The sequence below is a fragment of the Pollicipes pollicipes genome, unplaced genomic scaffold (genome assembly GCF_011947565.3).
Source record: "Pollicipes pollicipes isolate AB1234 unplaced genomic scaffold, Ppol_2.1 Scaffold_1600;HRSCAF=1878_pilon_pilon_pilon, whole genome shotgun sequence".
Classification (NCBI taxonomy): Eukaryota; Metazoa; Arthropoda; class Thecostraca; order Pollicipedomorpha; family Pollicipedidae; genus Pollicipes; species Pollicipes pollicipes.
In genome coordinates, this window is record NW_023595962.1 from 15,798,616 (window position 1) to 15,869,609 (window position 70,994).

The window sequence follows — 70,994 nt, forward strand, 5'->3', positions numbered from 1 at the left end:
AGGAAGCGCTCGGCTGTCGAAAGTTGTCCGTCGAACCCCCCTGGCCGGGGGGGGGGGGGTACACCAGTGACCTCCAGACAGTCTCCCACGGCCCCGAACCCGCGTCGGAAGTGAGCCGTTTCTGTGCAGCGGGGGTGTCCTCGCGGCCAAGGGAGGTCAGAATCACTGAATGGCGATGGGGAGGGGTATGACGTCACGGACGGCCGGGAACATGGAAAATCCCGACCAAAAAGGCCTCGGAGGATCCAATGAAGGCCCGGTGTGGCAGGCCAGGTGCGGGCTCTCGCACCTGGAGGGAAGGCGAAAGAGCACGGAAGCCTTACACTGAGTGGTGCGGCGTTTGGTGCCGGACCGGGTTGGAACACGTGTTCTGTGAGGCTGTGCTCTGTTCCCGCGCCAAACGCCAACTGGGCCTTTGGCGGCATTCCATTTTTATAAGCCTGTCACGCAGCCGCACCGCATTTTGAGCTGCGCAGTGTGTAACAAGTATAGGATTATCCACAATGAGGGTATGACGATGATGCTTGGAGTGAGAGTCTGTCATAGTTTCGTCTTAACATGTGCTCCGCCATAGATAGCATCTCTTATTCCAGCACCTTGGGAAACAATAGGTGATAAGTTAGGAAGTGTTCCGTTCAATCACATAACGCATTGCAGGAACGGTATATTCGTATGACGTCACGTTTTAGGGTCACATTCACATTTCATTTCACATTTCGCATTTCACACGTCACATTTCAACGCACTTATGGACGCCGTTGACAGAACCGTGCCACTTATTGTACCTTAGGGAGTGGCGTTAGCTCTGAACAGTCTGATCGGCCTATTTATGGACCTCACGCGGTTGCAAGAGCACGAGACAAGCGGTGCCGAGAATCTTCCAACATTCCTCCTTCCAAAACTACCAAACGAACCGCACTAAAACAGAGGTAAAAGCGAGGACGTATGAAAAGGCGGCCTTGCACCACAAAGATCGTCGCATTTGAGCCAGGTGCCTTGGCCGCGCTCGTCGACAACTATGATTTGTCGACTGAACAAGACGTAGCAAACAAATTCACGTACCGCGCAGAACATCTGTAGTCATCAAAACATGTCCATCGGAGCAGTCAAATGTGGCGATTGAATGGGTTCATGAATCTTGGCAAATCACGCATTCCATCAACACTTATTCTTTGCGTCCGTGCATCGTTGCACTGCACGTGTAGCACTTTATTGAACAGGCAGGCTTCTCGTCCAGCCTGCCAGAATGATTCATCATGCGTTAGCAAATCTTAGAACGTGGAAGAAGTATTACCAAAATTGCGCAGCTCTAGGGAACTAGCGCGCAGCGTACCGCGTACTTTTACTTGTACATCGTGACAAAACCATACACATAAACATATATGCGCTACGTGTCTAACTTCATCGTGCATGGCCATTTCACATCGGCGATTACTTGTAGGCTTCGCGAGCTATGGCGAGAAACGTGAGGAATGTAAGCAAATTCGTAATACTGGATAACATCGACCAAACCTTGCACAGACATCGCAAAGACCCGACGGCTGGAATAAGCCATCTTCACTATTCTGACACGAAACAACGTACCTTACGCTATTGCTGTCTATTAACCATCGCTGGAACAAGACCGCAGCAACACAGTTTTCTCTGGCATGCTGGCCGACCAGCCAACCTTATCGTGTGCCACAACCATCCAGCCCGAACAGTCGGACCACCCGGCACGTCGCTACAGGCCCCGGCGCGCGCTCGTAGGCCTCACCAGTAGCCAACCATCAAGGCGGGCGGCGAGCAACCTTGGGCGCCAGACGGAAGTGCCCTGAGGTCACAGTCACGCTCCACTACCCTTGGATAGAGCCGAACACCTGGCGAAATACGCCACGCTTCACCTCCGGCGTGCAGAGGTCCTCAAACCAGGCGCCCTTGCAGCCCTGCCGCTCGAAGCACGCTATCCGACTGCCCTGGAATTTGAGAGCCATTGTGAACTGATGCGTTTTGGGCAGACGGCGGTTATGTACGAAAGACAGTGCACTGGGTGAGTCGATCTTCGTGAATTGGGTTACGCAGATTACGGTGATTCGCTCACGCCGTCCAAATAATTTATCGACAATGTTAGCGGCATTTGCTTCGCAAAATCAAACTGATGGTCAGCTTCAACTCTATGGTAGCTACGGTAATCCTGCGTCTTATCGATCTAGAAATAAAGTTACTCCAGATCTTTATCCCTATCGTCAATGTGTTTCCGTTCCTTTCCACTAGCTGACCGTAGTTTGCCACATGCACTTCTCGCAGCGAGAAACATAGAACAAAATGAACCGTGGCCGTGACAAAAACTCGACTACACCTGTATGTAGAACATTGCGCAAGACGTAGGCACCTAGACGGCTTGCAGCAAATACGCACGCATTCCTGTGCAAGTCTTCGTGCCCTAAATGACTATCGCGTCTGTAATCCAGCCAACCGACAGCAGCAATGAATGACAATATCACGCAATAAGGTCGACAATCGTCAAGGTTAGACCCAACAAACCAGTTTTCGTCGGTCCCCGAACTATGCCAGAGCATCTACTCGCGCGGAGTGCTTGACGGTTTGAGGATTCTTGTCAGGAATTCAGTTTAAGAGTCAGTAGCAAGACCAGGCTACGAAGCAGGGCTCTGAACGGAAAAAGTATGACTCGTCAACTGTACCGGCAAGTAAAGCATGCTGCGGGATTTGGATACAATCAGTATATTATCAGCAGGATAGAGAGAGAGAGAGAGGGGTGGGGGGGGGGGGGAGCGTTCTGCGGGATTAAAAATACCTCACGTGCCGAACACAGGTTAGCGTCGCCAGCATGTAACTACCGGTCATCTGATGAGTCTCACGCAATGTCCTACACCCTCGCCTGTTTGACTGCTGGGATCTGACACGAGCCTCCGACCCGCCCCCCCCCCCCCATCCCCCCCAGCGCAGCGGTGTGACACTGACACCGACACATCCGCCAGAGCGTAGCGGTGCGGCACCGCTCGCAACACCGCGTGACAGCGTGACAGCGTGCCTCGGGTGCAGCCAGGATTGTTTTGAGGCAGGAGCTCGGAATTCGGTGGTTTCTCATCACTGCGTGACAGCCTGACAGCGTGCCTCGGGTGCAGCCAGGATTGTTTTGAGGCAGGAGCTCGGAATTCGGTGGATTTTCGTCACGCCGGTGTTTTTAAACGTTCTGTCGAAAGACCTCTGTGATGAAAAACGAAGCCATCCGGGCCTGAGGAGGCCGCCCCTCCGGTTCCTCGCCGCGCTCCTGCGCCGTCCACAACACTGCGCGGGAGCATGACGCCGTCCGAAATACATATGGGACCACGGTACCATCCGAAATACCCCACGTAAGCCTGGTAGCGCTCAGAACCCCCATGCGAGCATGCCACCGTCTGAAATACCCAATGCGCGCATGGCACCATCCGAAATATCATACGGGCGTTTGACGCCGTCTGCAATGCTACACAGGACCATTGCACCGACCGTATTGCCACACGACCCCTAAAAAAATCCGATATCGTGTCCTCTCCTTTTCCCGTCCCTCTCCCTAAATCCCGACGACCCCAGCATTCTGCCGCCCTTACCCTGGCGTCGGAGTTGTTGCAGCAGTTGACGACGGCCCAGGTGCAGGGCGACAGCCGAGTCTGCTGCGCTTCTGGCCGACGCGCCTGCGTATCCTCGAAGATGGTGAAGGAGAGCGACGGCTTGGCCGGTCCGTAGTCGCCGTAGTCGCCGTAGTCGCCGTAATCTGTCGGGTCGCTGTAGTCGAAGTCCGCGGCGGCCAAAGCCGGCCCGGAGGACACGGAGGAGGAGACAGAGCCTGTCCGGGAGGAGACAGAGCCGGACCGGGAGGAGACAGAAGAGGAGACTGAGCCAGACCCAGAGGAGACGGAGGCTGCGGCAGACCCGGAGGCGGAGGAAGAAGCGGATGAGACGGATCCAGAGGCGGAAGACGAGACAGAGGAGGAGCCGAAGGACGAGCTGGAGGAGACGGAGGCTGGAGAGCTGCACGCTGGGCCGGCGCTCACAACCAGCCACACCAGCAGCCGAGAGATGTGCATGTTGACGTGCTGGAACGCAAAGTACCGTAAACACACAGTGGCTCGGACACTAGGCATCGCAAGAGCTTTTGTGAACACTGCTTACGTAACGCGGACATGCTCCGAACGCGCGGTACGGAATGAGCGGGATGCCTTTGAAACGAGCTCTGAAGCACGCGCCTGGATCACAGTGCGCGTGCACTTGGAGTGCGTGCATACAGACAAGTGACATTTGCCACGCCCAAGAGCACACGATAAGCACATTATGATCAAGTCGTAGCGTACCACAAACGTCAAAAAGATGTGTGCATAGCGCCGGGCTGTGTTATGTGCCGGAATTTTGATAGATGTTAGCCGAGGTGTAATCACGTAGTTACCATCGGAGACACGTGTTTCGCGTCCCCTCATAAATTTTTAACATGCATTAATTTGTGCGCAAACCAATTTGAACACACAGCAACTTAAAGGTGAAAAATAGAAATGAGTAATCGGGGAGAATGCGATGCTGTTTTACGTCACACAGAAATATCGCGCGTCCCCGACGGGATAAACTGGGGTTCCGATGAAAAAATTGTAGCTATGCCCCCTGGCTTCCTCTCCCGAAATTTTTGCAAAGGCCATGGGATGTCAGCCTGCTACACTAATTGGTGTACTGAGGTCAGCAGTCGATCTGTAGATTTGTAGAAAGGCTATATCGGCAAATTAATGTTTGTTAAGTCACGAAACCATTTACCGAGCCGTAATGCCAAAAAGACAATCTTAAATTTTATAGGACAAGCAGAAAACTGTAACGCCAAAACAGCAAATTTTCGAAGAGAGCAAGTCCCGAGTAACTAAGATGCAGGCGACATTGCACTAAGTCTTAACAATGTGGAATGAAACGCCATCATGACAAGTATTCCTACAGCATGATAAGCCCCTTTAGGATTTGCACCAACGCCAAAACTTTACAGTATTATTACATGATACAGGAAAGCTCATAGCCGAACGAAAAATGCCAGAACAGTTTGTAAGCATCCCGTGTAACTCAAAACTATTTTTTGGTATGACCAATGTCGCTGAACGCCCACCACCCAAAATCTAAATTCAAATATAAATATAAATATAATCTAAATATAAATTCGGCGCATGATAATTCCAAAATGCCTTTTGGGAGGCAGACTGATCATTCGTCTAGGATGTATATTGTCTGGACCGCGTGGCATCTATTTCACCGCTTCTGATGGACAACGCATAACGCTTAGCCGTACAACCAAAACTAGAACTACAATCACCAATGGGCTTCTCATACTACTTTTCCCAGCGCATCAGTGGGCTCGAAAACCCACGGCTCGAATACCCGCGTGCCGTTGTCTCTAACACTGAGCATTGCTCGTGAGAAGTTCTGCGGCTTCGTCCTGACGTAGCCGCGCCTCGGCCGCCCTAGCGGGAAGCTCCGCGGCTTCTTTCTGACGTAGCCGCGCCACGGCCGCCCTAGCGGGAAGATCCGCGGCTTCATCCTGACGTAGCCGTGCCACGGCCGTCCTAGCGGGAACTCCGCGGCTTCGTTCTGACCCAGCCGCGGCACGGTCGCCTGTTCCGCTGTTCCGCTGTTCCGGCACGGTCGCCTGTTCCGCCTGTTCCGCTGCACGCGCCAGCCTACCTCGGCCAGTGCGCTGGACGCGCCGCTGCGCCGCAGCCTGCTTGATATGCAGTGTTTCATCGCCACGCAGACTGGGAGAGAGGCCCGTGCTTCGCGGAGCCTCCGGTCGCCACTTGCATGGCATTGCGATCAGATCAGAGCTCGCCAGACACGCGGAACGGTGACTGCACTGGACCGTACTGGACCGTGCTAGACCGTGCTGGACGACGGGAACATGCTGGACCACTGGACCACACTGCGACGCCTGAAGACGGCCAACTCTGCGGTGCTCTATGCTCTGCATTAAACAGCTGTGACCACTGAGAACTTGAACACAGACCTGCGCTCATGTGATCTGCTGGGGAGAACACCCGTGAATTTGGCGATTTTTGTTTCAGCGAAACAAAATTTGGCACACTGAATGAAGTGGTGAGCCGCTGTAAAAACGCGATTCGTTGCGTTTCACCTCTGAGCCCTCCAACGACTCCACAAATCTCAGTGCTCTTTCTATGTGCGACGCGTTTACTTCCTTAGCCCAATACGCGCCAAGCACTGTCCTCTAAGTCCAAAGGTCCAAGTAAAATGGGACTCAAATTAACTAGTTCTGAAATCAAACCTCGAAGCATTCAGTTGCCGAGGCGAACAAGCTCTCGCTTGTATGAAGTCATCTCCTGCATACATCTTGACGCAACCTTAATAGTACCGTAACTGCCCCGATTCATCTAAATGCTCTCTGGGCTGGGTAAGCCCATGGGTTCCAACGTGAAATGGATAATAGGCTGGGTTAGGCACAGGATGCTAGTACGGGCATGCGTAAGGTGGTTACGGAATTCCGAATATACACTTAGAGAATTATCCATGATGTTACCGCCTGCCGTACCTGCGTACCGTTCAGCGTACCTGCTCCATTCCCATTGCTGTCATAATAATCATCGCACAAGGCTAGCAGTGAACAGTCCGGAAACATCGCCATATTTGCTAAACTGACTTCCCAAAAAATCAAAATGGGTGGGTAATGGGTGGTACAGCAGGAATGTGTGGTGGGTGCGCCGGGTCGTACGGGCGCAGCGGCGAGCGGGCGGATCGGATCGGGGGACCATATCCGCAAACGCCCCTGGTTCCATCGCAGTCAACTGCTATCAAGGTCACGCCTCAGCACAGAATCAAATCCCGTTCTGACCCTCGCCTCGTCGCAAGCAGCCGATCAAAACAGCGCGCCGCCGCGCCCGGAGGTCGCGACCTATCTGACCTCGCTCTGACCCGGACGCGTCTCACACGCGGCGGGACACGAAGAAAGCGCGTCCCAGACGGGCAGGGGTCGAGACAGGCTTCAAAACAGGGCACTGGGCACCTGACGCTTGCTGTTTGTGCACGCGTCGTAGCGCAGAATGAGAAGACGGGACGCTATGAGTAGACCCTGCAGACTTCGACCTAAATCGTACATAGAAATAAAAAGACGTGATGGTTAGCGAACTAAGTCGTTAACCCCATGATTCTCGCGGAAAGGGAAAGGGCTCGACCGCCTTTGGACACCACAAGGCATTCGTTCTGGGTGGCGGATCCAGCGCGCACGCACCACATGGGTTGGAGGAAAGCCGCCGAGTGTAATGCTCAATTTCCGGTGGGAAGATCGCTGCGTCACGTATGAAATAACAAGGAGGCATAACAACATATGAATGTATATGTTTCCATATATCTATGCAAATATATATATATATATATATATATATATATATATATATATACGTGCGTACGAAAAGTTGCATGACAAGCATGAGCGTACGCTGCTGGCATGTCATGACCAGCACATCCTACCGCGCTCAAACATGGCGTGGGGGCTGGTCCAGCATATGACGCAAATTCAGCACGTTTCTTGACTTGAATCAAAGCTCGACTCCTCATTGCAATTTGGCATCGTTGCCATGTTATTTTCGTGGATACGCCACGCAGCGAGGCGCCGCTGGGGCCGTACATCGGCGCAGACGCAGTGAAATTCAAGGCGATTACCGAGCAAGCATACGAACTTCAAGACGTTCGCAAACCTGGTTTAGTCTCGGTCCAGTTCCTACGCTCAATAGCCCCGATATTTATGCAGTGTCATGCTCCCCGTCTAGCGGTGACGACCGAGGGCTGTGAACAGGCGGCGGAATAACGCTGGTCATCAAACGGACGTTGCGCCGTTTGCAAAAGTGCATGTCCTTATGTCGGTTTCCTCTGTTCGACGCGATCTACAATGTTAGGAAATCTGCTGTGGTCCCATTGCAAACGAAAAAAAATAGTGCCAGAGAATGACGTGTACACAAACGTAATTTATTATTCAGGCAAAAGGAATAGCATCGCGGAACAAGTTAAGTCACTGCCACCCTAACCAGCGGCACGCAGGCACCACGATCTAAACGTTCTGAAATAGCATGCCCAGCACAAACAGGGAAGCCCGTTCATTATGGCCAAGGTGCTGGCCACAGTGGTTGCCCGCACGCCTCATACGTAACGGCCCGTCGTTGTACTTTGTAAACGGCAGCAGCTGGGCTTGCTCCCACCCCTGACTCATCACGATAACCCAGAAGGAGTTTATTGCCGGATGAATTGTCGTTCATAATTTCGCCCGAAGAAATTTGGGTTTGCGGGGATTGTGAGTTGCACCACAAAATGGCCGGGATGGTTTACTTGCTAACTCCAGTTTTTGCTGTCCAGCAAGGCATTATGCGTGAGGCAATACAATGAAGTGCAATGACCTTGCCCTGTCCTGTCCTGTCCCATGACAGTTATCTAGACCTTGCGAGTGCCATCGATGAACGCCATCACCTAAACCTGTTGTTTATTGACGGTCCAGACGCAGCATGTGAAGCGCCAAGTCCATGTCGTGACCCATCCGGCCTTTCTCTTTGACGGACGACTTTCCATGCATTTCCACACCATTAACGCGAGCGAAACTCAAGTGATGACCGCCCCGCTAGTGTCGGTTGAAAGGAACTGGAAGCCAGGAAAGAAACTGGGGTGACCAAGGCAAATTAGGGAGTGCATACACAATGCAAATCGCAAGTTGTTCAGTGCGCCAGCGAGGAACATTACTCACATAGATAAGGCAGTAGTAATGGCCTTATTCCTCGGAGAAAACTCAGGTGACTGGAATATAATGGGGCTGATATATCAGCAACACGCCTTTATCCAAACATCAGAAGAAGTCTTCACCAATAGCAGAATTCTTTTACGATGAAGATGGCGCGAAACACTGATTTTGCAAATTGAGAAGTTCAGAACACCATCCCGACGCAGTGTCGACCGAGCTCCTGCCCCCAAGGAGATCGCCATTCAGGTTTTTTTCCAATGCATCAAAATCTTACACCGTTTAGTGCCACCTGTGGTTACGTTCCTGCTGTGTTGCATTATTGCCGCTTGTCCGGTCTCATCGTGCGACATGTAGCCCATGGACTCAAATGAAATGCATCACGCCGGGCCCGCGGAGCGATCCGTAACAAATGCATGATGATTAGGCGACGGAACTCGAGCGCCGAAGAGCCCCATCTCACCTGTGAGTGTTCAGTCGAAACGTCAGCCGACAGCGACAGACAAACGACAAACGCAGCGCACCACGGAAGTCGCAGGTGACCCGGTGACCCTGATGACGTCAGCAGGGCGGGCGCAGCTCCGGTACACGAGCGAGCCTCCGGTCCAGCGGCGCCCCGTCCGATCTCCGTGCCGCCCCTGCACCTACTACGGTGCGACCGGCGGACAGAGCGGTGAGGAGACGACACAGAAACCTGGCGGCGCAGGGGCGGAGTCAGGGAGGCCGACTGGGGAGGCGGGAGGAGGGAGGGTAGGTGGTTCTGACGGAACCTGTGAGTGATGCGATGCAGTGCAGGGGCGCAGTCAGGGAGGCTGGAGAGGCAGGAAGCTGGAGAGTGGGTGGTACTGACAGAAGCTGTGCGAGTAATGCCATACATACAGAGCAGGGGCGTAGTCAGAAAAGCCGGAGATGCGGGAAGCGAAAGAGCGAGTGGTACTAACGGAAGCTGTGGGAGTCATGCGATACGGCGCAGGGCCGTAGTCAGGAAGACTAGAGACGCATGAAGGGGGAGAGCAAGCGGCACTGGCGGAGCTGTGAGTGATGATATCACGACACCATGACATAATATCATGATGACAATACGTGCAGGGGCGGCGTCAGGTCCATGCTACTGAGAGGCGGCGTGGCTTCAGTGCGTGTCCGTCTGAATAGTTGGGTGAAAATAGAGCTCTTACCCGGCGCAGAGGCGGAGCCAAGGCAAAAATCTTGGATCGCTCCTGTTTGCATGCCGCCATCAAGCACCATGAACCGTGAGTAGCGGAGGGCTGGGACACTGTGCGCCGTCAGGGCTGGGACACAGTGCGCCGTCAGGGCTGGGACACAGTGCGCCGTCAGGGCTGGGACACAGTGCGCCGTCAGGGCTGGGACACAGTGCGCCGTCAGGGCTGGGACACAGTGCGCCGTCCGGGCTGGGACACAGTGCGCCGTCAGGGCTAGGACACAGTGCGCCGTCAGGGCTGGGACACAGTGCGCCGTCAGGGCTGGGACACAGTGCGCCGTCAGGGCTAGGACACAGTGCGCCGTCAGGGCTGGGACACAGTGCGCCGTCCGGGCTGGGACACAGTGCGCCGTCCGGGCTGGGACACAGTGCGCCGTCAGGGCTGGGACACAGTGCGCCGTCAGGGCTGGGACAGATCCCGTGAAATGCAATCAACGTGACCTGAGGAAATACAGCCAGCACAGGCTTTGGTCAAGTCGACTCTCTCGGGAGGTCCGCATGGTTTGGTCAGACAACAATGGCTGCTCGGCAGGGAAAATTGCTTAACAGAATCAAGATCCTCACGGGAGGTGCTTAAATTCAAGCCTGCGCACCGATCCCTCTGGCCCGAAAACTAGAAGCATCATGCGAGTATGCGTACATACTGGCCATACCAAAGAAATCGTGTTGATAGCGGCGTATGCGGTGATAATGACTATGTCGATATTAAACACGGCGTGATCTGCCTTGGCATCACACAGAGGCTGGGTTGGTTTTGGTGCACGGCATGGCTGTTACGTTACCAGACTTACGTCACCCCCACACCATGGTTCAGGCGTATATTTTCCTTTTCAGTTGGAGGGACTTATTCAGCCTTGTTTGGGCGACCACGACAGCTCCGCAGGAAAGGTAGGTTAACTCTATGAAGGGACGTATCCAACTTTGTACAGGCGACCACGACAGCTCCGCAGGAAAGGTGGGCCAATTTTATGTAGGGACTCATCCAGCTTTGTACAGGCGACCACACCATCTCCGCATGAAAGGTGGGTTAATTCTATGAGGGACTTATCCAGCTTCGTACAGGTGACCAAACCAGCTCCGCAGGAAAGGTGGTTTAATTCCATGTAGGGACTTAACCAGCGTTGTACGAACGACCACACCATCTCCGCAGGAAAGGTGCGCCAATTTTATGTAGGGACTCATCCAGCTTTGAACAGGCGACCACACCAGCTCCGCAGGAAAGGTGGGTTAATTCTATGAAGGGACTTACCTAGCTTTGTTTGGGCCACCACGCCAGCTCCGCAGGAAAGGTGGGCTACATCCGTGGAGAAGCCGTAGATCGCATGTAAAAGGGGTTTAGCCGCATTCATTTTGAGTTGGCTCCGCCGCCCAGCTCGTTGTGCAAATAACACTGTCGCCTGGATTTTGTCGATTCCGAAAGCTGTTTTGAACTCCTGATTCTCTACTTCCGCCACTCCATCAAGCCACCACTATTTCGTGACTCATGTGACTGCTCATTTAGCTAGCAATCATGTCCCGTGACACACGTGATTACACGTTGAGCCGCGGTCAGCTCTTCTCACCTACGTGATTCACGGATCAGTGCCGACCGCGAGTTTGCCAGTGCCAAACAGGCGGCGTGCGGCGAACGCCCACTGACGCAGCGTAATGGAGAACCACCCGGCTTTTCCGTAGTCCCACCGGAGCCATTGTGTAAATATCCGAAACGGTGCGGCGAGCTTTAAGTAGTTTCCTGGGCGGGTGCGCCTAAATAGCATGACTTTTGCTCGTGCGTGAGGTCGAATCGATTCAGCGTTTCGAAATCGGTGCGGATGTGGTGCCCCCGTCACGAGCGTGTGTTTTACCACAGCGGCCGATGAACTGATCAGATATGGTGGAAAGCCACCAGGCGGCACCACCTAACGTGGGGCTTCACCGACGACAGGCTGTCAGTCACTGCAGGGGCACCGACCTATCCAGTGGGTCGGTGCCCCTGGAAAAATGCATTGATAATTATATATGTTATATATTAATGTATTAACAGTAATATATCACAAATATAATAATAACAAATATATGGAGGTCAATATAGTCTCATCGCCACGTGATCACGCCCTGAGCGAATAAATTACAAACGGTATGATCTTGCCGTAGCAGGTATTGAAGGATTTGAAGTGAGGCACGATAATGTGGATGACTAGTACCGTCGCGTGACGTTCGCCGTTGGACCTGCGAGCGTTTTCGGTGGAGCGACACTATGTTCATGTTATGGGGCAATTTCAGAATGGAGCACTGGCCAATGGTTAGGTTATGGAACAGTTGAAGGCATTGTGCAGAACGAGGGTACTTGGAATCGTTCCGTAACTGCAAAGAAGTCAAGGTGTGTCTGTGGCAATGTTTACAATTGTTCGGTTCGGAACGCATGCTAAGCAGGCATCTCGCCCGGCGTACCTGGAATCCAGCACCCTGGAAATTCCTGTGTAGTCGAACGGAATGGCGTAGTTTTTACAACACGACACGGCAGTTTACGACACGACACGGCGGTTTCGATCAAGCTCCTCTCCAGTCATGGCCATCCGCTTCCTGGCGCAGCGTCACCACGCGCGGCAAACACATTGTGCGTTCTGAGGCGAACACTGCAGTTGGTTGGTGAGCCAGGAGACTTCAGTCATGTTACAGCAGCGTCGCACATTACCGGAGTCGTCGTGGCGGCGCCGTGATCCGCAGCTCCTCACACACGCCCTGAGCGCTGCAGCATGTACGGTAGTCCAGCGTGCTTACCAGATGACGCTGGCTCGGACATGCACCTCTCGTTCAAAAGGCGGCAGCAATAACTGCAGTGCACGCACAACTGATGCATCGTGGCAGCTATCTCCTCATGTCAACCGATGGTCTCCTCACTTTCGTGCGATAGCTTGAGGTGTCAACTAGATCTATTGTTGCCAGCGGTAAGGCAATACACTTTGGAGGGGGCAGGAAAAGGGGTGTACCTGAGCCCCGGCGCGGTACAAGCGTCTCGTTCACGGGCGCTTCGATGGTCGCAGCACGCCCCAAAAATCACCGCGTCGGGGTGTCACTGGATCTGTGCTTACTTTGGTAACCGTTACTTCCGTAGCCCCAGCCATCCCCAGGCTGTCAAGCGTTCTCAGAGAACCGTCGAGGCTGGGTTGCCTTTATTTTTGCTCCGCGACGCATGTCAATGACGTGAACAGATGAGAGATAATGAGTATGTACATGCCTGCCTTTGGGGTGAATTCAAAAACCGGCATCAGCCAACAAACACCGGCAGCTCGTGCTCCTCTCACCGAATGGTCACACATATATATATATATATATATATATATATATATATATATATATATATGTGTGTGTGTGTGTGTGTGTGTGTGTGTGTATATGTATGTGTGTGTGTGTTTGTGTGTAGGTATTTGGTTTGCACATGAATAAATGTTGACTGCAAAAAAAAGAAATACACTTGCACAAATTGCTAGAATAACGACATGGTTTGTGGGCATTACGCCATGCGAGAAATGTGCGTCTGCGGCAGAAAAATGGAATTTTTAAAGTGGCCATAATTAAATTGATACCTTCCCACACAAAATTCTGCATATTCGCTTTCTTGCTTCCTTGAGAGTTGTTTGCCCCCGTCTTACCTTACATCGCATTGGTCTTTTGAACTCGCGCAATGGAACAGGCCTGAAGATTACGTGCACTTGTCAGGACAAAAATGCACCGACATCTGGAGATATATCCGCCCATCTCAGATTTTTTGTCATCAAAAGGCTGCAGAACGGTGCGCGCAAGCCTTCCGACGCCCTTAGCACCGTATTCGATGCAAGTTTTGAAGTCATTCAGTAATTCAATTTCAAAGTTGTTTGTGTTCCAGATAACGTCAGGACATTCACCAGACAGGCTCTAGTGAGACAATGCCAGACCAAAACGGGGCTCAAAATAGCATTTTGTCAGACATATGTTTTAAGTTGGTTGCATTTTTTACGGCAAACTTTTTAGAAAACATTTTCCACTTCCACATTCCCACATGGAAATGTGATGTCCTTGTAGCTCATTAAGCTATGTTCAAATATACCTCCGGTGGTTTGAAACATGCTCTTTGGGTCACGCATTCTTGGGTTTCATTAATTGTTGGGCTGCTTGACGTCGCCCCCTTACCTGCGGATAGGAGATTTGGCATGCAAGCTTGCCATGGCCTCTTTCTCAAACATTTTGCCCGATTGGATCACCACGTTTTCCGCTCTCAGTGACACGCGTGCATCAGTCTGACAACCTTTTGGGCCATCCACATTTCGGTCATTACCGTTAAGTCCTTAAACTGTCCCTGGTCTCTGAAAATATTTCAGACCTGGCCATACAGTCCCGTGAACTCATTTGCCGCTTCTGCCAAAAGTAGCTGCATAGCAAGCCAGAATTCACGCCGCTTATTCATTTGTCAGGACCGTGCCACTTTTCTAAGGTTCTCGAGATGCTGGAACCCTACACAGTTTCCCTGATAAACAATGTCAACTTTTTGCACTGGACGGATCTGAATCTGCACTAGTTAATGACACTGTGCTATAATCGATGGCTTCACTGTAAGCACCTGCAGACAGCACTGTGTGTGCTAAAATATTATTGTCATGTGTGCCGCTCAACCTGAACCCGACTACGAACTCGCATACCTGGCGTGGGACACCGACATACCTTTCTGCTACCTGCAAGCGGGACAGCAAATGAGTAGCACTCTGAAGGCATTCCTGAGCTCAAATCGGGAACAAAGACATGACAGTAATTTGAGCAAGCTATACTTGACTAACGCTCTTCTAGCGACGAGTTAAGTATAGTCCATTACAGCTTGAGAATAAACGGAATAACGCTGAAATACTACAGGGCATGGTCGAGCAAAATATAAAGTGAATCCTAACATTTTAATCAATGCCTAATTGAGTACTAAGCAAAAAATAGCACAAGCACCAGGTGAAATTGGCAACGTTAGGTAAAAATGTCCACGATGGCTGTTGAGGAGTCATTGAGAACTCATCACAGACGTAGAACCAACTGATTTCACAAAGCTGTATATCAACGAAGCGTGCTGATTTTGATATTTAAAATGTCAGCTGCAAAACACATCTACGGCTCGAACCACCATGCTGAAATCCAGTGATGAATGATCAGGCTTGTTTTCATGGCCAAGATCACGCATTATTAAAGAGCTGCGGTTTTAAATCGCAGACGCTTCTCCACAGGACGCAGAATTCACCAAATAGCGGAACTGACCGATCGAAGCAGACTTCTATCGCTATGCCTTTGATACAAAACACAATTACAATTGCACACGATGCACGCGGGCGCCACTCGCTTTGTCGCTTTGGCGTATTATCCTTTCAGTACAACATCCGGTCATGTCGCTCTGGCGGCATCGCCGACGACACTATCCGCTCCCTCATTGGTCAAAGGCCTTCCTACGTAATCCTGTCTACCGCATACGTCACCGGCTACCGGCAGGTGGCGGCCGCTGTCGCTCCGGCAACTGCAACGGTCGCTCGGGCGACCGAAGCTACCGCCGCGGCGGCGACAGAGCCGGGAAGGTGGCCCGTGTGAGCTGGTCAGTCGGCTCGTCGGGGGCTCGTGTGAGGGTCGCGGCACTCCCGGACGAGGAGACGACGGCGGGGGGACGGCTCGACTTCGGGACAGTGCAGCATCGCCGGGAGCCGACGATGGCCACCGTGCAGAGAGAGGGCTCAGTTGCCATCCTGGGCAACCGTGACCAGCCGTTCAGCTTCACCGAGGAGTTGCGGGTGTTGACGACGCATGTAAGTGGCATTGGTGAAAAAAGGTGGGGAATTCTCTCTGAGGATATACGATGGTGGTATATCAAGCGTTTTGGGGGACGCAATGTGAGATGGGATTTGAGCCGCCACCTGGCTAACGAAGCTGCGGTCTAATGATGTCTCCTCTACCCCCTTCAGACCCCGCCATTCGTCATCATTGACCAGGAGCCCTCAGGCAACTTGACACACAGCGGCTACCTGATCGACCTATGGAACATCATCAGCACGGAGCTGGACTTGCGGTACCGCCTGCTGCCGCCGAGACCCGGAGGCTACGGGGCACTGCTGCACAACGGCAGCTGGACCGGCATGGTCGGCGAGCTGGCAGAAAAGGTAACCTGCGCCTGAGGCACGACGGGGGTCTCAGCAGGGGCGGGGGCGCCTGAGGCACAGCGGGGGCCTCAGCGGGGGCGGGGGCGCCTGAGGCACAGCGGGGGCCTCAGCGGGGGCGGGGGCGCCGGAGGCCCGCCGGGGGCCGCAGCGGGGGCGGGGGCGCCTGAGGCACAGCGGGGGCCTCAGCGGGGGCGGGGGCGCCTGAGGCCCGACGGGGGCCTCAGCGGGGACGGGGGCGCCTAAGGCACAGCGGGGCCACGTAGCAACTGTGGAGAAGAAACGTACGCGCATGCTGCAGTTGAGAAGATGGTCTCTGGGAGAACAGGAGGGTGGCACTTCGAGCTGCAGCAGTGTGTTGGTCGCCTCGGCGGAAGGGAAAGACATTTATAGAACATGCCATGGTTGCAGTTTTTTCCAACTTGGTTACAGATACGCTTGTTCAAATAGCGTCCGTGGTTGGATAATGTATAAAAGATCTTACAAAACACCGACAGTGACAGATTCTTAACATGTACAGAGAAATCAACGCTTGGCTTTTTGAAACCGGAATTCAAACAAACCCAGAATCCAACCACGCAGCCAAAACTCAGTCTCTTCCAATCCGTTTTAAATAAATGTTACTAACACTTGAATCATCCTAAAATTGCGGGCTGGATGAGTGAGTATACTCTACACAATAGACCGGATGGGCCTCCAAACTTTGTAGACAAAAATCAAATAGGCACGCTGATGTAACTTAATGCCATCCTGAGTACTTATATGCACCTTAGCCTTTTCAAACTTGTAAATTCCACTCATTCAACGCTCAACACAACCACGGACATGAAGGCGGTATCGCAGTTTATGGTTTCAATAATTACCAGAAAGAAGAATGAGTCACTTAGAAATGGACCATAAAGAGTGCGCTGTGATCCAATTAAAAATTACACCTGACAATATGGTGGCATGCTGCAGTAACCTTCCACCAAACTCAAATTTGCAACGGATCCAAAACTTTCTCGCTATATTTGCTGAGAGCTGAGCTTTAGCTCGAGGTCATTGTCCCTCGTTTACACCGCTTCCGAGTTCCTTACATGCAGGGAACATGTATTCGATTGAATCGATTCGGCACAAGCATGGCGGTACAACAGCTTTCGATACGGGAATGATGGGCGCACTGAGTACCCTTAAACTGACACCATGCCCTGCTGAGGCAACCAGACTGACACTATGCACAGTTGAGCCAACCAGACTGACTGACACTGTTGCAAACAAACGAGATTTGACTATGGCAAACAATATGGACCTCGTAGCTTTCAGTCGAATGTTATTGCCGCTATGAAACATTAGCAATTCGCCAGTCTATGAAACTCTGCCGTTACCAAACCGATATTAAAATAAACAACGAGAGAGCAGTGCGACTAAATCATTTTCGATGTGTATAAATTTACGAACCCTCTATTTCACACATATCAGCCAGAAACACAAGAGGGCATTTGTTAAAAGGGTGGGTTGCTGTCACTGGTGCACATGTCAGCAGCAGTCCACGCTATTCCAATACATTTTGTATGCATTTGACCTAAAGACAAACGTGGGTGGCAAGCCAGCTACGTTTGAACATACGATTTAAGAGGCTGTTCAAAAAAGCCAAACAACGCCAAGCGGACCTAAACCTGGACCGCTGGAGGCAACAGCCTAACCAAGCAACATACTTGGGTGGACAACTAAGAAGCAACCAGGTCTTTAAACACAACCACAGCTGACGCGAAGCCAAGAAATTCTTAAAGGAGCGTTCGACACTTGTATGGGCTATGAACTGAAATAGCCGTCTTGAAGATCACTCGGTGCAATTCACAGCCCTGCTCCTCTAAAGACGCAGACCCCTCTAGTTCCCGAGGATATTGACGCCAAAATGGTGTCATTTAAATCCTGTTGTTTCAGTGGCCATGTGGCAATCAAGGCCTAGAAAAATGCATTTATCGAGTTTTTCATGTCTGATGTTCGTCGGCACAATTTCTAGATATAACGGCCGTGGATTGGCTCTCAATACTGTGCAAAACACGATGACGTAATCAAACAATGACGCGTTTGACGACCGTTGAGGAGCAGATTAACGAAGCAAAAAACTTGTGTTGTTTAGAGCAGTCTTTTCCACTCTGAAGCATACAAATGGCTTAGTTCAGCTTAGTTCATGGCTTAGTTATTGTGTTGTCTGGAGCAGTCTTTTCCACTCTGAAGCATACCAATGGCTTAGTTCATTTCACATGGTGCTTGCTTCAGTATCTTCAAATACAGAGCACTCCATAACTTTTTGGGAGAAGCCAGAACAACATTCAAGTGTCTGCAATAGAATGCGCCCATTACAGCTGCTAAGCGTGAAAGTCTGGAATTCTTAAATTCTCGTGTCTCACACAACTCCTTCTGATATGATACGCATCCAACAAATTGAAATGAGTAGCAGCATTGATATTATAACTAATCTTCCAATTATACAACAAATCACTTAGGTCAGGCTTATTTCCCAACTCTTGGAAAAACAGCATTGTTTCTCTGGTCTATGAAGTCGAAGGTTCAGCTTTGACACCAAACATTTATTCTCTTATCAGTTTGGTTCCGTACCTTGGGGGAAACGATCTTGTCTAAACGTACCTTTTATTATATTAATGCAAATCAACGGAGAGAAACAGAGTGGACAAGGACCCAACGACCCACACACGATACCTGTCCCAAATGAGGTGTCCGCCACACATCTGTGGATCCCTGGACGACAGATGTGACCGCACGACTACACGCCATATTTCCAAGTGTTTTGACATGAAATGACCCGTGGGGCTTTTGGCAAAGGGTGAACACGAAGATAAAATTCTTGGCCGACTTGTTGACGGCTTAAAGTGACGGACGACAAGAAAAAAATCAATGGAAATCAGTGTTGGAATTTTGGCATTTTGTCAGGGAATTCCACCGTGATGAATTTGTACTGCGGCTTTTAAACCCAAAAGAGTGAAGTCATACCGTCATGATACACACTACGCAAAGAAGTACCAGGCACATACACGTCACATTAATTTCTACCGTCCAACAAACCACTTCAACGGTTCTCTTGCCTTAGTCCACCCTTGATACCCAGACGTCCTGAACCACTCTCCCAATCGCATGACCACCCATTCGGGCCTCGTTTCGTTGTGTTCTCACCGCACAACAGAATGCACGCCACATGCGCGCCACCCTTGTCTACAATCGCTTCTCCGCGTGCCCGAGTCAGGCTGAAGTCGTCCCCGGGAGCATCGCCCAGAAGCCCTCCCAAATGTCCCCGCTATGGTTGAGAACTTACCGCATTTTTCGAGGTTGCCTCGCAGACGCTTCCACCCCCTGGGCTCTCCAAGGCGTGATTGGCTGTTGCATGATGTGGGGAGGCGTCGTCGTCAATGGATTGCCAGTCTATTCTGAAAAGCTGCTCACGGAAACAGAAAGTGGCCCATGGTGCTACGCATTAGCCCCGGATTCTTCATCTGAAATCGGGTATGGTAAGCAAGGAAGAGACGCGAGACCCATGCTGGCTGGTCGCTTCGTGACGCATGGGGCGAACGGAGACGATGGATTACAAACCGCGGGATGTTAGGCGAAAAGGTGGATTGGGAAGTGGTTGGTTGGCACACATGCTGGACTGGTGTTTTTCTGAACACTGAAAGTTTTTCTCGCACCTTAGTTTTTCTTGCACCTCTTGAAAGTTGTAAGAGGCGACAACTCAGCAATCATATTTGAACGTTGTCTTGTGGGTTATTTAGCTTTGGTTCCACTGACAATAAGGAGAGGGGCTGGAAACTAAGGTGGTAGAGCATAACATCTTTGAGGAAATTTCAGAAAAACTTGTTTTCTCAGTCCCTCACCTCCAAGGATAATATTTCCAAGGCTGTAACCAAGCCGTGACCAACCTGTGACGAGACATTAACTGCATAACGAATCCTTTTGAAACATTTAGTTGGGATGAGAATTGGAAGTTTTTCAATGCCTGTAGTATATGCAGTATATTCCAGGGTTGTTGAACTAAGTTTAGTCAAGGCATGTATTTGGAAAGCATGAACACAACAAAACACGCTTGACAAAGAAAACTGATTAAGGTAGTAAATGATAAACAATACATGAGGAATGATAGGTAAAGTGAATTTTGCAAAGAGACGTGTAAGCATGCACAAGTTACTCTTTGCCCGACTTCGTATATGCAAGTGAGGGCAAAATCCTCATTTCCGACCTGGTTGGGAAGAATTACTATCATAATTGTATTGATCTAATCCTGAATCCGCAATCAAATCTCCCACCTTTTTTGCTGCCACCGTTTCCAAGACACAGTCCCCTGACGCCAGGTGCCACATTCGGCTCTCTCCTCGTCCTCGGTCCTCTCCTCCTCCTCGTGAACCAACTAGTCAACCAGACAACGAACGACAGACTTGCTTATGCCGACGACACATCGCTCTGCTCTTCATATTCCAGTCTAGACGTACCGATCGTACCGATCGATCGTACTTTTTAACGGGACGTGGAAACCATTGATTCATGCGCCGCATAATGAACGATCATGTTTAAAGCGCTGAAGCCATGCAACAAATTTTTGTCCATAAAATTTGACTTAACCATCCGAGGCTCTCTTTCGCAGGCCAAGAAATACCTGTAGTTGACACACACGCACATCTAAGTCCTTACTTTCCAAAGATTTCCGACTCCATGTACATGTAAAGGCAGCTATCAAAATACATGTCGCACTTTAATCCACTGTATTGCACTTAAATGTCTACCCGATAGCCAGTAACACACCAAGAGACGTGCTCGATAAGGTTTACATTACCCACATAAAGTTACACTTTGACTGCTGCGACGTAATCTACAACGAATGCATCACAATTACGAGCGAATCGAGACCCCTTTGACTCCAAAACAGGCCTGTCAGACTAAAAACAGGGCGGAATTTCGGACACCGATAGAGGCATTACGATATGAAATAGACTGTGACACACTTAAACCAGACGGAACATAATGAAGTCATCATCTCTGAAAAGCTCTAAGCCGAATAATTTGTTTTCCTAGGCTACATTGTGTCAATCATTCACAGCAATAGAAAGAGAGAAACGAGCAGAACGCTATGGAATGGAAATACACAAACATACATCCTCCTAGTTCGAGGTAACAGAACGTCGTTTCTCCAACGATCCATGATCTCAAGTGTCATAAAACATTGGAATAATCTCCAAAACTTATCCACCAACAACTCTCATCCAAAGTCTTCAAAGAAGCCCTTGCACTGTGGATGGGTGCAGAAAGACCTCCATATTTCTACACCTTTATGTGCATGAAGTAGCCGATTACGAAGTTTAGACTTGGTGTGACACCTCTGAACACCCACCAGTGTCACATTCATAGAGCCAAAAGCCCACATTGCATCTGCGGACATAATTCAAAAGGCCAGCAGTTTGCATTCAAATGACCCCAACAACGTCAGTACGGAACAGAGCGAGTTACAAACTTAGCATCACTGAAGCACTCGAATTTGTAACCTCTTTGCACATCTAACCATCCGGTTATACACATCCACAGCACAGCTCTTTGCACATCTAACCATCCAGTTATACACATCCACAGCACAGCTCTTTGCACATCTAACCATCCAGTTATACACATTCACAACACAGCTCTTTGCACGTCTAACCATCCATTTATACACATCCACAGCACAGCTCTTTGCACATCAGGCCATCAAGCTATGCACATCCACAGCACAAGCCTTGGCAACAGCACTGGTCACGACGTTGATTCGATCTGTAAATGCTATCACACCGTCCTGTTATTCGCGCTACTGTGCCAAGAATCAAACATATACGTTATGATGATGATGATCACAAAACGCAGGCTGCTGTCCCTCCCGTGCCTCTGTCCTGAGAGATGCACGAAGGTACGGATGGCACCGCGTTTGGTCGTTTTTGCAGCGCGCCGATCTGGCAGTGACCCATCTGCTTCACCGTGCTGACCGTGCTGCCGTCCTGGACTACGTGGACATGGTGCCCATCTGGTGGGCCCGCCACGGCTTCTACATGCGAGCCGGCGAGAGAGACACCGCCGCCCTCTCTGGCGACATGTTCGCCTCGCTGCTGCGGCCACTACATCAGCACGTCTGGCTCATGCTCTGTGAGTCTTGCTCCGCTTCACCTGCACGTTTGGCTCATGCTCTGTGAGTCTTACGTCGCTTCACCGACTCGTCTGGCCCGTGTTCTGTGAGCCTCGCGCCGCTTCACCAGGGCGTCTGGCCCCTGCTCTGTGGATCCTCCCCGCGTTTGCCACGACTGTACCCGGGGCAGAAAGCCCTGCACCGCAGCCAGTGTGCCTTATGTGCTCGTCGTGCCCATGTATCGTCGCACGGCGCCCGTGCCCCGGCGGCCGGGACGCTGCAGCCCCCAAGGGGTCAACTTGCCCCATCTCAGCGAGAGTTTGCGTGCAGGGCCGCATCATTCTGGAGCGCCAGGTTTGCTGAGCGGCCGCCGGCGACAGTAGCGCGTGGTGCTGCCGCGCTGCAGTTCGATTGGTTTTGCTGTGGGGTGTGTGTTCGTTGGGAGCGTTTCGAGGCGGTCCTGCGTGATACTTTTACTGTTACATTACGTGATACTTTATAAGCTGCTAAAAGCATTTGCGAGGAACATTGTGCATACAGATAAGAGAGTACGAATAGCCTTATTCCTGGCATAATACCCAGAAAATGGGGATCTAGATTTAGTGATTTTTTGGCTACATGCCTTCACAAAATTGGATATCAACAGTAAATTCAATGTTGTCTGCCGACCCTACTCGAATACTCTAGTTAATCTCCCCGAAATAGTAAGGATAAGATACGACGAAACAAGCTCACTTATTACTATTGCCATCCTCTTTAACTCGAAAAGACTGCTCTAGACAGCACACTTGTCTTTCTAGTAAATATGCTTCTCAATGCGTCATGGTTTAATTACATCATCGTACCTTGCACAACACAAATTGAGAGTCAGTTGTCGACCGTTACACCTGTAAGTTGCACTCACGAACGTCAGATCTGAACGCCTCGACAATTGTATTTTTATTGGCCCTGATCACCGCATGACTTAGGGAATGTCAGGATTTGACTGACGCTATTATGACGTCAGGAATGCCAATGTGACTTTGAAATACTCTCCCCGATACACCTCTCTTCATTTTCGCTGGCGTACAGCTCAAAAACTAGGGGCTTAAATTGTAAGAGGGGCAGGATTGTGGATTGCACCGAAATATCTTCAAAATAGCTATTTCAGCTGAAAGCCCCATATCAATGTGGAACAGTCCCTTTGAAAACACACCAGTGGTTACAAGTGAGCTTACATAATCGAATACAATGCTTGTCTCAATGTCATGAAGTTTGAAGCCGTCTATTTAAGAGATGTAGGCTATGGTCGGAGCAGGAGGCACCATTTTCAAGTACTTTGCATGTTTATATGACTCACTCCTGTGACCTAGTCTGACCTGACCTCCCACAGTTCTCTCTTTGGTGGCGCTGGCCATCGTGCTCCTCACCTCAGTCCGCCTGAGCCGCGGACCCGCCGAGAGTGGACCGACCCGCCGCGAGTTCTCCTTCGGCTACAGCTGCCTCTCCGTCCTGATGACGGTGACCGGCCAGGGCTGGGCTGTTATCCCGGATTCCGGCTCGGCTCGAATAGTCACCTTCACCAGCTGGTTCATAGGTCAGTTGTCGCACTCTCCAGGGGAATCGTGGTCGGCCACACCCTCTCCAGCTGAATCATGGGACGGTCTTACCCTCTTCATCTGGCTTATAGGCCGATCGCACCGTCCTCAGCTAGTTGATAGGCCAATCACACCGTCCCCAGCTAGCTCATAGGCCAATTGCGCCGTCCCCAGCTAGCTCATAGGCCAATCGCATCGTCCTCAGCTAGCTCATAGGCCAATCACACCGTCCCCAGCTAGCTCATAGGCCAATCGCACCGTCCCCAGCTAGCTCATAGGCCAATCGCATCGTCCTCAGTTAGCTCATAGGCCCATCGCATCGTCCTCAGCTAGCTCATAGGCCAATCGCACCGTCCCCAGCTGGCTCACGAGCCATGTCATTGGTCGCTCTCGTTGTTCAGGGTCTGAGTGCCTTGCGCAACAGTCATTATAATCTTTACAGTGTAGAGTAGTGGACGTCCTGGCAGTTTGCTGACTTTACTGACTGGTCACTGATCTTGCCTAGTGTGCGCTGGCTCCCAGCGGTGCGACAGATGTCGGTGTTCGGCTTCAGGGTGTGCCTATCATCGTCATCCTAGATCATTACTGTTACTATGATATCACCTTGAAGGGGAAAGTCATTCAACAGCGTCAAAATTATTTTGGAGCCGACCAATTTGTTAAAATTTGATCTTAACATCAGGGACGACAATGAATGTGGCCGAAATATGGGAGCAAATGAGGATTTTGGAGTAGGCTAAGTCAAGTTTTCCCGCTGAGCCCCCCCCCCAAACCATTTTAGAAAGTGATACCACTGCGTCACGTGGTGATTGAGCAGGCCTGTTGATCACCTTCCACTACACGGCCAACATGATCTCGCATCTGACGGCGGTGCAGCCGGCGGCGCCCATCAGCAGTCTGGCAGAGTTCGCCAACAGCAACGACTGGACGCTGGCCGTAGAGGACGGTTTCGGTATCATCGGCTCCTGGGCGGTCAGTGCTGCCTGCGCCGGTGCTGGCTGGTAGCTAGCCTAGGCGTTGCACGAAACGCTGGCCTAGAATAGCACGGACCCGCGAGCCAACACCGGTCCCAGTGCCGCACTTCATGCAGCCCCGCGGTGGCTACTGCCCCAAGTCACGATCGCCGGCGCCGACGAAATACCAACACCAATGCCCCCTCGTCACGCATTGTTGACGCCCAACCATGGCCCTGTGTGCAGTCTACTTGCCCGTGTCTGTTGGACGCTTTCATGGACATGGGCCTGGCATTCATCTGTCGCGGGGCTGTGCCTGTCCGGACCTACCGCTATGTGCTCTGACCTGACCTGCACACGCCCTGTGCACCATCCTGACCAGCAGAAGAGTCCCGTGCCGGCCGAGCGTCACCTGTATGAGCGGATCGCCTCCGGGGAGCGGTTCCTCGGGCTGAACGCCACGCCGGAGGCGTTCCTCGCCGCCGTCCAGCCGCGCACCCTGCTCTACCACGACCAGGACCTCGTCATCACGGCTATCGGCGAGGAGGCGTGTCATCTTCTACCGCTGGTCGAGCCCGGCCGCAAAAGCAGACCGCAGGCTACTTACATGGTGTTGAGGAAGGGCCTGAAGCCGATAAGGAGCGCCATCAACAATGTGCAAGTGCTGGCAAGCTTTGGGATGAGGGGGGAGGGGGGGGGGGGGTGCATGTATATTGACCACGGAGTGTGGTAAGGGATGCTGTGTCATTACGCACGCTTGTGGCTGTGTTGCATGGTGTTTGGATTGTGCATATAAGCTTATCCTTTGGTCTGAGCACACGTATTTGTCTTCAGTTTGAACCGCCATTCTAGAACTACATAAGGGTCCTGCCCTGCATTTAGCATTTGGTGTGGTTTTAAGGACTTACGGCTGAATTTGGCAGCCTCACATTCGTGTATTAAGAATCAAGCACACATACCAGCCACATCTGAATCAACTGTCTGTGGTAATGTGAATGCTGCGCTCATCACCGGACCATTTTCACTCTCATTCACCGGGAGGGCGACACACATACACACACGGGAGGCGTTCATATTATCCAAGGCACAGAATGTCCAAAGGTACAGAATGTCCAAAGTACAGAATTTCCAAGGTACAGAATGTCCAAAACTCATAATGTCAAAGGCACACAATGTCCAAGATGAGAAATAACTTCCAAAATGGCGCAGGGTGGAAGGAGCCCGTTTCATCATAATGTCCAATGCACATAATGTCCAAGGTACAGAATGCCCAAAGTACAGAATGTCCAATGTACCCATTGTCCAAGGTACAGAATGTCCAAGAGCCAGGGCTTCCAAAATAGTTCTTGGAGCGGCCGCCAGGGTGTGAATAGTCGCCATTATTGGTAGGCAGCGTTGCTCCGCCCAGCGTCGGCCAAGCGCATACAGTCGACGCCAGTGCGAACAATACAAGCATGCGGTCGGGGGTCGCATAGCAGCGGATTTATTTCCCACGCTGGTGCAGAGGTGGTGTCGGATGTTGTTGGTCGGCGAGGCCGCGCTCGACTTGCAAGTGATCGTTGAGTACGAGACGAGTGCCGTGGAGTGGGGCGCTGGACACGCGCGGAGCTGCTGTGAAAGCGTTGCAGCGTTGCCCTTAGCCGGCGTGATATTTGTTGTTCTGTGTCTGACCGGGGGCGTGTTTGCTGTTTGGCCATAGCTTTATGCATCTAGAATCTCTTGTTGCAACTGTTGTTTATTCTAAGCGATCGCTGTCACGTTTTTACCACAATTAGCATACAGCGCCCAAAGGAGTAAACCTTGCAAGAAATGGGAAGTATGCGTATCAATAATTTATGCTTCCTATCGAGTTACTGGCCTGTTTCTGATCATTTATCACTGGGATCTAGGTCAAAGGTGTAACATATTACAAGGCACGCTACATTTCAAATCATAGGCTATGGTTCAATGAATAGCCATTTGTGGTCAAGATACTGCACATGATACCATTTAGAACAATTAGCTGGTACATCAACAGATTGGTGGAGACTTTTCATTGATGTGAATTCCCCACATCAATTTATTGGGTCTGTCAGGGGCGGTGCCAGGAGATATAAGTTGAGGAAAGGCTTTTCCAGAGGACTTCCTGAACAACATGGGGTCTCCTTTCAGAGGGGGGGGGGGGGGGGGGGGGGGGGGCTTCCAGGCCTGGTCCTTTTGAAGCGGGCACCGAGGCGTGTGACATGTGAGTCCTCATTGAACTGGATCGTGCATTAATATTCATGTAAATCAATGTCGACAAGAATAATCCAGAATAGGAGAGTGCGTAAATGTTTAACTGTGTTTAAGTCCAGTTTCAGTGCGTAAACGTGACACCGATCAAGCCGTGAACTAGTAGCCCTGAATGGGGGCCAAACGCATAAAAATGCGTCCAAGTTGTCAAAACATGGCCGTTGTCCTCTACGGCTGTCCATTCACTCCACCAGCCGGTAACCCATAAAGCAACGAAACAATTTTGCCGTTGACGAAGCAGCAACGGTGAGCTTGTCTCCCTAGCTGGGAAAGATGAGGGTCGGAAAAACCATGTTCGGAAGGCTCAATGCCCGAAAGATCTATACGTGGAATACCCACACTCGGATTGCTCACGCCCAGGAAACTTCGGGAGAACCATCTACTCTCACAGATGAGACCCTGAAAGGAAATGGGACAAATAGCAAATGTGGAGCGCTGAGGGCGAATGACAGGGGGACTCAAGCCTACCCACACCGTCACATGTGGGTTGGGCAGCACGCACTAACTGATTGGGCTATGGCGGCGTTTCTGCTACTTAAATTCCCAGCAGTCCAATAGGAGGCACTGATTAATCAGTCATGAGGTCCTGCCGGGCTGAGAGGTGGCTGTGCCTAGTTTCATGTATCTAGGAAGTTAGTCTGTAAAATGGGCGAAATCTGAGAACATCTTCGGTTTATTAGATATGCTCGCCCTACAAAGGAAGTCGGTGACACTGCCTCTGTTCATCGCATGAGAGCACACCCAGAAATATATCACTCGTTGAAAGAAAAAGGCAACGCTTACACGCATGTTAACTGTTCATGTTTCAAACAGTACCGTAACACACACACACACACACACACACACACACACACACACACACACGCACACACACGCACGCACGCACACACGCACGCACGATTTTTTCTCACAATTATGAAATCTATGCCAAAACACAGGCACGTCAGTATACCGGGAGACCCGTGGCTACGCCAATATTCTATGCCAACATTTCCAAAATTGTAGGACAAATCAACAGTTCCAGGTAGTACACGTGCTCACCTGTGAATAAGTTAACGCATAGCGCGCAACGCAAAAGGCCTGCGAATGATCGTAACTGTTGCAAATCTATGCAGATCCTGACAAGAAAAGTATTAAAATAATCAAGCATGCAAGCTTCTATATCCTAATGTAAGACGCACGGCACTATGATAAGGCTTGCATGAGAAATCGATGGCTAGGCCGGAAGGTTTCGATAGACTGTATCACATATCAGAAAGCAATTCGCTACAGGAAACCAGTATCAAAATCAATCAGCAGACAAGTATTGCTGAAGGTACCTTAACAAAACAACAGCGTTAACAATCAGTATTTCACGATGGTGCTTGCGAGTTCATCATCTGTCAACGTTTACCGATACGCAGCGATTCTTATATCCTTGGTGCGCGTTGTCTCATGCCGTTGCTGAAATGTGCACCTAAAAGTTTAAGTATGTTATAATGTGTACCATTGGTGCATGGATGTCGACTTCTTCCTCCCCTAATTGTGAGCGTACGCTCTCCGTGGATATGTGTCCCCAGGTGTTCATTAAACAAGCCTGAGTGTCGTGCATTATTCTTCTCGCATACAATGTCACTGGAAAAATATTATAAGACATTTTGTGTACATCCTGTGCGTACAGAACCATACACCATATATTGTGTAACCTGCTCTATTCTGTGCTTTTTACTTTCGGTCCATTGAGACCATCGGTGTAGGAACGGGGGACCATGGACCCCCCACTCTTCAAGGTGGCGGCTTGCGATGTTAACTGCCCCCCCCCCTCCACTTTTCAGATTAAGCTTGCATTTGGCTTACTTTTGCACTGCATATAACATGCATGCCGATTTACCTAGTTCACCAGACATTGCCCTTCAGATGCGTCATCTTTTTCGTTTGCTCATGGCCATCGCTTAGTGTTACAACCGCAAGGCCGCACGGGATGGAGACTGCAACGCCGGACGTCGAGGCTGTTGTTGCTATGACGTGGGAGCGCGCATGTTCAAGACCATGTTACGTAGCTTTCTTATCAGTAATCAGTTACGACTGGATCTTGAACACATTAAGACGAACATGTGCTAGCCATGTTAATACAAATTAGGAACCCCATTTCATCTACGATCTACCATCAGGGAGAGCTCAATATCTCTGAAGAACACAGAAAAATACGGAACTAAGGTCTATGTGACAATTATTGGACTATCAGCGGTAATCAGGGATATTTTTGCGTCAATGAGTGTTCCTGTTCTGATCCGGGGCTAACTGCGCGGGTCAGAAGGCGTTCCGTGTCAGGGATGGGACCAATGTGGTATGATACATCCTTCTAATGGCTTCCCGACCGACCAGGCGATCCCGCCCTGTGTCACCAGAATGATAGCCAGAAGACACCTTGTGATGGAGCGGAATGGCCCTCCAGCCCTTGATCGGAAACAGTAATGTACCCCTGATGTTCTACTCAAGAGGCCCTTACCCGGAAGGAAATAAGGATTCTCATTATTGTTGAGTAGAGTGGGGTCTCATTATTGTTGAGTAGGATGGGTCGAAATAATCTTTAAAAAACGAGCAAGTTCATGCCATGTTTGCCTGAGGACGTTCACTTTTTCAGAATGTACTAGTGAAGCAAATTAAGCAAACCCGAAAAATAGAGATCGTACCTTCGCTCTTCCAATTCAACCACCAGATTCCAGCCCCACTTCACGGCGCTTTGAGAGCAAATCCGTTCTTTTCATCAGTCAAAAAATTGCACACGTGAAATATGCGCTCAATGCTTTAAATGTACTTAAGAATATTTTAGAATACTTTTTCAGGAGCATCGTCATTTTCGTCCACCCGTTGGCCACAGCTTAGTGTCAGTTGCTAGGCCGACGTTGCGCAGCCTACGGGAACTGCAACGCCTGCTGTCGAGGCTTGTGTTTCTAATATTTTGGAGTGCGTATGCTCAAAATTACGTCACATAACTTGCATTAACATTCGATTACAGTGTTAAAAGGTAATCATTTGGACAAAACATGGTGGACGGAAATTTGTGTCGCATGGACAAATCTTATCATAACATGGTGGACGAAGGCCGCGGCTGAAAGGTAGCTACTGGGCTAACGCCCCGCAGATTGGTGTCGATGTTTTTGTTGCTAAGATTTGCGAGCGCGCATGTTAAAAATGCATGTGACACAAATTGTATCGCTTATAGATTCTAACTGGAGGGTGAACGTTTTTAGACAAACATGGCTTGGCCATGTTAATAAACCTTGTTGACCACTCGATCTGCAATCAAATTTTCATCTTTAAATTTGGATCAAACACATCGATCTACAATCTGCCTTCGCGATGTCCTCAAAGTCAGTAGAACTGAGATGACAATTCTGACAAGGCGTCTGAACTCCATCGGCTTTGAAGGAGTTAACTAAACCATTGTCAATTAAGAGTACTGGTGATTTATTCCGTGCAGTCGTTCAACGCCTGATTTCTGCAGTTTATTGACCCAAAGTACGAACAGAATTGAGCTCACCCTAGCTCCTGGTTGTCGTTAGGGTTGCAAGATAAAAACAACAATAAAACGAACAAAACCGGGTCCCTTGTTAACCAGTAAGCTATATCCGGGGATTTGGGGGGGGGGAGATTCCTATAAGATGGGCTTTTGTCAGCAATGTGTTCCTCCTTGGCAAGGCTCTGGCTACGCCCTTGCCTACACACAAAAGCAGAAAAAGTTGCGTACGCTGCATGATGGACAATGAAGTGTTCATTGGGCCAGTCCATACCTAAGTCAGACAGCTTCCCGGAGACTATTTTTCTGCGATGGTGTGGTATAAGCGAAAATAAGTCGGAAAAAATACTGTTGCAGGTTTCCTAGACATGTTTCATACAACATGTAGTAGTAACGCTGGCCCAAAAGTATGCAACAAAGTAGCCATACGATCAGCTCTCAGTCAGTCAGGCGGGAGACATCCGAGCCAGGGCAGTGACCACCGACTTGTATTCTTTCGACTTCGGCAAAGAAGCCTGGCATGAGCTAGCACCAGGAACCAAAACGCGCAAGTGTCATCGGCGTGTCGCATGTGCGATCATTGGCTTATATGTCATATAACTGGAAGAAAGATGAATCCAGACATAGCATGGACAATAAAGTCCAGCAAGATTATAGTTTAGATACTATCACTACACGCGAAAACATTAAACGTGACAAAAAATGCAGCAACTTGTAGGAATACTCCGCTTACAGAATGAATAGGGTCGGTATAATGAGCACAATCGAGGAAAACTTGATAGCATATCATTCTTCGGTATCGCACTAACTGAGTGCTTCCTGACTGTTTCCAAGAACCATGTCACAGATTTGACAATGGCCTGGTGCTCTTCGCAAACTCAGTGCACGACTTGAACGTATAGCTATATGCAATATCCGTGCACCTCCCCTAGCTCTAGTATTTGTTTTCATTCATCTGTCTTTCGAAATGAGGCTTAAATCAAGGCTGTACATCAGATATATTGACGAAATTTGCTACCGCATAGCATAGGAGACTGACTGGGTAGATTTATTTGCTAAAATTAGAAACGCTGTCCCAACATGTCTGCCATATCTATACAGAGCTCTCAGTAAAGTTGATTGCTTCCTCGACACCTTATTTGTAGTACCACTAGATGGGACCTAAACCACAGCAATACGTTTCAAGCCCATGGTGTCCCGATTATACTACACTTCGCGTCGGCACGCCCATGGCCAAACAGCAAGCAGCCATGAAATCTCAAATATTCAGAGCGTTGCACGTTTTTTCTGGCCTTCAGTCGTGTGAGCATAATGTGTTTGAAACTGAATTAAATGGGAAGTGCTCCTCGTTTTCCATGACCATATATGGCCGTAAAAGCGGGCGTCCGGTGCCGCTTGCATTGCGCCTCCTCGATGTAATTCCTCATCGCGTCCAAAAGAAGCCGTAAAAAGGTGAAATGAACGCGTTCTTCATATGTGGAGCACGTCTTCATGAATGGCGTAACATGAGAGCAGGGATGTACCGCGCTACCATTGCACAGCGGAATGGCTGCAAACAGGGGCGGTTCCAGTATGTCGTGAAGGGGGGGGGGGGTGAGCACGCAGCATTGTGGTGCCCCCTAAAGTTTGGGGTCCCCTACAACCGTCATGAAATTTTAAGATGAAAGGGATATATACATCACATTCCTTGCTTTTTAGCCAAACTAGTGCTAAGTTTTAGCCTTTATTTCTTTGAGGTCTTTTTGGCCCTCGTTTTCTAAGGGCTGCGCAGTATAACATGGGCTCCAATACCTAAATTATTTATTCTATGCATAAGTGTGCATGTATATACATTTATATGCATATATACATGTTATATGTCTATGTGGAACAGTAAATACGGGTTCCCACGCAAACAATATACATGACCTTAGGTTAGCATGACTAGCAGTCTTCATCCTAATTTCATTCTAGTTGACCGCTCCAGGAGGAAACCCCAGTGTTCCGTTGGCGGTAAAACCTCCTCATGTATGCGCCAACGGATTGAAATGAAATGAAAAAAATGGGGTGAGACATAGAATATCCAGGAACTCAAGTACAGGGACAGTTCAGGTGGGATAAACAAAGCGTAAGATTTCAGACCGGTTCATTGGACACCTCAGCGGCGCACGTATACAGAAGGTGCGCACATCGTTGCGAGGAAAACATGACAGGTAAACACGTTGAGTATACCTAATGCCGAATTAAGTAATCGCATCGCGTGCGTAGTTTGATAGATGCAGCATTGCACGAGAAACAGGAGCTGTAAAGAAGAGATTTTAATGCCAGGTGGCAAGTATTCATATATTTAAATTGTTGCGCACAATCGTCAACTTTCTTCGAGGCAAGTAAGCATGCATTATCTTGGGACGTCACATGAGCAGCGTTTTTCACGTGAAGTCCATCTAGAAATGGCGCTTTAGTCATTGTCTTGAACACCTTGACCTAATTCTTGGTAATGGTCATCTATTACTTCAAATTTAACCGTCTGTGTTTCGATCAGCTTTCCTCACGTGCTGGATGTAGGGTGTTTCTATAATACCATATTGAAGAATATTCACCCTCATTCAACGATATTCACTACTGGCCACGAGCCATTTTTGATGTTAGCTCGCTTTTGCTGAAAATCCATCCCATAGTAACCACAATGCTGGTGTATGATGCCGGGAGCGATTATTAACTGGAACTTCTTTGTTATTTGAACTTGTTTGAACTTACTAACCCGAGCTGACGATGTCTGCGCTAGGCTGACGATCGAGCAGTCAAGATCGGCATCCAGAAGTGCCCACTGCTGGTGTCCATCTCAACAATTATATTTTCGGGCACAGCGCGGCTAAACTCCATTTCATATTCCGTCTGCTTTCAATGCTTTTTAGCAGAGCAAAATGCAGGCAAACCATACCGGGCTCAACTTTGACAATCAGCGACTAATGCTTGGCGCGGCGCCTCCAGCCGGCTCCATTGCGTCGTGGAGCGGACATGATCTTTTACTAAGCTAGTAATCTGGCCGGCCAGCCTCACGCTCGTGGTCTTCGTAATGGTGTCGACTGCATGCGCGCGGCCGGCGTTGGGTGGTGCCACGCTGCCTGCCAAGAAGGGCGATTATTCATACCCTGACGGCCGCTGCAGGAACTAGTTTGGAAGCTTTGGTCTTTGTACATTCTGTACCTTGGGCAATATGTACATTGGACATTTAGTAATTTGGACATTCTGTACCTTGGACATTCTATACATTGGGCATTGTGAAACGGGCCCCTTCCACTCTGCGCCATTTTGGAAGTTATTTCTCATCTTGGACATTATGTACCTTGAACATTATGAACTTTGAACATTCTGTACCTTGGACATTCTGTGCTTTGGACATTCTGTACCTTTGGACATTCTGTGCCTTGGACAATATGATACGGATCCTCCCCCCACACACACATACACACACACACACACACACACACACACACACACACACACACACACACACACACACACACACACACACACACACACACACACACACACACACACACACACACACACACACACAAGTATTTGTGCAGTGCTGCGATCGCCAGACTTATCTACGGCCTGTGTTTTTATTTTTGAAGGTACATAAGCGTCAAGCACTGCGCTATACTCCTTCATCCCTATCGGTACACACCTCCGTCACTTTAGGTCAGCGACCTCTGACTTTGACGAACGTCAAGTAAGATGCATTTTGATATCCCTGTGATTTAGAAACTCGCACTTGGCATCAAAACTACCTCACAAAACAAGTTATTTACCAAACAAGCAGTTTGTTTCTACCTCGGCCTGACCTGCAAACCTGAACCGAGGTTAAAGGGGTTGATCGTAGTCCTACTAGCTGTATGATGATATGAGAAACTATCTCAAAGATACATGGTTTCGTCTAAGACTCCGTTTTCGCATATCCCATATCACAAACACGTTATTCATACCCTGATCAATGCCCATTAGTCTCCAAAATTTGAATTTAACCCATCCCCTTATCCATCACAAGAGTGCAACCACGGACTTAGCACGCGCTCGGGTGGCCGGTTGGATCCTCTTCGCTCGGATGGGAGACAATTTGACCCTCTTCAGATCTCAGGAGCTAAGAGGGCTAGAAGCACCAAATTCACAGGGTGTGTTAATCTATTCGTGAACCCACTCGTGTCAAAACTTGAGAATCCCAAGTCATGGCTTTAAGGTCTAATCCAGTCAAGCAATGTCAACTTCTAGGTTGATTTCCTAAGTGCCCACAGAACCTGATGCCTCTTCATGGCAAAAGATCGCATACTCCGTTAAAGTTAGTGACCTTGTTTGGCCTTTTGAAGGTCATGGCAACTAAAATCATCCAAGACCGCCCTGAGCTTTGCATTTGAATAAGCGACAAAGACTGGCTAGGTGGTATGTTCCCGAAAACAAAATGCTGACCTGTGTCATTTTAGGCCAGTGACCTATTCCGACATTTCAGAAGTCCATGGAAGATGTGTTATGCGGTCCCTCTTATCAATAAGTTCGAAATCAGCATCAGGAACTACCCCATACAGTAAGCCCCAGAGTAATGTAACATGTTGGTTTTAACCTTGATTAGACCTTCACATCTGACCTCAATAACCTCCGACAACGTCTCAATGGAATTCGTTCACTCAGCTTTTATGTTGCCTGAGAAAGTATCTCAGGGATGTATGGCCTTGTCTAACACTCCGTTATCGCATCAGATTGAAAGATTTCCTAGAAGCTGACTTCGCTGAATCCATGACCTGACTTTGACCTGCCGTAGGTCAGCGACCTTCCCAGGTACATCCAACTTTGCTAAACCAAACGATCCGCCAATCGACTGTCTAGAGCTATGCAAAATTTGGCGCGGCTGTGTCGCGCCATTCGGAGCACATTCGCGAGAAAAAAACCTTCCCGGCGCCCAAATTGACCCCCGACCGAGCACGTATTAGCCAACCCGTGACTTCCGGGCAGTAAGCATGAAACAATATGCCATCTCCTCCAAGCATTGTGTTAGGGGTTTCGCTGTTAGATCAAATGCATGTGACCGAAGGACTGGAGACCTTGTTGGGCATCACCGCGGTGCACACTCTACTGACCAGCGGCTCTGATAACTTATGCCCAGTGGGTCCAAGTTAATCAATAGTGCTTCTATAGTAGTGCCACGTTCATTAATGGTTGTAGCTTTTGTTGCATTTTGTTGTGCACCGCCACAGTTTGCTTCAAAAGAGCTTCGTCGCCTCCATTTACAAGAAATCGATTCAGCACAACTGTATCCCGTCACTCTTATGTCGACGGCAAAGTTTAGTTCCCTACAGACGCTACTTAATGGGATGCTGACGCTTGGTTTGGCTTGGATTGTTGGGCTCAGGAACATATCTTCCGCTTTCGGAAATCACTCGTTACTATTGCAACACGTTAATAAACCGTCTCTAAAAAATTGTTGTGTCCCACATTATCCACTCTCAGACTGATTTTCACTGTGCCTTGCTGGCTGGTATCTGCGAAGCCAATAAATGGGAGCACCTAAAAAATATATCTGTATTGTCGGCTCATGAAATTCGCGAGCTGTTTCCGCCGCCGTCCTTAGTTATCGTTCGGCAGTGGTGATATCGTGCCTGCACAAATCAACGCATGGTACAGTTGAACTGCTAAGCGTATTGCTTGTCTGCGTTGCTTTGATCAGTGTGTCGGCGAACATATGTTTCGTTCCAGTTCCTGTCTAGAGAGTCAGTTCCTTCCGTTTCGAATGAGTGCTCCCTGTTATTTGTGGGCCAACAGGGCGACATTTTGAAAGCAGAGTCATCTACCCCTTGAAGCCCAACCTATAGCTTGAGCTATGAAGTTAGCCCACCGTGGTCCTCACCGCACATTACGTTCTGAGGAAGCTGCTATTTTATTCAATCGCCCATCAAAACAATATTCAACGACCCTCTCCCCAATCAAGCGGTACCGCACCACTGTCTTCTATCTACGGCCAATACCACTTGCAGTTCATATGACCGCCGTCCGACGGCGCTGTTGGCAGGCTCCTGCGCCTGATGCAGACGGGCGTCCTGTCGCAGCTGAAGCGACGCTGGCTCCGCGGTAGCCGGCAGCTCTGCCCGGACCAGCAGCCAGCCGTCCGGTCTCTGACGCTGGCCGACATGCTGGTCGTGGTCATCATTGTGCCGCTGGCCGCGATCGGAGCTGGTCTCGTGCTGGCCGGGGAGCTGCTGACCAGCCGCCTGAGTCGCCGGCCGTGGCGGGGTCATCGGCTGGGTCAACGTCCGGGTCCACCGTCGGCAGCGGTGCGGCGTCGCACCACCTCGAAGTAATGATCGGCGACGCAGAAGCCACGATAGGACGACATTCACACACTGACTATGAGACGACTCAATAGATCCGATGCATGAACGTTCGGTTCGGCGTATCGTCTTTACCATTCATGACACTTTCTTTGCGCGAATTTTAGAATTAACCGCTAGATGGCGTTGTTTTTGTCAACAGGGTTCTACGAAACACTGAACTGCTGAGGCTATATGGCACCACCGGCTTCTCACCCTGGCAGGGAGGGCGGGCACCGCAGGAAATCGAACTGCGTGTTCCTCAGGCGTGCAGCTTTCCCGTCGCACTTCGAGCGCCCCGTACAAGCTGGCGTAGTCGTCATGCTGACTTTTAGTTTACTTTTCAGTTTAGTTTTTAGCTCAGGTAGTTTTAATCTAGCTTTCTAGTTTAAGTAGTTAAGTTTTAGAGCGCGTCGATACGCGATTTTTATGTCTTAAATTACGTGGTAATGCACATGCCTTTTTACATGTCGCGGCAAAGGACGGATATCGTTCACAAACAACGTCACCAAAAAGCTTGCAGAAACCTATGGGGCTCCGATTCGGGTCGACAGTCATGTAATCATCGAAGAAGACGGATTTCCTGCGGCGGCGGCGATACGTGATACACACCGGTCAGGTAGTACACAGCGGTAGCCCTCAACCCTTCACCGCAGCAGGCCAAACTTGCGCAGATTTACGGGTGAAACATCGGGCGGGACAGGACCGACCGGAAGCTGTCGGAGGTGTGTGTTCATGTGTGTACTGCTCTAGGCTGAGGGATCACACCAGGCAGAATTTTTATACTTTCACTCCATTTCATGTTTTTGTTGCATGCGCCTTCACGTGGTGGCCGTCCAGCCTCAGTTGTACAAGTGAAACGCACAGCTCTAGGAGAGAGCATACACATATGCACATATACGCACAGGTAAAAGCAATTTCAATCAACGAGTCGCCAGTTTCGAACAGTCACAACAGCCGGCGTGAGGGGGCGCGGACGACCACCACCAGCAGCCGGCTCCCCGCTGTGACAGCTGCCGCTGGAAGGCGGTCAGTCGGACGCGCGGCAGAGGCAGCAGGCCGACGCCCCCCGAGGCAGCCCCAGTCCGACGTTGGAAAGGCCCGGCGCACGTTACGAGTAGCCCACGCGGTGCACGCGAGCGTTCGTGAATGCTAAATGTACGCTCTCGTGACTCGTTTTGTTACATTTTACACGTGATAACGTGGTTATTGGTGAGAGACGCTATACGTTACAGGTGATCATAATAAATGCTGAAATTACGCGTGCGCAGTTTACTTCACATAACGATGCGATTCCCTAACTCGGACGACATCATCGGCCCACCTCGCTGGTCTCGGTGGCGGAGACGCCATATCCGGCGCCCACCAGAAGGCCGCGCTTTGTTTTCGGAGGCGGACTGCTGCAAGAGGCGCCGAAATGGCGGCTGAGCGGGCACCAATCAGTCTTACGTGCCCATACGGAGCACCTGTGTGGCATAGCGAGCACCTGTGTGGCATAGCGAGCACCTGTGTGGCACACCGAGCACCTGTGTGGCATACCGAGCACCTGTGTGGCATACCGAGCACCTGTGTGGCATACCGAGCACCTGTGCGGCATAGCGAGCACCTGTGTGGCCTGCTCGACTCGAGACTGCGTGGTGAGCCCCACGTGGACCCACATGTGCGAGATACGCGGCGTGCGCATCTCCTTGTGAGCTGTCACCCAGGCGTATATTGGGTCTCCGCCTTAAGACGAAAGCGAAAGCTTTCCTGTCGTGCACCGCAATGGCCCCAACTTATCTTTGAAGCGGCGCATTAGTCGCTCTAGCCGCAGCAAGCATTGGACGCATGGAGATCTCCGTACATCCATTGCACATGCGGAGTTATCCGCACGTCCATTAAACGTGTGGAGGTCTCCGTACATTCATCGGGCGTGTAGAGTTTCCCATACATCCATTGGAGGTGCGGAGGTCTCCGTACATCCGTTGGAGGTGTGGAGGTCCCCGTACATCCATTGGAGGTGTGAGGTCTCCGTACATCCATTGGAGGTGTGGTCTCCATACATCCATTGGAGGTGTGGAGTTAACCGTACATCCATTTAAGGTGTGGAAGTCTCCGTACATCCATCGGAGGTGTGGAGTTCTCCGTATATCCATTGGAGGTGTGGAAGTCTCCGTACATCCATTGGAGGTGTGGGGTCTCCGTACATCAGTTGGAGGTGTGAAAGTCTCCGTACATCAATTGGAGGTGTGAAAGTATCCGTATATGCATTTTAGAGGTGTGGATGTCTCCGTAATGGTGTGAAGTTTTCCGTACATCCAGTGGAGGTGTGGTGGTCTCCGTACATCCACTGGAGGTGTTGTGTTTTCCGTACATCCATTGGAGGTGTGGAGGTCTCCGTACATCCATTGGACGCGTGGAGGTCCCGGACATCCATTGGAGGTGTGGTCCCCGTACATCCATTGGAGGTGTGAGGTCTCCGTACATCCATTGGAGGTGTGAAGGTCTCCGTACACCCATTGGACGTGTGGAGTTTTCCGTACATCCAATGTTGGCGGGTGTTCGCCTTAAACGCAGCGGTCGCACCGGCACCGCAAGCGCGCCACGCAGCCCTGCTCAGGCCTCCGCGCGCCCCATGAATACATGGTGAGCCTCTGTCGGCCGCGCCCAGGAGGTTCGGCAGCCTGCTTCGCTTTTCACACTAATCGCACCAAGTCATTCGGAGACTCTGACCCTGCTTGCCTCCCGCCAGGGCCAGCTTCCGCGAACTTTACCGGATCCGCTGTTTAGTTCCAACGTCAGGATTGGGGCAGACGAGTGCATTTGGCCCGCGGGCGGATAAGTGACTGTTGTCTTTTTTTGACGCGGCCATTCCGAGCCACCGAACCACGCCGCTTTGGCCTCCAAGACGGTCTCCTCCCGACCCGTGCTCAATGGGCGACAAGTCAGGTGTGGTTAAGCGCGGCGGTGCCACCTATTTTGTCTTGGTTTCTGTCCAGACACTAATATGCGCTGCCCGCTGGCATGTATTGTCAATGCCCTGATCTTCCGAAAGTTAGCACGAACCCCCATTGCAGTAGACGCGCCCTTAAAATGAAATAATTATTAAAACGCGCTCGGATAGGGTCAAATTGACCCCCGCCTCCCTCCTAAAAGGTTTTTCGAGAGTGGTTTGCGAACGGCGCGGCGTAGCCGTGCTAAATTTTGCATGTCTGTAGACAATTGAATGGGGAGTCGCTTGATACAAAAAATTTAGATGTACCTCGAAGGTCACTGACCTTTGACGGGTCAGTCAGATCATGGTTTCAGCGAAGTCAATTTCTAGGGAATCGCTCATCTGATGCAACAGCGGAGTGTTAGGCAAAGCCGTACATCTCTGAGATGCACTCTTAGGCAACACAAATATCGGATGAGCAAACTACGTTGACCTAAGGTCAGGCATGAGGTCAAATCAAGGTCAAAACCAGCCTTTGTTACTCTAAGGCTTGCTATATGTAATAGTTTCTGGTGCTGATTCCGAATCTATTGATAGCAAGAACCGCAATATACAACTTTCATGGAATCCTTACAGGTCATTATAGGTCATTGACCTAAAAAGCCCTGGTCAGCATTTTCTTTCTAGGGACATACTGCCTAGAACAATTTTTGCCGCTTATTCAAATGAAAAACTCAGAGCAATCTTGTATGATTTTGGCCACCATGACCTTCAAAAGGTCAGACAAGGTCACTGACCTTAAAAGAGCAACTGAACTTATGCTTAGAAACAGTTGTCTGGGTTCTAGGGCACTAAAGAGACCAACCTGGAACTTTACCTTGTTTGACTTTATTTGACCCGGAGGTCATGACCTAAGAACTTTAAAACTTGATCTAAGTGGGTTCACGTCCAGGTCAACACACCCTGCAAAATTTGGTGTCTCTAGCTCTCTTAGTTCCGAGATCTCAGGGCGGTCAAATTGACCCCCACCCGAGCGAGGCGTATCCAGCCGGCCACCCGGGCGCGTGTTAAACGATCTTTTGAGAACATCCGCGAGCAGGTCCAATACATAGAGTTCAGGACAACAATGCCGTTTAGACTAGTCTGCCGCACTGCAAGGACTACGGCAGCGCAGCATTTGAGCAAGAACAATGCAATACAAGAAGAAATACCACAGGTGTGCACCGAGTCGAACAACCATGCTGCGGTTACAAAGCTGCATCGCACAGCTAGGTCCTCACGTCGACGGTCGCGTCATTCTCGTCGTGTTCTTGTGTCATTCTCACTAACATTAGAGATCGACAGCCTTCCGCTGGCCTGAACATGCGCAAATGACACGGCTCACTGAACGGTTTCTCACAGTTCACAACTAAACGGTATCCCACACTTCACAACTGAACGGTATCTCGCACTTCATAACTGAACGGTTTATCACAGTTCATAACTGAACGGCATCTCGCACTTCACAACTGAACGGTTTCCTACACTTCACGACCGAGCAGAATCTTTGGACTTCCGACTCACATCGCCAACCGACGGAGTATTCACTATGAGTAAGGACACACCTGGGGAGATTTGATAATGATACGTTCCTATCGCAAGTGCTTTGTATCTGTACATCAACGCTGCGCGGAGTATATAAGCCTCAAGGTGACCCCGACTCTGCGGGCCGCTACAGGCATTTGGACAATATCCCACACGGATCAACGGAACATGCTTCGCTACACTACCGTTCTTACAACACGAAACAGCTTTTACGTAATTCGCTCTCGTAGATTCCACTTCCTTTCATGCCTTTCCCGTGGCAAAGTTTGCCGCATATTCCACGACTGATCTATTCTTGTCTCCGAGGTGAGTAAACGCGTGGGCACGCACGTCACCTTTCCGACAAAACGACTTTCCACACACGCCGCAGCTGAACGGTCTCACGCCAGTGTGAATCACGGCGTGATCCGTGAGATGATCCTTTCGCCGGAACGCCTTGCCGCACTCTACGCAGCGGAACGGTCTCTCCTCGGTGTGGGTGCGCGCGTGAACACGCAGGTGCGGCTTGCGAGAAAACGACTTGCCGCACACGTCGCAGCTGAACGGCTTCTCCCCGGAATGGACGATGACGTGCGATTTCAGAAGACTCCTTCGATAAAAGGACTTGCCACATACATCACAAGCGGCTGGTTGGTCAGCTTTGTGGGTCAGCGCGTGACACGCCAAATTCTTCTTTTCACTAAACGTCCTGCCGCACATACTGCACTTGAACGGCTTCTCAGCAGCGTGACAAAGCGTATGCGCCTTCACCGCCGACTTTCGAGAAAACGACTTTCCACAAACTCCGCAACTAAACCGCCTATTTTCAGTGTGAGTGCGTGCATGAACATCCAGATTCCCTTTTTGCGAAAAAGATTTTCCACAAGAACCGCATTGGAACATTCCTACGCCGGTTGTGACTAAAGAGTCCCTTACCAATGAACCAGCTCCGCTGGAAGGCTTTTCACACGCTTCGCAAATAAACGGTTCTCCATCATTGCGATCATAGCCATCAGTGCTTCTGGTATGCCTTTCATTTGACGTCTCCCCGCACACGCTGCACAAGGATTTCTCACTACCGTGGCGCGCGGCGTGCTTGATCAGCGTCTCCCTTTCCCGGAAAGATTGGCCACAAAACCCGCAGATGAACATCTTTGTGATCAAGTGAAAAGCATGCATGGACATTGCCATTTCTTCGTCGGACGGCGCGCTGCTAACACCAGAGCCAGCAGTATCTTTGTCCGTATCTGAATGGGACGAGCATTCAGCTGTCCGCGCGGTTCGCCGCCTTTCTGCCCGTCCAAGGCGCGGCTGCAGAAAAGGGCGGACATTCACGGCAGGTTGTTGGCGGTGAGCTTCCGCGTTTTGCGCCAGTGGGTCTTCTTCTAAACACTGACCTTTCCCGCTGCCAGGATGGCATGCAGCACCTGAAAACACGGCGCGTAAATTAGAAACACAGCCATTCGAGTTCATCAGGGATTGCATAAACGCACGGAATCGTGGTCCTGAGTGGGCTGCGCTGGATCGGACGATAGCTCCCCAAAGCATGCAATGTAGGGCCGCGTTTCATCGTAACTATCGTGCTACCAATAGTCGAAATCCTGTTCTATGATTGGTCGGGCGGCCATGATGGATTCGTGACGCGGGGGGTGTGGCATCATACTTGTCGACTACTGGGCTCGCAAAACGTTTTAACATCTCGGTGGTCTGTGGGGCGTCCATGACACGGCGGCTTACAGCGCAGGCAACATCATGTTAGTGCTTTGGCTGTTTTAGTTAATATGCAGGCTGCTAGGGATTAAGTGGGACATAATTTTTTTTTTAAAAGCTGCAACTTGATGATAGGTGACTGCTAATGACGCTAATAATGGCACAGATGCGCGGGTAATGTAAAGCTTTGCAGTAGTCAGTAGCTGGTATGAAACAGTCCAGCATTCGAGTGGGCGGGGCATGTGTTTGTCTACCAAAAACATAGTAGGTGAAATGAAACGCGGCCTAGGTTGGTATGGCCCGACACACTGGCCAACTCAACTAAATTCGATGGGACTGCTGAATCCAGTTAAACTAAGGATCTGTAAGTGTATCCTCACGCACTATACTCGACACTGCAAGCGAACAAGGCCTTGTCGTCATGAGCCGGCCTACATGAATTATGCTAAAATGTGTTTATAACGGACTGCCGGAATCGATGTGGAAGTTGCCGAAACGTAATTCCGGATTATCTTGACTCAAAGTTAGTAGCTGGGCTGGACCCACTGTGCAAATACAGTGTCCCACAAAACCTATGTGGCCCTGAGTGGGAAAGGACTGTTGTTAACATAGATACCTACAGACCTTTGTGTCGCGCTCACCCCAGGACGCAACTGCGCATGCGCCGCAGGTGTACCGCTAGATACAGGGCGTTGTCGTAAATCGCCCTGATACTTCTCAGATTTACGACAACCGACCATACGCTCCTCTAAGGTTACGCCGTCTAAAACCCCTGCCCTTTGCTGCACCTCGGTTGCACCCCATGAGCCCCTCTCCCCTCCGTGCGCAATTTATGGACGGCCCCCTCCTTATTTTTGTACATTTTTCGCACCCCTGCTCTGCTTGGAGACACACCGGTCACCCTGAGCACGGAGAATGCTATGGCGTATATTCTATATATTTCGGTACTTTGGGGATCGCTTACTGTCATTGTTGTTGCTGTCATTGCGGCTTTACAACGCACTCAGCTGCTGAGGCTATATGACGTCGCCTGCCTCTCACTCTGGCGGGAAGGACGGGCACAGCGGGGAATCGAGCCCCTGACCTCTGGTTTACCAGACGCACAGTGCTGGTTACCTCAGACGCATCAACTACTTTACTACCAGTACCCCTATCGTTTGCTGTCATTGTAAGTAAACTGATTAGTACTAAAAACGGCAGCTGGTAACCTACCGAGCAAACGAGCTGAAGTCATCGTCCCTTCCGTTGGTTCCTCCTCATCTGTGAGTGTTATCAGGTCGGGTTTAACATCCGGGGGATCGTCTGCAAAGAAAGAAGTCAGTCAGCACGAATGCCGCGGCATTACCGCAAGCAACAATGAGCTGACAGCATATTCAACAGCCCATACAGCATAAACGACCCATACTTAAACTGATGAGTTGAAAGGCCATGGTACCATTCAATGCGTGGATACAGAATGCGATGCCCAATTCATCAAAATATATGTATTACTTGACGTAAGCGGGATAACGTTCGTGCAAATCTGCGATCTGCACGAGAAAGCTTCCAAGTTAAATAAATCAAGTTAAACACCATACAAGACGATAAATTTGGGGATCCAAGAAACTTCGCAGTGAGAACGTGAAAAATGCACATCAGTCAGTCAATGTCGGGACAACTTTGAATTGGTAATAATTTCTTGGTCTGAAAAGATATAACAAGCCAAAATATCAAAGTTTTTTCTGGAAGCCTCACCTGGCAGTATGAACGCAGTAGGACTCGAACAATCGCTGTCGTAGGTGTTCGCAAATACCCCACTGTCATTCCCACCACAGCGGAGAGAGTACACCGCTTCTGTAAAGTATAGGAGTGAGCTAGTCTCAAGAACTTCCAGTCTACTTAGACTTTGCTGCTGGGGAGACATGAAACATCTGGTGGAACAAATCACACCAATGTATAAACAGAGTAACAGTTAAGAAGTTGAAAGTTTATGAGGAATCAAGAAAAAGATGTTTGGACCCTTTTGAGCACCAGATCACAAATATTTCAGGTCCATTTTGACACCACAAATCACATATGGGGTGTCAAATGTGTCAAGATAGGCACCACTAAGGAATGTGCATGATCACATGGTAGGAAGAAGACCTCACATCCTTACTCACTGCTGAGGCACAAAAAAGGTCCTGTCTCACAACATACAATACCCTAAAGACCCATATCTCCCATAGGCATAGGCATGCAGGCAGTCCATAGCAGGCAATGACATATGGCCTCCATAGTTGAGTGCATTGTAAAATCCAAATGACAATGAAAGATCCATACCTTGTCCAACTGCCAGTGGTTCTCCAATATACAGTGGATCATCTTCACAGTCCAAACCAGCAATGTACACATCATCCTCCTCAGCACTTGACTGGTGTGATGAAGACATTCTTCTGTCTGAAAATGAAGACAGCTGTGACAATGCTGCAAATGGCCCCCAGCAGAGCACATTGGTCACCTCATCCCCATTCATGACCCATGGGAACTGGTTGAGGGGTACCTATGTAAGCCCAAAACAGGTGGAGCCTGACCAGAATGGTGTGGTGGGCAACCAGTCAGCAGTCTGATTGTGCATTTGTGAGGGTGGTCAGAAATTTGACTTGGTGTGTATCAGACTGAAGGGCAGCACATTTGTGGGTCAAAGGAGCATGCTGTCAGCGAGCCTAGCGGGGAGCATCTGCAGATGCCAATGAGAGTTACACAGAAAAATTATCCTTCTCATACTGTGAGCACAGCTGCCACATTGCCTGGCAGAGAGCAGAAAGCAGAAACATTATTAGCAATAATAGCATTATCATGCTGACTAGGGGTGGTCCTTTCTCCGAAGCATCATGCTGACTAGGGGTGGTCGTCTCTCTGAAGTGGCATGCCTATACCTCTGGAGCACCAATCTGTCTACATGTGTTGATTGTCAGCTGATAAACATGGTAATGAAAGAAAAATGTGTCAATGAAATAAAAAATGAGTCAATGAAAAGAAAAGAAAAACACCTGGGCTCAAAATACAAACAGTGAACTATGTCTGACATCTGTTACTTCATATTGGGCATACTGATCAACATCACAAAACAGATCTTAACAAAAAGGAATGCCCACAAACCTTTTACATGGTGCATTTATGCCTGATGCATTGTCTGGTTCATGCATACAACTGCCTGTTCAACTGTGTGATGCATAGTCTGGTCCATACATCCAAACAGGAAAAAAATAATTAAGGCAATGACTTAACCATGCCTTGTCTGTGGCATTCCATATAAATAGCTGCCTTTAAATGCTATTGCAGGCAGAAGGATTTTTGATTGGTGAATCATTTGTATGTTTCCATTTCAATACAATACATGGATGTGTCAAGGCTTAGAAAATAACTTAGAATATCGGGCAGTAATTGAGCCAAGAGCTGTGCAGTCATGTGGGAGATTCCCAGATCATGGTTACAGCAGTTTTCAGTTGCTGTCCAATTTCAGATGTTGATGGAAAATACATGATTAAGAATGCTTAGCAGCATGGTAAATTAAATGCAAAGAAAACAATATAACCTGCTTTTTTGCCATCACAAGATAAGACAGTCAGCAAGATTCATATAACTGTACTTGTCTTGCCTATGCCTGATGTGGTAAAACATTGACCTCCCTTATATGTGTCATATTTGGGTCAGGGTGTACTTTCCTACCTAACGTTAGAAAAAATCATTGTACACCATTCGTCGTGTTTAGGGCAGGACATATCGTAAATAATCTCAAAACAGGTAGAATCATGCTCCTACCTTCGAACTTCAATAACTTCGATGGCGGGCCCCCCAGCGCCGCGCGCACCGCACCGCCTGGACTCCCTAGCGCCGTTTCTGCGTTGCCGTTGCGTAAATACAATATTTCTGCTTACCAAGAACTGTACACTTGAACTCTGCATCACTGCCTTCGGAAAGTTGAGTGTTTTGTCCTCATATTGCAGACACTATCTTTTTCATGAGAACTGTTTTAAATAAGCAATTTATCTCAGTTACTTCTTTGGCGTGATTCCGCCCTGCCGGGCCTACAAAAAACGAAAAGGAATAATTTTGGGACCTAAAACTAAGAGTGACGATTTATGGCCACGTCCTTTTCCTTTTCAGCCATATTTTGCAAGAGCACCCAAAAAGTAAACACGCCTTCCCCAACTGATGCCGATGCCTTCTTTGGATTTAGTGTTTGTGTTATCAAAAAACGGCTAATCAGCGCGAGAGTTTCGCCAGGTGTTAGGTTTCACCTAAGGTGTGTCGCCGTCGGCCAAGTAATGATGAAGGTACCCGAAGACAGTGGGGCTGTACCAGATCAGGTAATGAGATAGACCGCTGGCATCCGGCAGACCTGCTGGCACTGATGGCTCACGCAGTGCTTCTGCGTTACTGCTTATCGTTGATGGGGATGGGATTCCCAAAAATAATTAAAAGTACAACTGCATGGCAGGCTGTAACAAATTTCCGATTCATTTGGCATTCCCCTGTTTTCCTGAGTTTGCTGAGAAACGGCGATCCGACAGCTTTGGTCCCAACACGGGCCTAATGAGGGATGAGTGCCGCACTGCAGTACATCTGGTGTGGAAGCGTTTTGGCAAAGATGATGCGTAAAATTCGACACATGTCACGAGTTCAGAATTTGTTGGCGGGTTGAGAAACGGCCATTGGGTGCATCTTGCTCGTTCCACGCATCCTGCACAAAACACTTCTTGGAAGGCCCAGTTCCACCTTGAATTCCATACCACGCTGTGAAAATTGGCACCTTCAACGTCTGCCGAGTTGAGATCGTGGCAACGTGGTTTCGTCGGTGTATGGTGTGCTCTTTACAACTAGGCTGAGAGAAGTTCCCAAGGGCGGCTCGGCACCTGAAATATATTCTCTTCTACCAATGGAAATAAAAATAGCCGTGTTAACGATCACGGTAGCTATCACACTGTGAACCTATGCTTTTCAGTAGACAGTGGATGATGGGGAAGTCTGAAATTCAAAAATGCTTGTACTTGTGCAGGATACGAGACCATTGGGACGATTTAGATAGGTGATAGATGGATAGATAGACGATAGGTGATTGGGGCCTACAAAGTAAGAAAGAATAGAAGGCAACAATAAAGCACTCAAATTTTGCATGATTCCACCTATGTTTGTCACGCTTAACATGCTGGCAACGATATAACTTTGCCCCACCTCGCAAATACCTCGGATGGCTCTACATTGTCGTCGAGGCCTATGAATGATTGTGCGGACCATTCTATCGCCCATGGACTCCACCGGTTCTGGTCGTTGCTCCGATTGGCTTACGCGATTGTTTGAGCTCTATATGTTTATCATCCAGCATGCTCTCATCGCCCAGAAGCCTACCAAATTTATTTTGGACACTTCCTATTCGCGTAAAAGGCACTTTTTGGAAATACGAGAGCATTATTCGCCGCGTGGGAGGGCAGGCGGCTCCGACTCAGCCAGCCGGGTACATGGCGCTGCGACATCACCACGACCTTGAAGATGTTTCAGAGGCTGGCGGACACTCGGACGTCGCCAGAGGAGACGTCCGGTCATGCAGAACTGGAGACGGCCACCCTCGGGAACCAGAGATGCCATCCTGGACCACGTCCCGGCGGTGTGGCTATGACGTCCTTTGCCCTTATCGGCGGTCTCCAGCGATGACGTGAACAGTGGCAGTTGATGGATTTTTACATCCGGCTCAGCTGGCCTTACAGGCGCCTTCCTGGACAGAAGAACGGGACTTTCAGAAAAAAATGGGAGAAAACAAAAGTGTGAAAGTTTGTGATTAGACCTTCCGTTGCGAAGTGACCGCTGAAACGATTAGGAGTGATGAAAATAACTTTCCACCTACAAATCACAGCCGGTTCGTGCCTTATATATGACAGTTAGATGTGACATGTTTAAGCATCTAACGTGAAATAGCGGGTCTTCGAATCTTGAAGCCCACATCATCATGATGACTACGATGTCTCATATATGGGTGAGAATTATGGACACAGTCATGTCCGAATTATGGACACTGTTATGTGCGAATTATGGACACAATTATGCGTTCAGCGCACTCTTCTCTGGCGTATGACTGCACACCCGTCTCTGGCGTACAAGTACAAATCAGAGACGGGTGTGCTAAATGGTGAACACCACGCGCTGTCGTAGCGGAGAATCGGAGCCGTAGGTGTGGGTTGAAAGGCCAGTTGAGGGTATCTGATTTGCATTTATTATCACGGCAGTCCTAGGCCCTCGGTGTGGAGGTGCGCCGAGGAAAAAAGGCGGTGCCACCGCGCGTGCCGCACGGCCGAGGTACCGTTCAGGCGGCATCTCACCCCGCCCATGCGTCTGAAACCTTCAAACGGGTAGTCTGAGCGACCTCGAGTTGCACACTACAGCACCGAGCATTACTCCACTTTACATTTTCAGTTCTTTTGAGCTGCTTAGCAGTCCATCATCATCGACCAGCGGTAACAGGTAATTTCGTCGGGCTCGCCATCTCAGGCGGCTGGCCAGCAGCTCCCCGGCCAACACCAGACCAGCGCCGATCGCTGCCAGCGGCACAATGACGATCACGGCCAGCATGTCGGCCAGCGTCAGGGGCCGGACGGCTAGCCGCTGGTCTGGGCAGAGCTGCCGGCTGCCGCGAAGCCAGCGTCGCTTCAGCCGGGACAGTGTGCCCGTCTGCATCAGGCGCAGGAGCCTGCCGACAGCGCCGCCGGACGGCGCTCAGACGAACTGCAAGTGGTGTTAGCCGTGGATAGAGGACGGCGGTGCTGTAAAACCGGACGGAAATAGTAGAAGGGAAGTGGGGGGAGGGGCGAGCTGCATTTGCTTTAAATAGGTGGTTGGTTGAGTAACGCCCAAGCTTCCTGAGAATGAGATACGCACTGTGAATTGTGGTCGGTAGACGTCGTGGTTAAAGCTGGACGTTGTAATTTACCCTGGGCATGGGGAGACAGATATCACTGACGGCGGGGCCAATATGCTGACCGTGGATGTCGAAAGGGAATCATTCAAAACGGAACACATTGCATTTCATCACCCGCTGAATACAGGGATCGCATTATGTAGCCTTCTTCCCTACCTTGTGCTTCCCATTTTACTCCTTGGAGGTTGCTAGCACAACGCACAAGGGCAGATGCGTCCAAAACTGCTGTGTCTTCATTTCACAACTAATCTAACGTAACTAACAGTGCCCAACTCCGCGTTATTTATACTTATATCGTAGCCCTTTAACTTAGTCAGAGCATGATACCTTATCACGCACTTTAAAGGGAGTGTTGCGCATTTGATGGCGAGACAAGTATCAGGCAAGATAGAATAAGCTCAATTATAACTTATGGTACACTTTTAAGTAGACCACTAAAATATGAAATTTTATTGAATTTTCCCCCCAATACTATACCGTTTGATTACTTCATGGAGTTTTGCAAAGGCATCAGAGTCGTTGCCAGATTGGCCGTGCCAGAATTACCACTAGCGGACGTGGACTTACATGATACTTCGAGCACCGCAAGATAGCATTGGTGTCTGTGCGGAGCAGAATAGCCACATAACGCTTATATGAATTTATCTTATCAGCGGCGCGTTTTTTTGTGGCGTTTTCGTGTATTTTCTTCAATGCCATGTGTTTTTTCCATTCGCATTATCAGTTACGGCGCTCTTATTAAAGGAATGCTGGAAATTTGAAGATTTTGAGGCAAGAATCAGATATGATAGAAAAGCTTGCTTTCTTAGTAGTGGTTCACCCTGAGGTGAAAAAAGACTTTTCCAAACGATGCAGTTTCTCCGTTTAATACACATGCTTCTCGATACGCCACTGTTCAATGATGTTGACATGACGGCAGGAAAAGTGACCTTGAAATACTCTCCCACAATAGTCTCCCAATCTTCACGGGCCTATAGCTTAGAAACTAGAAGGTTTTGGGTCTTAAGAACGGCCAGATTGTGAATTGCGCCGAATGATTCTCATGCTTGGTATTTCAGTTCAAAGCCCGATAGAAATGTGAAAGTCTTTTTACCCAGTATTGTCTGCCGATGCGGTGGCTCATCCAAGTGACCCTGAATTCAGTCTGTCCATGGAGGTGGGCAGATTCATGTGACGTTTCTATGACGTCATAATACCTGGATAGCTTTGAAATATGCGACACGAACTGATCTTCACAAATTTGCGAGCGCCTCACTCAGAACCCAGACGGAATGATGCCTGCAGAAAATGATCTTAAAAATGCTCATCTTAGTTCAAAACCCCATGCAAACGTGGGACATTTCCTTACACTTAACCTGTTTCCAGCAGATGATGTTTGTCGCTGTCGTGTGAATTGTGCCAAAAACTGCACATCTGCTGATGCATACGTATGTAAGTCATGCACATTACAAGTGGCGTGCAGCATAACTGACCAAACATTCAAAGGTTTCCACGTGGGGTTTCACGGTCAGGCTATTCAGGTCAGATAAGCTTGAAGTAAGGGTGTGCACGGCAACCGGGTCACATGAATCTGGCCAAACCCATATCACCGTGGACTTGGATAATACCGCTCACAATGTTTCGGTTTTGTAGTTTACGTCGAAACATGTGTTAACAGTGAAAGTGCATCTTCTGAACAGCATTATCTGCTTCTCGGAATGCGGGCTTTTGGAAAGCATACACCCTTGCAAATAGTTACAAATAACCCTTATGCGCACCTTTGTAGCTACATTCGATAATCCATACGGCACCCTTCACTTATTTTTCCTAGATCGGCGACCTTCGATTGGGGACAGCCTCCGCGGCACGTGCTGGCGGTTGGTGCCCCATCTTAACAACAGCAGTAGTTTGCTTTAGCCAGCTCCCACTCCAATCAATGAGCATTTGTTGCGAGCGGTGCGCCAACAAATGAAAGGTCTGCCAGCCCATGTCAACGCCCGACCGAAGCTTGCTTTGCTGTTGAACCGATAAAATATAGTTGTAAATCCACCACATGATTCATCGATTTCCGATGCAAGATGCGTGGAAAGCTCATTGGCGCTGTAACCGTGGCGGTGCAAAATTAAACATTGGAAAAGGTGAGTACAGAATGTAAACGTGCAGTGCAATAGTTCGCTGTATTCCAAGACGGCATTATGACCAAATGATCATTAGCGATCGCATTTCATTGACGGCCAACACGCTCCACATCGCGCTGTCACGTACATGTGACCCTCACATTTGACCCACATACATGTAACTCACAGGAAGCTGAAAATGATTCAGAGTTCGCATGCAAAATTGTTCGCTTGGCTTCCTTGTGCGGGGCAAGTGTGGACGTCTCGGATAACGGGGAGAGCCAGAGGATCATCGCACTTTTTACTTCTCTGATATCACGGCCCTGGACTATTCGTTTAAGGCCAGAAGAGATGCATCCGAGTCCAGCTCAACTAATGCAACCACAGGTTATGCATTGTGTGGCACAAATGCATGCGTGCATAGCCAGACAATACTTAATGCCATGCTATTTCGCCAGGCCGGTGCCGACGGACGGCGCCTCCCCAAAGCTTGCCAGCACTTGCGTTTTGTTAATGACGCTCCTGAGCGGCTTCAGGCCCTTCCTCAACACCAGATAAGTAGCCTCCGGTTTCCCTCTGGGATCGGGCTCGACCAGCGGTAGAAGATGACACGCCTCCTCGCCGATAGCCGTGATGACGAGGTCCTGGTCGTGGTAGAGCAGGGTGCGCGGCTGGACGGCGGCGAGGAACGCCTCCGGCGTGCCGTTCAGCCGGAGGAACCGCTCTCCAGAGGCCGTTCGCTTATACAGGTGACGCTCGGCCGGCACGGGACTCTTCTGCTGGTCAGGATGGTGCACAGGGCGTGTGCAGGTCAGGTCAGAGCACATAGCGGTAGGTCCGGACAGGCACAACCCCGCGACAGGTAAATGCGAAGCCCATGTCCATGAAAGCTTCCCACAGACATGAGCAAGGAGGTTAAGACAGGGCAGAACACAGCGGCAGGATTTGAGAAGCAAAGATCGGCGGCAGATGAGCGCAGAGTTCACGTCAATTATAGCTCCCCAGAGTCACGGGGAATTGGACTGCATCTGTCACAGTTTGGCCACGAGTGCGCGTAGGCAACGAATAACATGATAGTACTTGTGTTGGTATTTGGTCATCACTGATCGCCGTTACGGGGGGGGGGGAGGCGGGGGCAGGCAAGTCACGGTGCGTTATGGAAGACGGCTCTGTAACCAGCGTTGGCTCGCCGGCCCGTGCGGTTGTGGGCTGGTGGCACGTGCAACGCCTAGGCTGGGTATCAATACCAAGTCAGTGTCGGCCAGCATCGGTGCAGGCAGCACTGACCGCCCAGGAGCCGATGATGCCGAGACCGTCCTCCATGGCCAGCGTCCAGTCGTTGTTGGTTGCGAACTCCGCCAGACTGCTGATAGGCGCCGCCGGCTGCACCACCGTCAGGTGCGAGACCATGTTGGCCGTGTAGTGGAAGGTGATCAACAGGCCTGCCCACACGCTACGCGACGTCACTGGAGCCTGCCCACATACCGCGTGATGTCACTGGAGCTGGGCACCGACGCGTGACGTCACTGGAGCCGGGCACCGACACGTGACGTCACTGGAGCCGGGCACCGACACGTGACGTCACTGGAGCTGGGTACCAACACGTGACGTCACTGGAGACGGGCACCGACACGTGACGTCGCTGGAGCTGGGTACCAACACATGACGTCACTGGAGCTGGGCACCGACACGTGACGTCGCTGGAGCCGGACACCGATGTCTATCGTAGTTGAGCAGGACCGGCCAAGGGGCGATCTCTGGAGCGGTAGCTAGTCTAGATATCATGCCATTTGCACGGGTATGCAAACTACCAAACATAGTCATGGAAAACGATTTGATGAATATGCCCAATGCCATTTCTTAGCCGGGTTACCTCCATGAAAGTGAGCATTGCACGGGTAAGGATGCGGAATCCCGGCTTCAGGGTGAAGGTATAAAGTCACCCAAACCACAAGTCATAATTAAAAACAAAAATTTGAATGAGAGATAAAAGCGTGCTATAAAAGTCGATTAGCTGCCAACGATATTGCCAATGAATGTGAAAACCAATTAACTAACAAGTAGAACACCCAATCCCTTTCAAAATCCCAGAAGGAAATGTAGTTTTGTCAGGTTTCGTATAGATTAACCCTTGCCCTAAGCAAATTTTCGTCACGTTTGCCCAACACAGGGACGGCTTCAGAGTCCCATTCAAAGTTCAAAAATTAAAAAAAAAAACTAGAGACACGTAGGAAACGTCACTGGAAAGCTCTCGTCAAACTACTTCAGATAAGCGCGTCTGCCAAATGGTAAATGTGACCTTGAATGGGTCATATCAGCTTAAGGCAGTCGAATTTGCATTGTATAGAGTCACTCTGTTACGTGAGAATCAAATATGTCACTATAATGCATAGGACGGCGTTGAATAGCATTTTGGAAACTCTAAGGTATTCAAAAGCACACATTGACACATGTGGCCTGTGATAGATCATGCCACGTCAAAGTTGTGGAGGCATCTGTTGCTTTGGCCTAGTCCGGCTTTATCAAAAATAAAACAAGCCACACGAGAGGGAGGAAGATATCAAGGAATTAGTTCTCAACCCGTAATATACATGCCATTAAGGTTGAATTGCATGACCTTCAAGCTGCCATCTCTGGTCACAAAGACCAAAGTTTCTAGGTTGACTTGGGACTTCCTGGCCTAGTACGAGATATCGGAAGCATTGCCGTGCACTTAAAGTCATTTAGATAACCTTGACACGACCATGAAAAGGAGATCATATATCATGAACCGTCAAGGACAGAAGCTTCAAATTTTGAGAGCATGCGCAGAAGTAGTTCAAAAGAAGTGTCTGACTTTTAGAGCATACTGCCAAAAATATACTCTAATGAAATATCGAGACTAATTACGTCGAATGATAGCACTGGGTAATGGCGCTGTAGCACTGCAAAGACAAGATGATGATATCAGTCAATAATTTTTGTGTTCAAATCACGCTGTTAACGCTTTATAAGGACACTGCACTTCTTCCCGGCAATTGCGACCATTGTCGTCACGACAACTACTGTGAGCACCTCTTCTGGTGCGAATGAAAGTGCGCCTGTGGTGGGCCCAGCAGGCAAGGGCCTGTTGCCGTGAAGTCGGTTGGCTGAAGTTCGAGCCAGTGCGTCCCATGGATCATGTGATACTCTTCCTACCGCCAAAGCGCACCTTGAGAAGAGCCCTAAGGTAAACGCCATAGAAGAAATATCAATGTCATGTAAAGCGTTTCGTTGTATTTGCGGGAAAATAAATTTATGTTTACATATCTTTTTATCTCAACAGAACGTTTCAAGCTTTCGTAGCATTGCTTACACAAGCATTTTAACACATGAGCGTGTTGGAAACATCACAGAACACACACCTTGCAAAAGGGAAACAAATGAAGTGTGTTACTTCCATCGTGAGTAAGCAATATTAAATGAGGTTTCTCTGGTGGGGTCGGCCACTTCGAATGAAAATTGTAAGCTGTTCAGAAGGATCATGAGAAAACTGGTATCACCGATAAAAGCGTACGCGTCTGAAATAGATGATAGTGCAACAATGTGATGTAACAATATGTGAAATGTACAACAAAGTGGGATACTCCGTTAGCAATTTGATCTAGAGCCTGTGCCTGCAATCACCTTGCTAGCTCAATCAATAGCTTAATCCGGGTGCAACATGTGGCTGTATAAGATGTTGCACGGGCTCCGGTGGGGTCGCTGCGTCCCAAATAACTTCCTTTCTCCTTCATTCAGGTGTGAACGATTAGTTGCAACAATTCATGCATGAAGAACAATAAAAAAGCACACTTGTATACTTCGACGGGCTGCGGTTATTAGCTCGGCAACAGATACATCATTCAGCTGCAGAGGGTGGCATCTGACCACTGGTCCAGGCAAAGAGGGTGACAACTGACCGGTGATCCAACTGCAGATGGTGACTATACGAGCCGGGGCCGAGACTGGTGTAACAGCCCAGCCCTGGCCGGTCACCGTCATCAGGACGGAGAGGCAGCTGAAGCCGAAGGAGAACTCGCGGCGGGTCGGTCCACTCTCGGCGGGTCCGCGGCTCAGGCGGACTGAGGTGACGAGCACGATGGCCAGCGCCACCAAAGAGAGAACTGTGGGAGGTCAGGTCAGACCAGGTCACAGGCTTCAATGATTTGTTTGGAGTAGACTGATGCATGATGAGATAGCTTATCAAGGTGTCAATTTTTGAAAATAATTGGGGGGGGGGGGGGCTGAAGCAAAGGCCCGACAGTCTAATCCCTCCCAAGCTTTTTCCTCACCAAATTTAGCCCAGGTTTGTATTAGACGCAATGTGTGTTTTTATTCTTTGTATACTTCATAAACAGCGTTTTGAATTTAACAGCATGAAAGTCATGCAGGGGTGGATCCAGGGAGCAGGGACTGGCGCATGCATCGCTTCTGATCGACAAGTAAAGGCGCCGACTTAGAGGCCTCCTTAGGGCGCAAATGGTGCTCTTCTATGACGGTCATGGGAGGCCGCACACATTTTGGTTGTGGAGTCAGGGACCGGGTTAGATAAGAAGGACTTAGGTCATCCCCATATTGCAGAGCTTTCCACCTTAACCTTACAAACCATTGTATGATTTATGGCTCTTAGTACGTGTAGATTATTGCGTCGTTCATCCGCTCAGCTGTTGAGATTTGTATCTGGTGGTGAGAGCAACCACGACTTTTTGTTATGAGAGCACCACGAGGCGCCACTACGCAGGGAGATCAAAGAAGTCTTCAAGTCTTTGTGATATGGTCACCCCTTACCCACGCTTTTTTGTAGTATTCCAACCAAAAACATTGGGGGGCCGAAGGCAACATGGGATGGGGACAACTCAACGTTGAGGGGCCGAAGCCTTCAAAAAATAATACAAATCGACATCCGTGTAGCACGTATTTACCCAACCGCTTCACCAAGCTTTGCAATGCAGGGATCATCATCCAAACCCACCTCGCGCCGACGAAAAGACGAGTCGTAGTACCGGTGCTCTAGCCTTCAATCAACCATCCGATCGGAACAGACGGTGAGTGCATGTGCTGGTCCCAAAACACGCCGCGTGCTCCAAGCGTCCGCAAGTCGCATCATCGATACAGACATGATACACCACCCGATCGGAGCGGACAGTGAGTATATGTGCTGGTCCCAAAACACGCCGCAGGCTCCAAGCGTCCGCAAGTCGCATCATCGATACAGACATGATACTACTGTCTGAAATTGTCTTGCTCGTTACAGACCAAAAAACACAACCTTGCTGTTTTATGCCGCCTCGGAATCCTTGGATGTCGCCCAATGTTATTGAACAGGCAACTATTGCTTCGTAAAACGGACCTGCCAATAGCACGAGTTAACATACTTGTCCAGTGAACTGACGTCAGCTGCGATGAAATATGGTTGCGGAACGCGCGGAGTGAATAGATCATCTGCCAAATCTAATTTTATGACGCCGCCGTTTATCATGTGTCAATAAGCCCAGACATGCTGCTTTGTAGGGTCACACCGCCCGCCCGCGCGGCCGCTTGTAAAGTGTATCGACCTGGGTATCCCCGCAGGTGCGCTATACGTTTCCTAGGCGACTTATTACAGTATCTTCACGTACACCAAGCATACCAGTGACGTTTTTGGCTCAGATACACATGCTTCTCGGAAAAGCCGACCTCCTTTTGCCAGACCAACGCACAACGTTGCAACAAAAACTCGAGGTTCTCACGCAGTGCTGTAGTCAAGGGGTGTAGCCATGTGGGGCCGTCCAGGTGCGATCCGTCAGGTGCCCCCCCCCCCCCCTCCTCCGATCTCATTATCAACGCCATCGCCTCACGGCACCCCCGGTATTCACCTAGACATTTAGGCTAAAACATCCTTATCAGCAAAATGTCAGTCGCGCAAAAATCATTCACCAGAATCCCAGGGTTCCTTAGGGCAAGCTGCCTCGAAGCCGTTAATTATGGTTGGAAATATGATGCGATGCATAGGATCATTCACTTACACCATACGACAGGCTTGTCGTCGTCCTTTGAAAAAGGCTCTGGCTTTGAAGGTCTTCAGCGGACAGCTTGAACTGCGAATCCTCGTTCTAGATTATCAGCAAATCAGTACGTCAATTACACGCCACATACACATTACATCGTTTGGTGTAAGTGAATGATTCTATGTATCACATCATATTTCCAACTATAATTGACGGCTACGAGGCAGCTTGCCCTAACGGACCCTGGAACTCTGGTGAAGAATTTTGCACGACTGACATTTTGCTGATAAGGATGTTTTAGCACAAATATCTAAGTAAATACCAGGGGTGCTGTGAGGCGATGGCGTCGATAGTCGTGAAACACATTCAGAGAGTGAGGCCTCTAACAGCCCATCATAAAAAGGCATTATGACTCTGAATGTAAGCTATCCGTTCTGTACGTGGACTGCAATCGTCAAATCCCGCAGTCGGTGCCCGGCCGTCCATCAGCTAAAACAAGGCGAAAGACTCACAGAGCATGAGCCAGACGTGCTGATGAGGCAGAGCAAGACTCACAGAGCACGAGCCAGACGTGCTGATGAGGCAGAGCAAGACTCACAGAGCATGAGCCAGACGTGCCGATGAAGCAGAGCAAAACTCACAGAGCATGAGCCAGACGTGCTGATAAAGCAGAGCAAGACTCACAGAGCATGAGCCAGACGTGCTGATAAAGCAGAGCAAGACTCACAGAGCATGAGCCAGACGTGCTGATAAAGCAGAGCAAGACTCACAGAGCATGAGCCAGACGTGTTGGTGTAGTGGCCGCAGCAGCGAGGCGAACATGTCGCCGGTGAGGGCGGCGGTGTCTCTCTCGCCGGCTCGCATGTAGAACTCGTAGTGACCGGACCAGACGGGCGCCATGTTCACGTAGTCCAGGACGGCGGCACGGTCTTCACGGTAAAACATGGCGGCAAGTGCCACGTCGGCGCGCTAAGGGAAACCCACACGGAATGTCGTTGATCCCCTGGTGCATGGCGCAGGGCCGAGGTGCCGGCGGAAGAGCAGCCTACATCTCGTGCTCCACCGCTGCCACCAATATTCGGGAGACCGAAGCATATACAAGACTTTAAAAGGCTGCAGCCTGTGCTGTGCGCCGTCCAGCTCTAGGCTGCAGCCTGTGCTGTGCGCCGTCCAGCTCTAGGCTGCACCCTGTGCTGTGCGCCGTCCAGTTCTACATTCAGGTGAGCCTGCCGTGACGCGGTTATAAGTGTATGATGCCTTCTCCCAAGGTCCCTCCGCAGTCTGAGGAGTGTGTTCACTCTCCTCCGGATGATCCATGGCCCGGTGTAACACGCCCGTGAGTTACCTTTTCTGCCAGCTCGCCGACCATGCCGGTCCAGCTGCCGTTGTGCAGCAGTGCCCCGTAGCCTCCGGGTCTCGGCGGCAGCAGGCGGTACCGCAAGTCCAGCTCCGCGCTGATGATGTTCCACAGGTCGATCAGGTAGCCGCTGTGCGTGAAGTGATTCGCCATCTCCTGATGAATCTTTACAAATGGTGGGTTCTGATGGAGGCACAAGCGTCGAGATCATTTGGCGGCTGAGCGTGGTTAGCGGCAGCTAAAGGTCTCCTCCTATTCCGCTAATCCTTTGAAAAAATGCACGTGGAAACACACCGGCTTCGCATCCACCCCCACAGGCGACTCGTTGACGCGACTTTAGTCCCTGCCACTTACGTGCACTGAGATCACGCGCAGCTCCTCTGCGGAGAGGCCTCGCTGGTCGCGGTCACCCATGGCGGTAACTGAGCCTTCCCTCTGTGCGGCGGCGGTCGCTGGATCCCGGCAATGCGCTGCTGTCCCAGAGTCGAGCGGTCTTCCCGCCGTCGATGGCCGGGTCCAGGATTGTCGCGACCCTCACGCGTGCGCGTCGACCAGCGGACTGAGCCGCGGCGGTCGTCGACGCCGACGGGGTGACGTCAGCGTCGATGAGGGCCGACATGCTGTGCGCAGGTAGGCCACCACGAGAGTGCCGGTGGATAGTTGGGCGCCAACGCCACTGGGACAGCTCAGAGAGTTGCGTTACAAGAGAACGTCAACAATATAATGTTTGCGAGGTTATTGTGCGTTTGTCACAGAACAGAGGGCGTGGCTTGGTAGCTTGCATCAGGCTGATGGTTCTCACTATTGGCTAAAACGATATATCTAAACTAACTCTAACTCACTAGCTCACTAAAAGGGATAGAAATATATTCAACATATCAAGTAGTTTGGCGTCACCAACTCTCATGTTTGTTATTGCAGGACAAATAAACACGAGAATGTTAAGTAGGTTCGAACGCGTGCCTTTCCACCGGCACCCACGGGAGAGCTCTCTATCAACTTCCGTTAAAGCGCCACTTTTGAGAGATCTGAACAGCGCCATTACTGTGTTCAAGGACTTCAAGGCAACAGCAAATGGAGGTCGTTTTGAATTAGAAGGACATCTCCGTAGGTAAAACGGGGCCACCGACCTCTAACGATTAAAAGAGAACTATATTCTGAAAGCTTTTCGTATCATTAAACGCTGTTGGCTTTCGATTTACAACAGACGACACTGAGCTCAACAGGAGAAAGCGCAGCATATCCGACAGCCCACCATGAACCCAGACCACCAAGAACGCCAGGAATGTTCCAGAAGGATGGCGGACCGAACACATCTTTGTGTAAGTCTCTCAACGATGGTAGCAAGTAATCATCCCAATAATCCAGCGGTCCATCAGTCCATCCAATGGCCATCATATGAGAGGTGAAAGCAGCCAGGGTGCTAACGTCGATGAGCTTTGCGGGCCTCTTGCAAACTAAATCGATGTATTGAGGCTGTTTTCCCAGGCAGCTTTCGTTTGCAAAGGCTTTTGCAATAGCCGTTATGAATTCACCTGTCATACACGAGTGCCAACCCGAAAGCTCCCATACTCTGCACTGAAATGGGTGGTTTCAATGTGCTAAGCATGAAACCAGCTCGGGGATTGGGTAGAATGTATAGTCGCAGGTGTGCATGACATTTCTCCTTAGCACCGACATGGCACCAATTTTCGAACAAAGGTCTTGGTTCTTTTTGTCAAATATATTCCTTCCAGGCACAACTTTGCTTTTAATTCTTGACTTGCATCGGTTGCATGTTTGCTTGCACGATGGATATGCATGTAGCCTGTGAACCATCATGCTAAAGGCTCAATTGCATCTACCTCCACTAGATTGTTTCGCACGGCATTTCAGGCCAGTACCAGTATAAATGTCAATGTATGTGGCCGGCGGCGTATGTATTCGCCGCGGGCCTCTCCCTGCTTCTCAGTGTACCAGTACGGTTTTGTGCGTCACGTTTGACCCGGGCGCTCGTTACGACCATGCGAGTCAGGCCGATCATTAGGGGGCGGCACTTTAAAAACACCGACCCGATCGAAGGCCAAGGAGAGTAGAGGTGCAGACATTACAATGCAGAGGCAGTCACAGCGTTGGGAGCATGGGGCCAACAACCATGAGGCCAACAGCGTTGGGAGCCCTGTCGACCTGGCTCTCCGACGGCGGAACGGTCGGCACGTACGCCTTTATAAAATGTAAGCATGGCGGAAGAGCCTCTGACACTTCGACGGTTCACTGAGATCCCCGGGCCTTTTCTATTCTATACAGTCTTGCGTTATATTATGACACCTTAAACACCTATGACACCTCAAAGAAAGAAAGCTCTGCAGGAGTGATCAGTCCACGTACGCGTGCGTTATTTCTGATCCGCCGTGTGCCGTGTACTCCTGCCGTGCTTGCATTGGATGATAGTTATCAGCATGCAAATCACGTATGCTGATGACGTATGTTGTTAAATAGTGTGCTTACCCCTGCCTGGTATCGCTCAATTCGTATCATTGAGCAGTCTATAGAGAAAAAGCAGATCACTGAATAATGTGCGGTCTGAATTGTGCACCATGAGACAGGACGCGTCGCAGTCAGGTCCATGTTTAGCCTTAATATCTCTATCCTGCATAGTTCATATATTGCGTACAGCTTGGCTGTGAATTTACCACGAGCTCGACCAAACTTTTGGCGTGACGGGTTAAAGGCTTCACAGATGCTTGACTCAACAACTCCTGGCGGGTAGTGGTGGAAGCAGCCCCACGCGTGACGTAGGCGAATGATCCTCGTGGGCAACGATGGAGCATTGTGAGCCGATGAGAAGTTCCGGCGAGCCGACGGGTGATAGCAGTGTCAGAAAGCTCACTGAGCACACACTTCCAACCCTTTATTTCCCTGGCCAGCCCCTCACTCTTCTCGGGAGAAATATTCGACCGTTCGGGTACGCCGCTCACGTACTAGTACAAAATGTCTGACCGCCGCCGGCCACCTAAAACACTGTTGAACATCGAAGAAAATCTACTACTAAATAAAAATCCCCAACAGTCAGCATAATTTAGTGGTGATAGGGGCTATGTGGTTGCTCCCCGGTGAGCCTTACACCTGGTGGCTACTATTTCCTGGGGAGGAGCTCCGAGCTATGCGTGGTGTATGGTTGTACGGCTCCGAGCATGGTGAAAGGGGTCTCATCATTGCGTATAGCCTGTAGACTGTGTGTAGCGACCACACTACGGGCCTCCATTAATATGACCGGTGACAAGCGCGCACGAGACTGGAATGCATAATTGTTAGCTGCGGAATCCCAGTAAGGTGACGTTTCTTGCCCATCTCAGGACGAAAGCATCTGTTTCGTAAAACTCCATGCATTGTTGGCGGGCCAATATTTTCACCACCACTTGAAGTCGCTCCCAGCTAGTCGGTTGATGACAGGGGATCAATGGTAACTGCCTGTAAATCAATACAGCGGCCATTTAGATAACAGCTGGCATTTGCAATGACATACATAATGATGCAATCAAATATAATTATTGTCGGTATGATATCATTCCCAAGGCGCTTCTTGATGACGATTGGAGTTTTAGGGCGCACCGACTTCTGGGGTCATTTTGCGCCCATAACAGCTAAGTGGCCACCGAGGTGTATAAACGGCTGTGACCCCCATGGTTCTCAAAAATGAAAACAGCTGCCCGGCGCCAATCATGCGAGAATCGTTACCAATAAGGTCTGAAAACGTAAGATCTGACGCATCCCGTCCAAAGTAAAGTGCCCGTTTGTCATTGAACTGGGGGCAGGAGTGAATAACGTGGCGAACCGTAAGATCCCAACGAGGACATTTAGGCCGTTCTGCGTCGCACAATAGGTAGCTATGTGCTGTGTGCGTGTGGCCATTTCGTAATCTGCTGAGGAATACTTCTTCGCGTCTCAACTTACGTGAGCTTGACGGCCATGGACCCAGTTGTGGCTCGATCACCTTTAACTTATTACTTACAATGGCGTCTCAGCAGCGTTGCCATTTCCCCTTCACAAAGGTCGCGATGGCAGGGTAAAAGTCCCTTGCCGCCCAGGGTCAAGAGCGAGTGCAAGGTGCACGCGCTGCCCGTTTTGCGCCCGCGTCAGCACGCTCGTTACGTGCGATACCCACATGACTCGGCATCCAACATAACACGACAGTTTTACCAGCAAGATTCAGCGCTGTCAGGCGAACTAAAATATCCTGTATAATGGGACAAGGTGGGTTAAAGCCTGTCAGGGCCAACAGGTTGCTCAAAGAATCGGATAAGATCAGGTGCGAGTTGCTCTCACCAGCTTCGCTGAAGCATAGGATTTTATTGATTACAACGAGCTCGGACATGTAAACTGAGGGGTGTTTCGGTAAAGGACGTGGTGACTTGGCCATTTACAAATGCAGCACCAACGCCTGACCTCCGCTCTGTACCCATCAATATATGAGGCTTGAAAACCTCTTTACGACGCGATGTGCTCCAGAGCCCTCGATCTCAAGTCGCATGGGATCGCTCCCTGTTTGCTGATGCATGAAAGGGATACATCCACTTTTGGTGAGATTAGCTCCCATGGATGCACCAATACCTCAGCACACTACGCAAACTTATGTCGCTTTCCGCCAACAGCTTCTTCATCTGGATACCAAATGGAATAGTGGACGGCCTTCCGTTACTTTGGAACAAGCTTTCAGCATCACGTGAAAAAAGTGCTCGGTGAGTCGGATGGTTTGGAAATTGAGCCAGCTTGCAAAATATCGCATACCAACCATTTCCTTTTTTAGTGCCAACGCCGGTTAATTTACTTCCACGGTAAGGCTAGCAACTGGCGACGTCCCAAATGCCGCCGTCACAATGCGTTATGCGATATGGTGCACGGTGTCTAATAAACGCTTGCAGGAACCCGGCGCGCTCATAAATAAAACAGCCATAGTCAAGTTTCGAACGTATAAGTGAGCAGTATAGCAGAAACAGTGTTCTTCTGTCTGCTCCATAACATGTTCGAGACACGTACTTCAATATGTTAAATGCTTTAAAACAGCTGGTACGTAGGGTTTTCAGATGTGACCCATACGTCAAACGGTTATCAAACTGCAGACCCAAGAAGCGGGTATTAGATTGGTTCAGAATGGTCTAGCCGTATAGCCTTAAAGCCATGGCGGGGCATTGACGACGTCGTCTGCAAAAGTGCGTAGCGACTGTTTTTGAAGTTGAGAAACGTAGTCCGTCTACAACACTCCATCTTTCCAGGCTGATCATAGCCAACTGCAAGCGATGCTCCGAAGAAGCAAAGTTTGAAGAGACGTCCCAGATGGTAACATCATCCACGAAGAGAAAGCCGACTGACTGACTTTGGAAGGGAGTCACCAATATCGTTTATCATCACAGCGAACAAAGTGACGCTCAGAACACTGCCCTGGGGCACGCCATTTCCCTGTTGGTACCTATCCGAAAAGTGTGAGCTAACACGAACTCTGAAAACACGATCAGACATAAAGTTCGCTAAGAATGTGCCCATGGGCCCTCGAATGCCATAATGAATGGGCTTTTTCAGGATGCCGTAACGCGACGTCGTATCATAAGCTTTTTCGACATAAAAAACACAGCGCCAACATGTCGTTTTTCCCTAAAACTGGTGCGGATGTTCGTGTCGAGAGCTATAAGATGGTCAATGGTGCTGCGATTTTCCCTGAATCCACATTGAGCAGCCTTGAAAACGTTGTACTGCTCCAAAAACCACGACAAACGTACATTTGCCATACGTTCTATTAACTTACAAATGCATGTTGTCAGTGAGATAGGGCGATGTTCGGCAGGGTCAGCCCCACTCTTGTCAGGCTTGAGCATAGGGACAATGTATGACTCACGCCAAGACTCCGGAAAACCTCCAGTCGCCCAGAGTTTGTTGTAAGCTGCTGAGAGGGCCTCAACTACTGAAGTGGGGAGTTGCTTAAGTATGGCGTTGTGAACTAAGTCCGGGCCCTTTGTCACGTTGTGTAGCGATCCCATCGTGGAAATTAGTTCGGTTATTGTAAAAGGTCGGTTGTGCGACATCCGTTCAGTCGTGCTGAAGTCGACCGGGGACGCCTCACAGCGGATCCGGTGGCGTATAAACTGTGGGATGGCATTGCTGTTACCACACCGTTCGGTGAATGCGCGAGCGATTTCATTTGCTGCGTCAGCTGGGTGTACAATGTCACGTCCATTGATACTGAGCACAGGGTGTGGTACAGACGAGTGCTGTCCAGCGTTGCGTTTGATCCGCGCCCATACATTGGATGCAGGTGTTTGACAGTTCAGTTGGCCCACGTAAGCTCGCCACGATGCCCGCTTAGCGTCCAGAATGGTGCGTGAACAGCTGCTCGTGCTCGTCGAAATGCTGTTAGATTCTCAGTCGTGCTCCGACGGTCAAACATCCTAGGGGCCCTCTTAAGCTCACAGATGGCGTCCCGGCACTACCGCGTCCACCATGGGGCAGGAGGGCGGCGAGGGTAGCGGGACGTTCGCGGTAAACACCCTTCTGCAGACCGCAACATCCACAAAGTCAAATCCTCTACCTCTAAACACAATCCTTCACTCGCTGGTTGCATAGTAAGGGAATGCTCGATCCTCGTTCGATACTCAATCCAGTTAGCTTTTCTGAAATTACAGTGCTGTGGTCGAGAACCAAGGGAAACGTCAGCCCGGTACTTGATCCAGATGGGAAAGTGGTCTCTTCCCATTGGATCCTCTGACACCGACCAGTCAAAATGGTTGATCAGTTGTGGGCTCAAAAGACATAGTCGATTGCCGATGCACTCCCCGATGCACTCAGCACTCCCCGATGGGAGTATAAAATGGGTTCGAATGCCCGTGTTTAAGAGGCACAGCGGTTCTTCATGTGTGAGGGCTTCGCAGCGTTTCCTGCGAATGTTTGTCCGCACACAACCCCACGCTGAGTGGTGAGCGTTAAAATCACCTAATATGAGGGCAAGCGGTGGAAGCTGAGCCACCAGGTGTTTCAGATGAGCCGAAGGAAGCCCGGTCCTCGGAGGCAAGTAGATTGAGCATATGGTGATCGTATGGCAGTTTAACAACACTTTGACTGCGATAGCTTGAATCCCCGTGTTTATTGTTGTTGCTGTTTATTGGAGTTTAGGGGCGCGCCGACTGCGGTGGTCATTTGGCGCCCATGGCTTTGTGTTTAAAGTCAGCCTTTGTGCATACACACCGTGGTGCACGGTTAGGAGAACGCCACCATGTGCAACAGGTTTTTTTTTTATTAGAGCCGTTTCGACCAGAACGAATCATTTCAGGGCTATGGGATGAAGGAAAGCGGTCACCGGCGGGGCAGACTAGCAGGCGCCTGGGGGGCCAACCGCCGAGCTTAAACCCGCGCATGTGCGCCGAGTACCCGGTCGGGGTCCCCCTTCCCACGGGGCTCTTCGCTCACTCGTGGCTGACGCATGCAGCCCGCCCGGACAGGCGGGGCGTTGCGAGGATGCAGGATGAAGCAAGATAAGCAGGATTAAGCAAGGGGATAAGAGGGACGGATGAATCACCATGTGCAACAGGGTCAGCTGGTAAATCTCGCCCCCAAACACATGACTCGAAAGACCAAAATCGCTGTCAGGTGCCAGTTTTGTCTCCTGGAGACATATCACCGCCGGCCGCCGCTCGTTAACGCATACTTGGAGATCCTGGTAGCTTGTTCAGACGCCCCTGCAGTTCCACTGTAAAATATTCGTCATGGAGGTAAGAGGTTAGGACGGTCCTTAGCCTCCCATGACTCCGCGGTATCGACGCCTACGGGAGGGGAGGGGGGGCATGTATTTGGATTGCAAATGTAAAACAGACTTACTTTAAACGTACTCGGCTGAGCCGGCCGCAGCACCCCCAGACGGTCCAGCCACGGGGTGCAAGGACCCACCAAGGTCTGATCCCACCGACCCCGGCCGGGTTCTGGATCGAATGCGTGGGCTGCCGTTTGTGGGCGAGATGGGCCAGGGAGGGCCACGCTCTTCCGGGCGCCCCGCTCTAGACGGGGACGGCACAGGCGAACCCGTGACCCTAGAAGGTGGCGCAGGGGGAGGGTCCATCGGTTGCCTTCGTTGCCGGATGGTCCACCAGCGGCCTCTACGCGTCAGTCTGGGCGGTGGACCGGCTTCCCCCGCGGGAGCGATTCCCTCGTCCGCCCCCAACGGCTGTTTAATCGCCTTCGCCCTCTCTTGCTCAACCAGACATGCTCGCTTGGCTTTGTGGGCGCGCATGTCAGCTTCTTGACGCTCCATCGTCTCTGTTACACGCTCGCAGACACTGGCGAGGGGTGTCTGTGATGAGGAGACCGGTGGAGTCCCAGACGGAGGAAAGTCCAATGGCGCGCGAGGACTGCAGGCACGCCGAACCATTGTCCAACCGCCATTCGTTGGCGATCCAGCCGGTTGCCGAGGAGGCCGGCAGCACGGCGGCCACCGACTGTTCGGTTGGTGGGCCGGGAGCTTGAGGTGCTAGCTGCGAGTCCAGCGCGCATACTGCGGGTACAACTGATAGGCCAAATAACCTCAGAAGCTCCAGGAACTGAACAGCCGTCATCTCTTCGATCACATTAGTGCGCGGCAACGAAGCTTTCACTTTCGATGCGTACGGTATTTTTGGGTGGGTTTCGTTATTAAGTTCTCGGCCTCACGGAAAGATACGCTTTTAGGAGTTTTAACTGATATGATTTACTTTTCCTTGGCGTAGGCTGGACATGCACGGTCGTGCGGCGTATGCGGAACTTGGCCCTTGCCGCAATTGACACAGCGGGATTTGTCAAGCACAGTCTTCACTCATGTGCCCGAGGGACGTACATTTGCCACACGCCGCGCGGTTCCGATAGTTGAGTTTTGTGTGACCAAATCGCTGCCACTGATAGCACCGCATGGGGTTGGGCACAAACTGACGAACTTTCACGCGGGCGTATCCCACGCGCACCTCGGATGGTAAGTCAGGGCGACTGAACGTAAGTATGAGGCTGTTAGTGGGCACCAACTCTCCTCCCCTTCTGACAAGGATCCGCCGAGCGGCGGTCACTCCAAACTGCGGCAGCTCCTCCACGATCTCCTCCTCGTCCACGTCACACAGATCAAAACAGTTGACCACGCCCCCGGACGAATTTTTAGTGTTGTGTGGTGTCGCTGACATTGGCACTGTTTTTCCCGCTTACCAGCCCCATCTCGAACACTGTACAAAAGTTGTGTTGCTTCCATGGCTCGGCTCGCCTCCAAGCCACTAGCGAATTTAACTTCTATTTTTCCTCCCGGAGCTTGTCACATCCTGATATTTTTTTACAAATCTGTCGCAGCCATTTTGTCTCTGAAACGGTGAAAGGGATGCCAACCTAATGTCATCACTTTGGAAGACGAGGATCCTTGGTCCGGGAGTTGCAGAGTCTCCTCTGCACCCTTGGGTTATCGTGGTCCGACCCCCTTTCGGGGGACGGGTGTTTTTAGTTATAGGATGCCATGCAAAGTCAGTTTTCTTTCGGCACCGAGGCTCCCCACCCACCTCGGAGCCCAACTGAGGGACGGCCCAACACTCCCTCGGGAGGAAATCGCCGCCAGGGCTACCCCGGCGCTATACGGGGCGAACGACGCCTCCCACACGGCCAGGTGTAACCGGGAAGACCCCTCCCCGTCCTGGCCGTGTTTCAGCGCCACCGCCCCTTGACCTCTTAAGCCGCTGCGCACGGCCAGGCGCCACAAGCGGAGACCCGCACGGAACACCTAGCCGCAGCGCGAGCGACAAGCCGCTAGACCCGTGTGGGGCCCCACGGGCCCCGCGCCACCGGATATCTTGGCTGAAGTGGAACGTTGGGACGCACCGCGACTGACCCGCACGACGCGCCCCTCAGCCACCAGGATCCGGTGAACTCGGGGACGTGGGCGAGGGGGCACGGCGACCCCGATAAAACGAGGATTAGGAGTGATGAGTGGGCCGGATGCGGGAAAACGGATAATGGGAGGGGAGCGGGAGGGACAAGGAGCGGGAGCTCACGTACCGGCAGGGTCGCTACGCCCTGAGAGAAACAGATTGCGCTGTCCACCCGTTACCGGAGCTGGGACCCTAGGGGCGCAAGTCCCCCACACCGGCCGAAGCCGGCGCCCCTGAGGGCGGAGCTGGGACACGAGGGGCCGCTAGTCCCCTACACCGGCCGAAACCGGTGCCGCTGCGGGGCAAGGCGCTCTTTTGAGAAGTTAATTATTAGTGAGCACGATTACGTTCTCTAGACTACGAAGTGCCCGCAGTGGCCGCCGTTCGTGCTGGGATGACAGGTGGGCGCTGTCGTGTGGCTTGAGCAGCTGAGTGCGGCGCAGAGTCCCCATGATAGGATCAGCCCGGGAGACAAAGAGCGGGTCAGGTGCTGTCAATCATTTCCTCACCCACAGATGATCTAAACAAGTTTATTTATAAATTTCACAAATGTGGTTATTCCGCCGAAGTGGCTCTGTTACCTCGCTGATTAGCATGTGAAGACGTATTCAGAACATGATGCATTACACACCGGAAAACTTATAACATTAGGCTTGATGCGTGCAGCTCTCAAATATTGCTCTATTTCTCGGACACATGCCTTTGCGGAAACTGAGAAAACAATGAGCCTGAGTTAGTCGGTCTCCACTGACCTCAACTGGGTGACCATTCAGTTCACTGGGTGGCAGACTTCGCCCCTGCATTACCTGACAAAAATTGCAACAATTATTAGTGTGACCGGGCCTTTCCGCCAAATAACGCCAAATATGCCAAAACACGTAGTGAGTGGTTTTCAGTCAATGGGGGTAACGAGTTCAGTAGTGCACATTTTCTTGCCGCCATGTATATCGTCGTCATTGGGGCTTTACGACAAACTCAGCTGCTGAGGCTGTATGGTGTCGCCTGCATCTTACCCTAGCAGGAAGGGCGGGCACTGTGGGGAATCGAACCCCGTTCCTTTGGTTCCCCAGGCGGGCAGTGATTAACACAGACGGCAGCCATGTATATGATAACGTCAAAACGAAAGGATGACATTGCGGTTTTCCAAGCCGTAGAGTACTACACTTGTTCCCATGGGCAATTAGGAGTAAGAGAAGCGGCCGGTTTACTGCATACATATTGACTAATATTGCGCAAGCGTAGCATCAGACATGATAAAAGGTCACCACCATATTGCATTGATCGCCATGCCTTTCATTGTGAAGGCACGTTGCACGCACATCGGTCTGAACTGATATTAGCCTGTACCTCGGGCGCCCAGACCACACGAGTTCAAGTACCAGTGCACTTGGCGCCGACTCGATTTACTATGCGTTGCCATAAATTATAGGGCGCTGAAAGGTGACATTTACTTGAGACGAAAGGTCGCACAGGTCTATACCGAATATCGATCGCCCATATCATGACCTTTGGAGGTCACAAATGCTAATGATTTGGTTACCTTGTTATCTTATCTCTGTGTCGCAAGCTTCTCTCGGGACCCGCCCGCAGCTAAGGAGGCCGAGTTGTTCTGAATGGTCAGACAGGGGCAGTTGCAACAGGCGCGGCAGGGGCGGTTGGTAACAGGGGCATCAGTGTCA

General features: G+C 50.3%; 4 protein-coding genes across 4 annotated transcripts; 1 reads left to right on the forward strand and 3 right to left on the reverse strand.

Annotated features, from left to right (window-relative positions):
* Positions 1 to 1,700: 1,700 nt before the first annotated feature.
* LOC119094990 (serine-rich adhesin for platelets) lies at positions 1,701 to 9,373 on the reverse strand. The gene is made up of 3 exons (XM_037217902.1): positions 9,198 to 9,373; positions 3,591 to 4,076; positions 1,701 to 1,955 (listed from the first exon to the last, which is right to left on the reverse strand). The coding sequence occupies exons 2-3, from the start codon at positions 4,065 to 4,067 to the stop codon at positions 1,836 to 1,838; spliced, it is 597 nt and encodes a 198-aa protein (XP_037073797.1). The 5' UTR covers positions 4,068 to 4,076; positions 9,198 to 9,373; the 3' UTR covers positions 1,701 to 1,835.
* A 12,740-nt stretch (positions 9,374 to 22,113) lies between these two features.
* On the forward strand, positions 22,114 to 36,855 carry LOC119109284 (glutamate receptor ionotropic, kainate 2-like). The gene is made up of 5 exons (XM_037232918.1): positions 22,114 to 22,243; positions 23,596 to 23,799; positions 24,618 to 24,772; positions 25,136 to 25,410; positions 36,567 to 36,855. Exons 1-5 carry the CDS (start codon positions 22,114 to 22,116, stop codon positions 36,853 to 36,855), a joined length of 1,053 nt encoding a protein of 350 aa, XP_037088813.1.
* Positions 36,856 to 38,176: 1,321 nt separating this feature from the next.
* On the reverse strand, positions 38,177 to 46,201 carry LOC119109378 (zinc finger protein OZF-like). The gene is made up of 7 exons (XM_037233028.1): positions 46,172 to 46,201; positions 45,353 to 45,469; positions 44,786 to 44,884; positions 44,264 to 44,353; positions 41,698 to 42,768; positions 38,451 to 38,559; positions 38,177 to 38,264 (listed from the first exon to the last, which is right to left on the reverse strand). The coding sequence occupies exons 1-7, from the start codon at positions 46,185 to 46,187 to the stop codon at positions 38,177 to 38,179; spliced, it is 1,590 nt and encodes a 529-aa protein (XP_037088923.1). The 5' UTR covers positions 46,188 to 46,201.
* A 2,366-nt stretch (positions 46,202 to 48,567) lies between these two features.
* Positions 48,568 to 59,836, reverse strand: LOC119109475 (glutamate receptor ionotropic, kainate 5-like). The gene is made up of 8 exons (XM_037233137.1): positions 59,777 to 59,836; positions 59,411 to 59,605; positions 58,836 to 59,034; positions 55,999 to 56,202; positions 53,366 to 53,520; positions 52,583 to 52,857; positions 49,548 to 49,754; positions 48,568 to 48,574 (listed from the first exon to the last, which is right to left on the reverse strand). The coding sequence occupies exons 1-8, from the start codon at positions 59,834 to 59,836 to the stop codon at positions 48,568 to 48,570; spliced, it is 1,302 nt and encodes a 433-aa protein (XP_037089032.1).
* Positions 59,837 to 70,994: the final 11,158 nt, after the last annotated feature.

Bases quoted from the DNA above. Each gene is read 5' to 3' on its own strand.
- LOC119094990 (XM_037217902.1), bottom strand. From the start codon at position 4,067: ATGCACATCTCTCGGCTGCTGGTGTGGCTGGTTGTGAGCGCCGGCCCA. The intron at 1,956-3,590 runs GTAAGGGCGGCA...CTCAAATTCCAG, and splicing joins GCAACAACTCCGACGCCAGG to GGCAGTCGGATAGCGTGCTT.
- LOC119109284 (XM_037232918.1), top strand. From the start codon at position 22,114: ATGGTGCCCATCTGGTGGGCCCGCCACGGCTTCTACATGCGAGCCGGC. The intron at 22,244-23,595 runs GTGAGTCTTGCT...GACCTCCCACAG, and splicing joins GCACGTCTGGCTCATGCTCT to TTCTCTCTTTGGTGGCGCTG. The intron at 24,773-25,135 runs GTCAGTGCTGCC...CATCCTGACCAG, and splicing joins GTATCATCGGCTCCTGGGCG to CAGAAGAGTCCCGTGCCGGC.
- LOC119109378 (XM_037233028.1), bottom strand. The intron at 44,885-45,352 runs GTATGGATCTTT...TATACTTTACAG, and splicing joins ACCACTGGCAGTTGGACAAG to AAGCGGTGTACTCTCTCCGC. The intron at 38,560-41,697 runs GTGACGTGCGTG...CCTGGGTGACAG, and splicing joins AAAGTCGTTTTGTCGGAAAG to CTCACAAGGAGATGCGCACG.
- LOC119109475 (XM_037233137.1), bottom strand. From the start codon at position 59,836: ATGGGTGACCGCGACCAGCGAGGCCTCTCCGCAGAGGAGCTGCGCGTG. The intron at 59,035-59,410 runs GTAACTCACGGG...GGTTTCCCTTAG, and splicing joins TCGGCGAGCTGGCAGAAAAG to CGCGCCGACGTGGCACTTGC. The intron at 53,521-55,998 runs GTCAGTTGTCAC...GCGTGTGGGCAG, and splicing joins CATCTGCAGTTGGATCACCG to GCCTGTTGATCACCTTCCAC.